Source organism: Equus caballus, chromosome 22, assembly GCF_041296265.1.
Source record: "Equus caballus isolate H_3958 breed thoroughbred chromosome 22, TB-T2T, whole genome shotgun sequence".
Classification (NCBI taxonomy): Eukaryota; Metazoa; Chordata; class Mammalia; order Perissodactyla; family Equidae; genus Equus; species Equus caballus.
In genome coordinates this window covers 45,142,160-45,211,904 of record NC_091705.1, presented here as the reverse complement: position 1 = coordinate 45,211,904, position 69,745 = coordinate 45,142,160, and the positions used below count along the sequence as shown (strand labels likewise).

At 55.1% G+C, this 69,745-nt stretch overlaps 2 protein-coding genes across 8 annotated transcripts in view; one reads left to right on the top strand and one right to left on the bottom strand.

The window, feature by feature from the left end:
• The window catches only part of ZBP1 (Z-DNA binding protein 1), an 11,393-nt gene extending 7,911 nt beyond the window's left edge, over positions 1-3,482 (top strand). For 4 of the 7 annotated variants that reach the window (XM_023626796.2, XM_005604802.4, XM_023626795.2 and 1 more), the window contains exons 7-8: positions 892-1,125; positions 3,173-3,482. In XM_023626796.2, coding sequence (XP_023482564.2) covers positions 892-1,125; positions 3,173-3,333 — 395 coding nt within the window. In that variant the 3' untranslated portion in view covers positions 3,334-3,482. Of the gene's footprint in view, positions 1-438; positions 619-891; positions 2,005-3,172 lie in introns of all 7 variants that reach the window. The other 3 variants (XR_011430822.1, XR_011430823.1, XR_011430824.1) reach the window with 2 other exon arrangements.
• A 40,078-nt stretch (positions 3,483-43,560) lies between these two features.
• Positions 43,561-49,143, bottom strand: PCK1 (phosphoenolpyruvate carboxykinase 1). Its single transcript, XM_001489771.5, has 10 exons — positions 48,797-49,143; positions 48,356-48,620; positions 47,691-47,872; positions 47,049-47,252; positions 46,729-46,916; positions 46,201-46,363; positions 45,543-45,767; positions 45,320-45,451; positions 44,819-44,914; positions 43,561-44,600 (listed from the first exon to the last, which is right to left on the bottom strand). The coding sequence occupies exons 2-10, from the start codon at positions 48,577-48,579 to the stop codon at positions 44,146-44,148; spliced, it is 1,869 nt and encodes a 622-aa protein (XP_001489821.3). The 5' UTR covers positions 48,580-48,620; positions 48,797-49,143; the 3' UTR covers positions 43,561-44,145.
• Between the last annotated feature and the right edge of the window lie 20,602 nt (positions 49,144-69,745).

Sequence of the window (69,745 nt, the reverse complement as noted above, 5' to 3'; positions counted from 1 at the left end):
TACCCGCCCCCCCAGGGAGCCTCAGTGTCCTCGTCTGCACAGTGGACATGGGGAAGCAGAGGCTGGGTCAGCTGAAGTGGGGACAGAGGACATGGCCAGGCTGGAATGGCATCTAAGGAGGCAGGAGGACAGGAGCCACCTAAGTGGAGCGCCTGATGCCCTCCTGAGTGCTGTGACCAGTGAGCACAGGGCCTGGGTCGCACCCTCCCCGGGCACTGGCCATCCCGAGACAGGCCAGGGAGGAAGACAGCAGAGAGGCCTGAGAGGGAGGGGGCAGCTGGGGATGCCAGGAGCTGAGTTTCCAGAAGACAGGACACCAGTGAGGTGGGGGGAGTTCCACGAGGTCCAGCGGCAAGGGGTCGGTGGCAACCTGAGGGGACAGAAAGAGCGTGGGGTGTGGAGGAGGCGAGACTGAATGTGGACAACTCTTTTCCCAAGTGGGGTGGGAGAGGCAGGAGCGAGATGCCGGGGCTGGGGACCCAGCTGGGGACCACGTGAAGACTTTAACCAGAGATGGAGCCTGCGTTCCAGGGCTGCTGGGAAGCAGACAGCAGAGACGAGCAGGAGGCAGCAGGAGGAGGGAGAGACTGAGTCCCAGGGGAGGACACTGAGGACCAGGTCGGCTGTGCTGGGCTGCAGGAGGAGGCGGGACCCGAGCTGGCAGACCAGGGTGGTGGTGGTGGGGCAGAGAGAGCCGGCATCCCAGGCAGAGGTGTGTGCAGAGGCAGGAAAGTCTCACTAAAGAGCAGGGCGTGGGCCACTGGGGGGATGCTGGGGGAAGACAGTGGGCCATGGAGGACTTGAAAGCCAGGCTGGGGGTCACGGCTCCGGGGCCACCATCCAGCTGCTCACACGCCCCTGCTGGCATCTCTCTCTTTGGCTGTCCCACAGTCTCTGCCACCTCTGCCGGCCCAGAAACTGTGTTCGAAACGCAAATGCCCGAACCAGGCCCCCATCCCAGGGGGGACGTGGTCCAGAGAGTCCACATCAGTTCGTGCTTCCTTGAGGACACCACCATCGGCAACAACAACAGGATGACTGTCAGCCCAGGTGCGGCGGGTCCAGGAGGAGTCACAGGACCTGGGGACAGCAGGTGGGGCCCTGGGGAGCCTGGAGAGGACACAGGTGAGCCTGGGCCGGGTGGGGCTCCTGCGCGTTCTCTCTCTCTCTCTTTCCTTCTTTCCTCCTGTCTGTCTCTCTCTTTCTTCCATCTACCTTCCCTCCTGCCTTCCTGCCGTCTTTCCTTCATTCACGAGTCCCCGTCGCCCAGGGTCTGGGGGCAAAGAGCAGAGCTCTGGAGTTCGAATGCGTGAGGTCAGGTCTTTCCAGCCGAGCCACCTGCCCCGTCCCCTAGCTCTCTGGGCCTGTTTCCCCGTCAGTAGGAGGAGGATAAGAGCCTGTTGCTCCGTCGGTTGTGGGCAGGACCCGGCGAGCTCTGCAGACCAGCCTCAGACGCCATGAAGGGCCATCCTCCTCATCCCTCTAGGCCTCGAGAAGGGCGCCGGGCTGCTGCAGCAAACAGGGCTCCCACTCAGGACAGGCTGCACCGTGCAGCAAAGACCCCGAACAGTGGCTCCCACCTGCTCGAGGCTCAGGTCTCACTCAAGGGGGGCCCACAGGCTGGCGGTGGGTGCAGACCCCAGGTGCTTTGACCTCAGCGCTCGGCCGTCCCATGGGCTCTGTCCCCATCTGTGGGGAGAGTGGCTCCGGAGGGCCAGCCTTCCTCTTCGACCAAGCACACCCGCCGCTCCCAGGCTCCACCCAAGGGCCTGGCTTGGCTGCAAGGGGGGCTGGGAAATGTCACGTGAGCCCAGCTGAGACTCAGGGGAGGAGGCCACTGCCGACAGGAAGAAGAGGAGATGGGACACTGGTCCAGTTAGCAGCCCGGCCACAGCTCCTGTCCCCAGAGGCTTGACGGCCCGCTTGCAGAGCCAGGCGATTCCACTTTGCACAGATGAGGCTCCTGACGCAGCCGGCAGGCACAGCTTCAGAGCAAGGCGGGCGGTGGGGGTGGTTCACCCAGCGGGCGGACAAGTGTGGGCGGCAGGTGGGAACGGCATGCTGGGCTGGGCAGGGGTGTGTGCTCCAGCGGGGAGAGCAGAGGCCAGCACAGCTCCGGGCCGCAGTGAGGACCTCAGAGTCCATGCGAAGGCCCTGGGGAGCCAAAGAGGGACTTTGAGCTGGAGTGGGCTGTGATGAGGAGTCTGCTTCAGTGTGAAGACAGGATGAGAAGGAGTTCAGCTCCTAGACTTTCTGGGATTTAGACCGAGGAATTGCGATGGTGCCACCAATGCCTAGGAAGCCGGGACTGGCTGGAGGCTGGGGACTCGCCAGCATCCACCAGCCAGTGCCTGAAGCCCCCTTGGACACTTGTCCTGGACATCGAGAGGGTCCTCTCATCCAGATGGCCGTGTCCCAGATGGCCCAGCACAGCAGGGCACTCAGGCTCCGCTCTCGCCTCCAATGCCCCCTCACCTGGAGATACAGCCGTGAGCAAAACAGACACAGTGCCCGCAGGGGAGGCCAGAGTCCAGTAAGGAATAGAGGGAGCTCAGGAAGCAATCCAGCATTTCAGAAAGACCAGCGTTGTAAAAAAACCAATAAACTCGGAGGAGGGATGGGTAGTGGCCACGGTGAGGGAGGAGCTGCTTTAGCCAGACAGTCAGAGAGGGCTCCTGGAGGAGGTGACGTCTGAGCTGAGCTGAGGGGAGGAAGGAGCCACCTGGCAGGTGGAGGGAACAGCAAGTGCAGGGGCCTCGCGGTGCTCATGCTCAGAGTCGGGCGCAGGGGCCTAGGGAGCAGGAGGGGGCAGGTCGGATGAGCAAGGGCCCGTCTCTCAGAGCATGGAATGCCAGAGGAAAAGTCCGGATCTTACCTGAAGGGAGCTGGGAGCCCTGAGGCTCTGAGCTGGGGCATCATGATGTGCGGCACGATTTAAAAGTCTCACCGAGCCAGACGCAGACAGCAAACGGGGCCCTAGTGGAAGCAGGGAGCTACTGCAATGGTCTGGGCAAGAAGGAACAGGCGCCTTGGGGCTGGGGACACAAGGCCAGTCGACCTGGCAAGCCTGTGGCCGGGAGAGTGGCCTCAGTCCCCAGTGAACCAAATCGCCTTGGTTATTCAAGGTGAGGCGGCTCACGTGTTCCTTTGGCGACATCTTCTGTTCCCCCAGATCCTGCGCCCTCCGGAGGTGAGCGCCCTGGTGACGCAGGTCGTGCCGCCCCTGTCAGCTTTTCCACGCTCATCTGCCAGCTAGAAGCTGCGGCTCTTGAAAGCAGGGGTCCCGAAACCGAAACCAAAACCAAAACCAAAACTGAAGAAGACGACTGCTGAGTGGGGAGCCCTGGGCGGGTCCGGGGAGGTGGGCCCGGAACAGATAGGGGCGGGGTTGGGGGTGGGAGGGTTTTGAGGGGGTTGCGGGGGTGGGAAGCGCGCAGCCCTGGGGCCCGTGCTGTCTTGTGCTCCATAAACCTCCTGTTTGACCTGCTCGCCTCCTGACACATGGCCAGCGTGAGCCAGCGTTTGGGCCGGGCCTGGCGTGGGGCTGGGCGAGGGCAGGGCCTGCTGGTGGCCAGGGCCAGCCGACAGGGGTCACCTTGGGGACCCTCAGGGTGTGGAGAGGAGGTGGGCTGACCTCCTGGGTGGCCCAGGCCACTGTCCCCACTTCCTCCCGGGTCTGCCTCCCACCGTGGCGCCTGCTCTCAACTCCTCACTCAGGACCTAGCTTCCTCAAGGCCCATCACGGCCGCCTGACTGCTTTGTCACCTGACCTTTCTGGAACTTTCCTGCCTCAGCCTTGATCTCTCAGGTTTTCTTGGCTGAACTTCCAGGGGACAAATCCCTGCCCTCCACGCCCCAGTGGAAGTCACTGGCCAGCCCGTGGTCAGGTGACCTCAGCTGGCCAATCGTTGGGGGATGTTTGTCAGAGGCCAGATGTGGCGCTCACGGGGCTGAGTTCCCTTGGAGGGGGTGTAGGCACCGCAGCATTTCCAGAACCAAGGAGTGGGGTGGGGACCGGGGGTCACTTGGGGAGGAAGTCGGAGAAGCACAGAGGAAGGTGGCCGTCAGCTGGCAGGCCCCTTGTGGGAGAGGACTTAGGCCCCCCATGTGCACACCCAGCCACGCATCCGCTGGCTCTCCGAATGCCACACTCGCACCTCAGGTCGGCCTTTCTCCCTCTCTGCTGTGTCTCCTCGACTGGACTGTGGGGGTCCAAAGCCCAGGAGCCATGTCCCCTTGGGGGAGGAGGGGCTGGCTCACCACAGAGCCTCAGCAAAGAATGTCATCAAACGAATTTTGACTTCCTTTTCCAACTGCACTGGAAGGTGCCCTGACATGTTGATCAGTGCCTGGACCAACACACAGCACTTGTGGTATGTCCCTTAAAGGGGAATCTTAAGGCATTGTTGGAGCTCCTGGATCCAGTCATTCCTGAAGCAGGATCTGACTTTGCATTTGTCCATTACATGAGCCAATGTGTCCCCTTAGTGTGGAAGTCAGCTCCAGTCAGATTTTGGTTTCCCAGTGCAGCGTGTCCCTCTTGCCTCTGCTCACCCCTGCCCATCCCTGCCCTCCCCTTTCCTGAGCTCCTTGCTACTCAGCCTGCAGGTCTCAGCTGAGACACGACCTCATCCAGGAAGGCTTCCTGAGCTCCTGGTCCAGCCTGAGTCTCTTCTCTGTTCCTGAAGTCTCCTGTGCTGCCCTGTCAAACCCATGCCTCACTGCCCTGTCATGGCCTTGTTCCTCGTCTGTCTCTCTGTATTCATCAAGACTCATTTGGTTGTAGATGACAGAAAGCTGGGACCCACTTTAGCACAAAAAAGTATGCACTACTTCTTCTAATACAGACAAGTGCAAGCATAAAGCCTGCTTCAGGAATATCTGGATCCAGCTGAGACAATGTCTTAAGACTCAGCCTCCCTCTCTCCACCTCTCTGCTGTGCTTTCCTCTGTGTTCCCAAAGATGGCCCCTGGAAGCTCCAGGCCCCCATGCCACAGCTTAGCTGCCTCGTGGAAGGAGAGCACTGCCTCCCATAGCAAAAGCCACATTGGGTGGCTTTGGTCATGTGCCCATCCCTGACCTGGTCATTGGCCTGAGCAATGGAATGCTGTGATTAGCCACCTGTGTCCCGTGATCTATCCCAGGAAGCAGGAGGAGGGTCGGCCAGTGCCCGTCACGTGGCTTCAGGGCGGATGGGTGGTTCTCTAAAGTTACCAGAAAAGGGATGCGGCCAGACAGGCAGGAGCAGCAGAAGGCTGCTGTAGCCCCAGCCCAGGCGAGCGTGTTCCCCGGGCTCAGGGGCCCCGGCTTTTCACTCCTGAGCCGCCAGCGTATGTGGCACAGGCCCCGTCGCTGACCCCTCCTGTGCGCCAGGCCCTGGGCTGCAGCGAGACGGAGCGAAGCCCTGCCCTCAGTGGGCAGTTCACGGTCAGCAGATAGGCGGGCCCGGGTGCTGCGTCCCGAGCAGGAGTAGTCACGGGGAGTGAAGGGAGTCCAGACACGGCCTGGCGGCTCCGAGGCCTCCTGGGGAAGAGGGAACCCGAGAGCTTCTTCTTCCACACCCAGCCCAGGGGGAGGCCGGGGGGACAGGCATGGTGCTGTCGACAGGGGCAGAGCCCGGGCAAAGGCGCGAGGGTGAGGAGAAGAAGACGGTTGATCCAGAGCACCACGGCAGTGGGGCAGGGAGCAGAGCACAAAGAAGACAGAGGTGGGAGGTTAGGGGTCGGCCCGGTGGCGCAGCAGTTAGATTCGTGCTCCACTTCAATGGCCCAGGGTTCGCCAGTTCGGATCCTGGGTGGGGACCTACGTACCGCTCATCCGGCCATGCTGTGATGGCATCCCACATAGAAGAACTAGAAGGACCTACGACTAGGAGATACAACTATGTATTGGGGCTTTGGGGAGGGAAGAAGAAAAAGAGGAAGATTGGCCACAGATGTTCACTCAGGGCCAATCTTCTTCACCAAAAAAAAAGAAGAAGAAGAAGTGGGAGGTTGGCTGGAAGCAGGAGCCAGACCCCACGCGCCTCAGAGAGTGGACTTGACACCCGGTTCTGTATGAGCCCAGCCCCGCCTCACACGCCTTCCAGGGAGAACTGGGCAGGGCTGTGCAACAAGGAAGCTGGATGCACTATGGGAGGCAAGGGTGGGGGGTCTTGTCCTAGGGGCTGGAATTGGCCCGGCCTACTGCAGGCAAAGTTATCTCGGCCACCATGGTGACCTGGGGCCCCCAAATCATTCCCTCTTGGGATATCCGGTCTGCAAACACGCCACCAGGTAGCAGAGGCTTGGAATCCGACTGGGCTTGTGGTTTCTGGCGTTGCTTTCCCTCTGTGGTGAGCTGAAAAGCCGCTGCCTGCCCCAGAGTTTGCCCGAGGTCTGCGGTTAACCAGGGCACGTCGGTGGAGGATCAGAATGCAGCTGGAACTCAGCCTCAGCTCCCACCACCAGCCCAAGCCAGGGGACTCATCTTCCTGCGAGATTTCCCCACTCTGTATGATTAAATTGTCATAAACACGCTGACGAAGCATTGCCGGCAGTTACTGGAGGCTGGCGGTCAGCGCTGGTCTCTTCAGGAAGGAAATTAAGTAGCTACCATCAAAAGCAGAGAATGATTGAGTCTGTCCATCCTCCAGCCCTTTGCTCTCACGAGCTCCCCCACCCCGTTCCTCCCTCCTGCCATGATATGCGCTCACAGAACTTGCAGCCCCTGGAGTTTGCTGAGGGGAGAAATTTGCTCCATGAGTTGGAAGTGATTTTCCAAAACCACCATGATCTGCTCATAAATGCAATTCCATTACAAATGCAATTCTATTTTCTCACCCCAGCTTCTCTACTCGTCTCAAGTTGAGCCCAGATGGGACTCCTCACCCGTGGGGCTTTAGCAGACAACCAACATTAGAGGCTGAGAGCAAGAAAAGAGTCTAGGGAGTAGTTCAGGAGCATTTGGGCTGCAAATGACAGAAACCTAGCTCACCTAGGTTTAAAAAAGGGGATCTACTTGCTCATGGCACTGGGAATCAAGAGATACCTAGCTTCAGGAATGGCTGGATCCAGGCACTCAGGCATTATTTTCAGGCCTCTTTCTCTCCATCTTCCTGAGAGACTCCTTCCCTGTGGTCACCAGCCACCAAAGGCTTATGGGCTGCCAGTTTAGCAACCCCAGTAGAAAGAGAATTCTTCAAGCCAAATCCTGCTGGTAGAATGTCCCAGGGAGGATTCTGATTGGTCGGGCAGGGGTCACATGCTGATCCTTGAACCAATCAGGGAGAAAGGAGTACTTTGATTGGCTGATGTGGGGTCAAATGTGCTCCCCGTGGTGGGGGAGGTGAGCTCATCCACGTGGACCTGTTTCCCAGGAAGGACAGGGTAGGATGGTGCCCTGGCCAAGGTCGGGTGTCCTCCTCAGGAGCATGTGAGTGTCTCCTCCCAGGATCCCCAGACGGCTCAGTTACAAGTAAGTTATAGGAAGCCCTACTGGAACTGGCGTTTTATTAAAAAGATACATTCATAAGACATTTGAGAAAAGCTTCCAAATGAGGGTCGACAAAAAGAAACAAACATAAAAAGGAATGAGGAGGAAGTGGGGAAAACGCAGAGAAGAGAGGAGAACTTCAGAGGTTTGTTATTAGCACCCGCCGAGGGAGGAGAGGACAGCGCCACCAGAAAGCAAGAATGGTTTGCTCAAAAGGGGGAAGTTTAGGAGAATGAGGACAAGCTCCTCAACATTTTAAGTATGAAAGCTGATTTAAAAAAAAATAATTATAGAAGAGTTGGAAGAAAATATCGAGAAAAAATTTCCCAGATAGTAGATAAAGATTCGTTTATAAAATGGGCCAGAACAGAGGTGAGACATTTACAGGAGTCCTTGAGTCAGCCCTGTATCTCATACGGGGACAGTATGGATAAAGTAGGGGGTATGAATTCCCAAAAAAAAAAAATACAAGAAAAAAGTTCCAGGGGCCGGCCCCGTGGCCAAGTGGTTACGTTCACTCGTTCCACTTTGGTGGCCCAGGGTCTCACTGGTTCCGATCCTGGGCGCAGACATGGCACCGCTCATCAGGCCATGCTGAGGCGGCATCCCACACAGCACAACCAGAGACACTCACAACTAGAATCTACAACTATGTACTGGGGGCTTTGGGGAGGAGGAGGAGAAGGAGAAGAAAGAAGATTGGCAACAGACGTTAGCTCAGGTGCCAATCTTTACAAAAACAAAAAGTTCCAAAATGGAGGACCATGAATTTCTAGACGGAGAAGCCGTCCTAACACTCAGCCCAGTGACCACAAAGGCCTCAACCCAGGGACCTGTTATGATGAAATTTGGGGAAACTAGGCATAAAGAGCAGATTCTAAAAGACTTGGGAGATTAAGCAAAAATGAGTCATATACAAAACAGTATGTTGCAGTTCAAGTGACACAGGGCGGCTCTGTAGCAGCCTGGAGGTGGAGGCAGAGCCACCAGAATTCTCGGGGAAAGTCCTTCCCCAGCCATGCCACCCCTGCAGGGTCCTCGGTGAGAGAGAGGGTGAAAGGGACCCCCACCCACGGAAAGGCTCAGAGCCTCCTTTCCCGCCCCCTTTCTCAGGACGCTCCCTCCTAACACAAGGGGCGCAGAGAGAAAGACCCGCCGGGAAAAGGAAGCCAGCCTGGGGAGGGTGCAGAGAACGAATCCAACACACCTGATAGCTGGGCTGGCCTGGGGCGAGCAGCTGCATCAGCGCAGGAATGAAATTTCAAGTGAGAAAAATGAAACTGAGAAGATTGTTTTAAATGTCTACGGATTTGTTAAGAACTGCAGATGGACCTATGCAGATCTACTGGAACTTCTGAATTTAAAAAAAGCAACACTTTTAAAATATATACATAAGGATGTTTCTGAGCTCTTGTAAAGAGACTTCAGGTAAGGCCCCGGCCAGCAGCTCAAACAACATGGCCAAGGAGCTCCCGTCCATCCATCTCCGTTTGGCCTCCCACAGACTCAGGTTCCTCAGGCTCCACGTGGAAATCTCCAGCCACAAGGAGTTCTGCCCTCGTGTTGACAAAGAGGGTGCTGTGGTTCCAGACTTCACATCCCCACGGGGGACAAAAGTAACTTCTAAACCATCCCAGGATTCACCATCTCCAGTTGGCCTTGGGGATAAGAGTCATGAGCTGTAGCCAACCCTGAAGCCGGGGGAGCTGGACTCACGGAGACCTGCTGAGCTTCTCGCTTTTTCTAAACATCCTTTCATTCTCCTTGTAAGCAGATGAGGAAATTAGGCTCTATCAGGGTAAATGACTTGCCCAAGCTGATCAGTGGAGCCCATGCTGGGGGCTGAGCCTTCCAGATTCTGAATCAGATTTTTCTAGCCCTGATCATAAACCCATCGGCCAGAGGCACCCACCTAGCCATTGGGCTCCTGACTCAGATGGATGAAACCAGAGTGCCAGCACCCCACAGGCAGCCCTGCCACACCCGATGAGACGGACGAACAGACCAGCATATTTTGCATCCTGTGAAAATGCTCCTCCTGCAAGAAGTCCGTGAAATAAGGGTTCCCTGGGTAAAGAAACTGGGAATATGGCCCTGGCGAGCCTCAGGGTCCCCACTGCCCAGAGGGGTAAACTGAGGCTCAGGGAGGCTAAGTAATTGCCCAAGGGACAGAGACAGGATTCCATTCCAGCCACTGGGCTCCTACGCCAGTGCTCACAAACGTGTTGCTGAAGCAGCTGTTTGGGACTTAACCACCGGCCTGGCTCTCACCTCCTGTCCCCACTTTTTGCGACTCACTCGTTCACTTCCCCTCCCCCACCCAGGACCCTTGGCCTTTGCCACCATCAGCTGAGTCTCCACCAGCTACTGGAGAAGCAGTCCAGCCGGGAAAAGGCCGGAGGGCAGGGTGTCAGACAGGGGTGGGGGCCCAGCTGCCCCTCACCTGGACTGCAGGGCCCCCAGGGGCCTAGCATCACCCCGGCTGAGGGAGGGGTGGAGGCAGGGCTGGGGTTATGGGGGCAGACCCAGCTCGGCCGCGGATGGGAGGCATGGGGGTGCACCGACGCAGAGTCGAATCCCATTCCCCTCCCTATCTGTGTGACCTACCCCCAGCTGCCCACTTAACGGCCCTGAGCCTCAGCATCCTCCTCTGCAGAATGGGCCTGGGGGAGGGGGTGACAACTAAGTACACACGGGGCCGATTTGCCAGACGGTCAGACAAGATGGCCGGAGGCCGCCGCCACCGGGGCCAGGTGGGAGGAACTCAGTGCAGAAGAACTCGTTCAGCGGTTCCCCACCCGACGCTCGTCACCCACATCCTTCCGCTCAGGGGACATGTGACAATCTGGAGACATCTTTTATTGTCATGGGGGAAGGCAGTTTCCTGTTGTCGCTGTAACAAATTACCACAAATGAGGTGACTTCAAACAACATGAACTGATCAGCTCGGGGTTCTGGAGGTCACGAGTCCCACACGGTGTCACCAAGCTGAAGTCGAAGTGTTGGCAGAACCGTTCCTTCTGGAGGCCCCTAAGACTGCCCTCGTCCCTTGCCCGTGGCCCATTCCTCCTCTATCCTCAAGTCAAGGAGCACCACGTCTTCCAATCTCTCCCCCTCTCCCTCCCTCTTACAAGGACCCCTGGGATTGCTCTGGGCCTGCCCTAACCGTCCAGGATCATCTCCGTGTCAAGATCCTTAATCCCATGTGCAAAGTCTGTCTTACTAGCGGGTGACAGACTCACGGCTTCGGGCATCAGGACCTGGGCGCCGTTGGGGGTTCTCATTACGCAGCCAGCACGCTGCTGAGCATCCTGCGGTGCACAGGACAGCCCCCAGCAGTGCGGGGGTTGAGGGAGCCTGCTTCAGCGATGTGGCTCCTGTTAATGCCACGAAGATAAGAGAACGGGTGGTCTTGGCATCCCAGCCTTGGGTGTCCTGGCACCTCTGAGCCTCAGTTTCCTCTCTGTAAAATGGGCAGAAATGAGAACGGCCCCTTCCCACAGAGTTCACGCTGAGGATTAAAGGAGCCTTTGCAGAGTGATGCTCGGCCCTGGGGCATCGAACAAACGCTGGGACAGACTGCCCACTGTCTCGGGGTGGGGCCTGGGCAGGGGTATTTATAAAAGCCCCCTCGGCGGTCTCAAGGAGTCCCCAGGCTGCCATGTCCAGGCCTGCCCCCAGCTGGGCACACCGGGGCACGGGTGGACCACAGCTGCATTTGCGACCCCAGCGGCCCCACGGACGGAGCCGCCCCCGAGCTCCACCCCGTGCCTGGTCCCCGCGAAGAGGGCGCCTGGGGAGCCCGGGCCGGTCGCGCATCTCCCGAGCTCCCCGCTGTGTCCGGTCCCCGCGAAGAGGGCGCCTGGGGAGCCCGGGCCGGTCGCGCATCCCCCGAGCTCCCCCCTGTGTCCGGTCCCCGCGAAGAGGGCGCCTGGGGAGCCCGGGCCGGCCGCGCATCCCCCAGCCGCCCGCGCGCCGGCTCCGCTCTCACAGCTTTGGGCCGAGCGCCCCCTGCTGGCCGCGCGCCGCCAGGACGCCGGCCGGCTCCCCGGGCTGGGCGGGCGAACTCCCAGGGTCCCCGCGCCACCCGGGCCAGGCGGGGGTGAGGGCGCCGTGACCCCCCCAAAAGTGCCCAGACACACACCGCGTTCCCCGTGGTGCTGGGACGCTGCCCAGGACCCTAAGCCCGCCCACAGGCCCCAGGTTAAGTGCCTGCACTGCCCTCCCCCGGGGTCTCCCCTCCCGCTGACACCCGCGCCCCAAAGTCGAAAACCCAGGCCCCTTCTCGTGGAGAACAGCCCTGGAAGCCGGGGCCCCGGCAGTCCCGGCCCAGCTCCTGCAGGACCCCGGGAGCTTACCTGTAGCCTCACCTGCGGCTTCGCGGCCCTGCGGCCCCCTAGTGGCGGACTTTTCTTGGACTCCTACTTGTGCTAACTGACTTAATCCTGCCATCCAGCCTACAATGAAAGGGATTCCCACCCCATCCCACATGGTGAAAAAACTGAGGCACAGAGAAGTTAAGCTATTTGCCCAAGGTCACACAGCCAAGGAAGAGCTTGCTAGGATTAAACCCAGGGGACAAAGTGAAGGGTGGGGGGTGAAGACAACCCCCATGGGGGTGGGAGAAACCTTTGTATGTCGGGGGTGGAAGGCCTCATCATGCTTGGGAAATGCCTGGTTGGGTGGTGGGGAGGTGGGATTGGGGCCCTAGGAATGAGGGGTGCAGGATCCAAAGGACAGCAACCCCATCTGAGCACAGTCAGTCTGCACATCCTCATGTTGGCCGACCACGCAGGGGACACCCCCAGTCAACGTCACAGCGGGGGTGAAGAGGACAGGCTGGGGCCACCCCAGCTCCAAAGCTCAGCACTCCCCGCTTCCAGCTGCATGACCTCGCGCAGATACCTTGTCTGTGCCTCAGTTTCCACATGTGTCAAATGGATCATCGTTCCTCCCTCTGAAGATGGTTTTTCAGGATGAAATGAGTCGGGATCTGGCCCATAGGAGTTCCTGTATCCCACCGGTTGATAACTGTGCCCCTGCCACACGGCTGCCAGCTGCCCCCTCCTCTCCCTCCTCTGTCCCCTGGGGTCGCCCCCAGTTTTCATCTGACCATCAGCTCGGGTAGGACAGAACCAGAAGCCACACGCCCCGCGTTAGCCTGGGCTTCGCCCCGGGGCTGTGACATGCCCCGGTGACCCTCCACCTCAGACCTCAGCACCCCAACCAGCAACACCACAGCTCCGCCCCCTGGGTAGAGGTGGGCGGGGCCTCCAGACAGGGCAACCCCTCCCCCGCCTCTCACACGTGCACACGCGCACACACACGTGCACAACCCCACGGCCGCGCCTTCTCAGGGCTCAGCCACCCACCAGGCCGCGGCCTTGGAGCGCTGTCCAATCTCCCCCAGCCTCGGTTTCCCCGTCTGCAAAACGGGGGTGAAACGAGACAGCCCGCGCAAGCCCGGAGCGGCGCGTGGCGCACGGCGAGCGTCGCGGACGTCAGGGGTCGCGGCTGCTGTCATCGCTGTGCTCGTGGTCGCCTCCCACCCCCCACCCCCGCCCCCCGCCAGCCATGGCCTCTGACAGCAAACGGCGGCTCTCACCGGCGAGCCTGCACGACAGCCTGTGACTCAGGCCCCTGGGCGACCTCCGAGGGGGCGTCCTGACCCCTCCGAGGGGGAGGAGGAGGCGGGGCAGCGGCCGCAGCTGAGAGCAGCATCGGAGCGCTGGCCGGGGGCCCGGGGACTCCAGAGGGGAGCAAAGGCCCCTCGGGGCCGGGGGCTGCCGCGCGCTGGGCCCTGTGGGAGATGCTCCCCGGAGGTCGCTGCGTGACCCTCGGAACAGCCCTACGAGGTGGACAAACTGGGGTTTCGCCCATTTCACAGATGAGGAAACTGAGGCTCAGAGGAGCAAGCCTACCACCCAAGATCAAACCCAGTTCTGACCGGTCCCCACGTGCGTCCCACCCGGAGTGTCCGTCACGGGCAGCCAGGACCCTCCAACTCGGAGCGGAGGCTGCGGCGGGTCACGGGGCGACTGTGGGGCCTCCTCGGGTGCCCTCCTCCCAGACACCCCCAGAGGCCGGAGTGGGCTCCTTCTCCGAATGTGGATTTGCCAAAACCCTCTTCCATCACAGCACCGAGGGCTTCGAGGCTTCAATCTTCCTCAAGGGAAGAGAAAAACTCTGGAAAACTCCCTTCGCTCCTGTAGCCTCCCCTCAGGGGGGGCCAGCGCCCCGTCGCCGGCCACACCCGAGGCGCGCAGCTGCTACGTGGGGAGCAACCCCGACGGGTCACAGAGCTCCGTGCGGTGTGATCCACTTTTTGGGTTAAAAAATACCTAGATGCATGGAGGAAAGTCTGGAGGGAGTCAGTGCACGTGCTAAAAAGGCGCGCTCTGGCTGCGAAATTCGGGGTGCTCGGTTTCTTTCGGCTGCCTGGGCTCTTCGGCTTTATTTGAGGGCACTTGTGTCATTTGGGTCGCTACAAACATCTTGGAGGGCAGAGGTGACCTGAGGGGACCGGGCCCGGGCCTGGACACCGGGCCCTGGCTCTGGCCGCCAGGTGGCGCCCCGATCTCTTTTTGCAAATAGCCCGAGCTTGGAATTACCCAACGCGGGGGGCCGGGTCGGGGGACCCGCGTCCCCGCCCCAGCTCAGGCCCGACCCCTGGGGCGGGAGCTGGTTCCTGGGGCCCCTTCCAGAGGTGAGGTGTCGGATTCCAAGACCCCTCGACCCCCATCTAATCTCTGTGGCCCCCCAAGTTTGTCAGGTCCTCTGCCGGGCAGGGTGAGCATCCAGCACGTCTGAGCCGGGAGCCCAGAGGTGCGTGTCCTTGAGGTGACCTTCAGGGGCCTTGGCATCCAGTCCCTGCAGGGGCCGCTGGGGTCCATCTGCCCTGGCCGCTTCCCAGCCCTCCCTGACACCCTCATTCCCGGGGGGCTCCTGCCCCGTCACACCTCCGGCCCTGTCACCCCAGGTCATGCCTGGAGCCCTGACACTCCTGTCTCTTGCTGCCTGTCTCTCTCTCCATCTTTCTTCTGGTTTTCTCTGTGTCTGTCTGTCTCTCTCCCTTTCACCATCCCCTCCTACAAAAGGACATCTTATTCTCCAGCAAAGTGCGAGCACCCCTGTTTCTGCACAGGCGGATTCCCAGGTCCCACCCCTGCAGATTTCAATGCAGTGAGTCTGGGTGGGGCCCAGGAATCTGCATTTCATGGAAATCTCATCAGAATCTCCCCTTCTGAAAACGCTCTGTGGTTGCCCACCACTCAAGATCACTCCTAACCTATGTGGAGGGCTGACCTAACCCCCGGGCCCCTCCTCACCTCCCGACCTCTGTCTGCTGCCTCCTTAGCCCAGCTGTACCAGCCTTCAATTTACTCAAGTCTTCCTGCCCCAGGACCTTTGCACATGCACTCCCTCTGTTTTCCTTTCTCTGTCTCTCCTGGCTGGCTCATGTTCTGGGTCTCAGTTCAAATGCATCCTCCTCAGAGAAGGCCTCCCTGTCACCCAGTTACTCTGTCACACCTCCTGAGCTGTTTCCTTCTAAGCACCCAGGGTAGCTTGCCGTCATTTTATTTCCTTGTTCCTGTAATTACAGTCTCTCTCCCTGGACAATACTCAGCTCACTGGGGCAGAGATCTCGTCGGTCAGGTTCTGCACTGTCCCCTTGGTGTCAAGAACAATGTCTGGCCCACAAATAGCAACATATATCTCGTGAATGAATGAATGAATGAATGAATGAACTCCCACACGTGACTGAAGCAGGGGGTGGCTGGAAACCTGGGCGATTAGTCTGTCATTCAGGGCCCTCATTTGTCCCCAGGCCTGCTCCCTCCAGGCTGCGACTACCCTTCCCTGCCTCCGGGCCTTTGCACGGGCAGTGTCCTCTGCCCTGTGCCCTCCCTCTCAGCTCTGCCCACAGAACTCTCACTCTTGATGCCCCACCCAACCTCCACCTCCCCCGAGAGGCCTTCCTGGGCCCTTCCCTGAGTCAACACTTCTCCCTCTGGCCTATAAACCCCACCCCACACTTTATGGGGTTCAGCCCAAGGCATTCGCTGTTTTCTCCGGGGGCGGCACCACCCTGGGGTCCGGCCTGGATTGCCTATCCTCAGAGGCCAGTGTGGACTCCATAAAATACCTAGAGCTGCTGCACGGGAGGGCAGGTGGGGCCCAGGAATCAGCATTTGGCAGCCTCCTCCCCAAGATCTCATGCCACCATGTCTGGCTGGACTCTGGTGACTCACGTCTCACTAAGCCCGAGCCAGTGTGGGTCCGGGGCCCAGAACCGAGAAGGAGCGGTTCCTGACCTTGGCCCTTTGCAGACCCCAGGGCTGCAGGGTAAATCGAGGCCTCCTCTTCCACCATGTCCCAAGGGCAGGCACTTTGCCCCAGAGCTGCCTCAGCAGTCAAACCCTCCCCGAGGCTGTGCAGCCCCGGGCAAGGGTGCACCCTCTCTGTGCCTGGTTTCCCATCTGCACGGATCTTGCAGGTTGCTGTGGGGGCTCGGGGAGCCCAGACCCCTGACTGCTCAGATAGGCCTGATGGAGAAGCGAGGGGTGTTTATCAGAGAAGGAAGAGTCGGCCGGCTGCAGAGCGCATGCTGCTGGGGAGGCCTGTTTCTGCCGGCCCATGTAAGACATAAGGAGGGGTGGCAGGTGGGCGCAGGCCCTCTGAGCCTCTGCGTCCTCGTCTGTGACGGGATCCTCGTCCATCCGACCTCACATATGGGCGGAAGTGAGGAACTGTCTCCTGGCCTGTTCCTCCCATTGAACTGTGACCCCTAAAGTCAGCGACTCTGCTCCCACCTTCGCCCTTCTTCTGGGGGGCCCCTGTCTCCGTCCCTGTGCCCAGTCCCAGAGGGTCCTGTCCCCTCGCCCCTGGTGGGGTGTGATCCCCTGATGAGGCCGTCACAGCCAGGCTGCATCTCAGATTCCTGGGGGGCCACAGGCGGGTCCCAGGAGGATTGGGGTGCCCGTGAGCCCCGCAGCCTCCTTGTCCACGTCCCTCTGGGCCCTGGTGAGGGTCGGGAGGGGCCGAGCGCTGAGCCACAGGCCCCTTGCCCTCCCTGCTGCTCTGAGGTGGGCTCGCTCCTCCTGGGTAAGAGGCAAAACACTTGGGGCGCGAGAACCAGGCCTTCTGGGTCCTGGCCCCTCCCGGTGACCCAGGAGCAGGGAAGGGCCCCGTCCGGCGGCTCTGGGTGTCCCCAACCCTGGCTCGTTGCGTCCTCCCCAGGACTCAGGCCGATCTTCTCTCTAGAGAAATCTCCCTGGGAGGTCCTGACAGCCCTCACACCCGCCCTGCCCCCACCTCAAAGCCGCCCCCGCGTCCTGCCACGACCACCTTCCTCCAGATGCTACAGTGGCCTCCCCACTGACCTCCCCTCTCGTCCCCTCTGAGAGTTGCCGTGGCCCCACAGAGTGCCGTCTTTTTGCGTGTGTGGCCCTGGAATTGGCACTCAGCTGCCCGTTAGTTTTCGTTGGAGACAGTTGTGTGGGGCTGCCACAGGCCTGGGGTGACAGAGGCTGTGGGTGTCCCCCGGACAGAGCAGTGTGGGTGGATCCAGCTGCCCGCCTGGCCCTCATGGGGACACACTCCACCCGCCGCTCGGGCCCCCCTCCACTCCAGCTGGTGCTACTGGGCCTCAGTCCCGCCCTGGGTGGCTCCTCAGGGTCTGTGCACCCCCGAGATGCCCCAACTGCCCATGCACCATGTTTTAGGGAACTGACCACTGGGCCGGGGTCCCTGAGTGGGACATGGCACCTCCATCTCCATCCTAGGCCTGTCCCACACCCAGCTCAGAGGTGGCCAAGGGACTCAGGGTCCAGGCCCTGAGAGCGGAGGTAATGATGATTTTACGGGCGGTGGACGGGCGGATGCGGGCGCTCAGCACAGAGCCTGACATGCAGCGAATGCTGGGTGGCCACGCGTTTCCTGTTTGTCTTTTCGTCCTGTGCCTGCTGTTACCTTTTTTGCATTTGCATCTGGTGTTTCGCACATGGCCACATGTTCAGTGGATGCTCAGTGAATAAACAGCAGCACCCAGGGCTCCCTGGAGACCCCGGCCCCCTTATAAGCTGTGGGGGGGGGGGGTCTCTGAGGCTGCCCAGCTTGGTACCCCAACCTCTGAGTCTCATCGAATCTCATCCCACTCCGTCTTGGTCTGGAAGGAGCGAGAGGAAGGTGTCTGACCCCAGCCACGGGAGTCACTCCTTCCCCACTGACCTCGGGCCGCCCCCTCCCTTGGGAGGTCACAAAGCACTCCCATTGGAAGATCCAAGGCCAGAAGTCATGGGGTCCTGGGTCTCCGGTGGCCTGGGAAATCAATCCCTGAAGAGTCTGGGTGCACAGGAATGGTTAATAGTGCCAGCTCGGGCTGGGTCTCCTGCTGGAAGCTTCTTAGCTCTCAGAGACACTGGCTTTGGGTTCTCTGGGGCCAGCCCCACCCCGTCCCAGCTCTGCCGCCATGGCTCAGGACTCGAGTAAGGCTGAGCACAGGGCTGCAAAGCCTGCCTGAGCAGGAAGGGGTAGTAAGGGGGACCCTGGGTGGAACCCCCCCCCCACCTGCCAGGACAGCAAAGCCCCCCACAGCTGGGAGGGCACCTCCGTTGGGGGGTGTTTTTCTCAAGTGCAAGATGCGATGCTGTTCTGGCTTGGCTTCTTGGTGGCTGTGCCCCTGGATGTATTCCTGGGAAGGGAGCTGGGAGACCAGGGGCCCAGACCCGAGGAGGGGAGGGGAGGGGGGCAGCTCGTCCAGCTCGGCCCTCTCCCAGACGGACGCCCTCTGAGCTGCACATGCTGCCCCAGAACCAGGCCCTGTCAGCACGCAGCCCTGTGGGCGAGTGTGGGCCGGGCGGGCAGGCTGGCCACGTCCTACTGTGCGCCCCGCTGGGTGAAGAATTGTGTGCCATTCACCCGCTTCGTCCTCCCAGCAGCCCACGGGCAGGGCAGGGAGGTGGCAAGGAGCCAGGAGAGACTGGAGGTGCACTGGCTGGGTTTTGCCCTGCAAAATGGGCAGAATAATCCAAAGCGGGGAGCCAGGTGGGTAGGCGACCAGCTGTGGGTCGCACAGCTGGAAGACAGCATTGAAGGATTTGAGCCCAGGGGGTGTGACCGCAAGGTCTGTGTGCTTCCCCTGGACTCCCTCCAGCACCAGTGGCAGCCCTGCCCTTCCCAGTGCTGCTGCCACCACCCCTGGGTGTATTGTGGGGCGTCCGTGCAAAGAGTGCTGCCTTAGGGTAGAGCCAGCCTTTTCTGCCCATGAGGAGGAAGCAGTAGGGACAGTACTGTGTGGTTGTTAAGCACTCACACTCTGCTGTTTGAGAGACCTGAGTTCAAAGCTTGCCTCCCCTGTGGCCTCAGACAGGGTCTAGCCCCCTGGTCACAGCGTCCTCATCTGTAATGAGGCCAATGATAACTTCTCCTTAAAGGGGGTGCTCAGAGCTCCTCCATGGGGCCAGCCCCCAGAAATGTCTTCGTTTTTATCACCCCTGTCGTTGACCCGACTCCCTGGAGGGTCTGGGTAAGTGTCCAGGGTTCAGACCAGGGCTTGGGAGGACCCGTCGTAAATCCCAGTTTGTTCACTTCTTCTCTCTGGCCTCAGTTTCCCCATCTGTTAAACAGGCCCAAGAACGGTCTGCACTTCTCTTGTGCTTGCAAGGTTCTAAACCCTTCACACATATTGTTCTTCCTTGGCAGCTCAGCCCTGCGAGTCCGGGGCAGGGCTGGGGGGGGCAGGTCTCTGCCTCCTGCTGCTGAGAAGAGCACACGGGCTGTCCTTCTGGGGCCTGGAACACACCTGGCACATGGGGGGTGCCATCCATGGTGGCTCTGTCACTGCGCCAGGGAGGGACCACTGCACCTGGCTAACCCCCTGGCCCGGGCATCTCAGGGACATGCCGGCATCCACAGAGCCGGCCCGAGGGCCCAAGCCCGCTGGGGCGGGGGCCCCTTCTCCCCTTCTCGCTCCCTCTGTCTTCCTGCTTCATGTTAAGCAACATCAGGGATTCTGGAGGTTAGACCCCAAAACCCTCCATGGAAACCAGGTCAGTTTCCGGCACTGGGTCAGGTCAGCAAGGGCAGAGCCACCCAGACCAGGACAGCAGGACCTAAGGAGGGACATCCGGGCCCACCGAGGGCTGGTGTTATCACAGGGAGGGCACCTGCGAGTGTTTTCTGGGACGGAGCCTCGAAGCCCTTGGAGACTCAGAGGGGGCTCCTTGCTGTTGGCTCTGTCAGGTAGAGCTATTCTGCTGCTGGATGGGAGAGAGGAAGGGAGCTCCCCACCCCTGGAAGAAATCAAGCAGGGATGGGCATCCCCTTGTCCATGGCCCTGAGGCAGCTCACCCTGGGTGGGGGGTGGACTGGACAGCTCCCTGAGGCAGCGGATTGACCATGGTGTGGGGGGAATGAGTTCATCTGGGTCAAGCATTCAGCTCCATGTTTGGCTCGCAGAACCCAACACGTGCTGGTTACTTTTTAAAGGTCATTTCTGGTCCTGAATTGTCTGATTCTGTGGCTTTGTACACACGCCCAAATGCACAGCACAAAGCAGGGACACAGGGTGAGAAGACGCTGACGGCTAAGCTTTGAGGATTAAGTACGAGACCAGTTGCGGAGACCATCTACCCGCGTCCCTGAGCCCCATTGCTCAGGTGCTGCGGCACCCACGAAACCTCGACGAATTGCAGACAGTCATACGTGTTAGCGCTCCCCCCAGGAGGGTTTGTGATCGTGGGAAATCTCAGGACGAAGTGCCTGGTCCAGGGATGAAACCTCTTTACGGAAGATGGGCCTGGATGGTCGAAGGCGGCCCTGCAGCCTTTCGGAGGAGGTGCTGCCGTGCAAAGGACTGTGGCTCAGGTGAGCACGTGGGGGCGGGGCAGAACTGCTCAGGCCAGAAAAGCCGCCTTCTCTACGCCGCCGAGCGAGCGCAAGCTTTCCTCACCTCCTGTGAACACAGGATGCGCATGAGGGACGCCCAATGGGGAGGCTGCCTGAGGTCCCTCTGTCCTCCGTCTGTCCGAGTCAGTCCCAAATTGAGAAACCTTTCCAGACTGGAGAAGGATGGGAGGCTGGTGGCTAAAACTCCAACAGCAGCAAGAGTATGTCTCTTCCTTCCAGAAGAATCCACAGGGTGGGCCATTCTTTCCCCTTTGTTTGAGAGTCAACCCAGCTGCCCAGGAGGACCCTGGGAGCACCTGGTGCACCCCCAGCCTGCTCCCGAGGAGTCTCTGCTCATGGGCGGGCAGCCTGAGCATTGGCTCCATTCCGTTGTGTGGGTGGGGGCTCTGTGCGACCTCGGCAGATCCCCTCCCCTCTCTCGACAGCCATGACCTCATGTGACAGTCTCTAAGCTGCCCCATCAGAGTGCACTCCATGGGGACAGGAACCACGTCGGTCTGGTGCCTGGTGTGTCTTCGCGTGAGCAGAGCGCCTGCACGTGCTGGGCGCTCACTAACAACGTTGGACCTGATTACATCAAAGTCCCCCCAGAGATAAGCATCATGTCCTTCTCTACCTGCCACTCTGCTCCCGCTCCTGCCTCAGTGAACCCATAGTTCCCTTCCAGCCTGACCCGCTTCTCCACCCGCCCATCCAAGGACACCTTCTTCCGAGCTCCGAGGGCCACCTCGCTGGCAGGTGACCACACGTGGTCCTTCCCACCTCTGTTACTTTGTCTGCATTGTCCTCTCACCCGGCGTGCCATCTCCGATTCATGTGGTCTCTTCAAGTCCCTTCCGTTCTCACAGCTCCCCACTTAATTCCAAATTCCTGCAAGTCCTGAACACCCCCTTTTCTCGCCACCACCCCCTCCTGCACGAGCATTGTGGGCCATATCGAAACCTGTTTTCTTGAGCCTCTGAATACCACATGCAAAAATGGAATTATTTTAAAATGCTTTTTAAAAACGATCATCCATTTTTTAAATCGGTTGCTGGTATTAGGGTAACCCTGTTCTCCGACGTGAACGTTCACAGAGAGCCTACTGGTGTCCCAGTCAAAGCCCGTTAGTACCGCCAGGATGTGGCCAGCTTTGGAGGGTTCCACATTTGGGTAGGTGCCCACTGCTTTACAGCTTTGAATGCAACTGTGGGAAACAGCTGTTGATTTTCCCCCTGAGCACTGGGTGTTCTGCAGTGACGGCACCAGGACCCAGATCCTTCCACAGCGGGTGTGGGGTGGCCCAGCCCTCTCCAGGCCTCTCAGCTGGATCTCAACCAACCTGCTGGGAACTGAGCACGTCTGGGTGGAGCCGCCCAGCACCATAACCTCCGCTCCCGCCACGGGCCACGGGGCTGGACCTCGGAACGTGAGTGCCACCCGCCTCCCTCCACACCAGCGCAGCCCTCCACTCTCTGTCTCCCCTCCCCTGAGGCTGCTCAATCTAGCTTTGTCCTCAGAGTAGCCGGGACCCCAAACAAAGTCTTGCTTCTGAAGATGCAAGGTTGGGAGGGGGACACAAGCAGGAGCTACAAGGTGGCAGCCCCCCTCGACTGTATCCCAGCCCCTCATCTTAACGTGAACCCCAGTCCCACCCCACCCACCCAGCTTCACCCCTACTGTCCACTCTGGGACCCACACCCACTCGCTGGTTGAAGCCAAAACTCTAAGACTCACCTTCAGTTTTCTTTGCCTCACCACCAGCATCCTATCCATCCATCCCCAGGCCTGTCAGCTCAACTCTTGAATGCGGTCCGGATCTGACACCTTCTCTTCACCCCCACGGCACGCGTCTCTCCTGAAGCCCCTCTCCCCTGGGACGGAGACCCCCTCTCCTTCCTCCCACCTGTCTCCCACATGGCAGCCAGCGGGAACCTTCCAGAACCGTAGGTCGGGTCGTGTCTACAACACTCACCTGCAGCAGGTTCCCAGATATGGGTGTACACTGGAATCTCCCGGGGGAGATCCTGTGCCCACCCCAGAGTTTTGGATTCAGTAGGTCTGGAGTAGGGCCCCAAACTCAGCCTTCGTGACGGGTTCCAAGTGCTGCTGCTGGGGAGGGACCACCGGTGGGACTGCTGGTCTGCACGGAGCCCCAGGCTGCCTTCAAATAGAAATCAGGACCGAATGCCAGCAATGCCACAGGGCAGGGGGGCCACGGGGCTCAGCCCTCCAGGGATCAATGGCACGTCACCCATAACCTTGAGATGGAGCTCGCTGCAGCCAGGAGTGAGGGAGCCAAGGTATTGATCCACCAACCAGGCGGTCAGGGCTTGAGGGCCGCCCCCCGTGGAGGTGTGTGGGGTGTGAGCAGCCCGCCTGCCGTGCGGGAAGAGCAGCTCCAGCAGTCTGAGAAAGCCCTCCATTGTTGGAGTCACAGGTGGTCACCACGGGGAGAGTGCTGAGGGCACGTGAGCAGCTACCGAAAGGATCATCCACAGAGGCAAAGCAGTTCCAGCTCCCCTAGAAGTCCCTGACAAGGCCCGTGACCTGAGCCCCTAAGCCAGTCGCCTTCGAGGCTGGCCCTCCCATCCCAGCTCCCGGCCATCTTCCTGTTCCCCTAACGTGCCACTTCAGAGCCTTTGCACTGGCTCTTCCCTCTGCCCCAGCACCGTTCCCAGCTCTCCACAGGTTTTGCTCCCCATCTCCATGCATCTCAACACCACTGCTTGGAGAGCACTCTCCTCTCTCTCCATCTAGAGCCACCCGCCCCCTCTCAGTTCCATCTCCCGGTCCTCACAGCACGTCTGCTCTGTAGTCTCCACATCCGTTTCATGGTCTGTCTCCCTCAACTAGTCTGCTTCACCCCAGGACTCCAGAAGCTGTAGTCCCGTCCCCGGCCTCTAGCCAGCACGCAGTGGTGTTCACTGGATGGATGAATGAATGAATGACGAGAAGTACTTGACCGAGAGTGAGAGAAGCAGCGGTGTCACCTAAGGCTGTCCTGAGCTGGCGTTACAAGGCTTGAGCCCATCCCTTGCTCTTGTGTCCTCCCTCTGCCCTTCAGTGTTCTCCTCTCTTCTGGGGCCACCAATAGCCCTCTGACCTTGGGAGCTAGCAGAACTGACCTTGACAGTGAAGGTGGGAGCTCCTTCTAACTGAAGGGCCCCATGAAACCCTTTGATCTGGGAATAGCCTGGACAGAATGAATAACATCTTCTCCCTCCTCCATCCTGGGCAATCCTGAAAGCCTAGAGCATTGGTTAGGATTCAGTGTGGTGCATGGAACAGAGAAACCGGGGTAAGACGAGAGGTCTCCAAAGCCCAGGTCCCCTCCACCTTCTTACCCTTCCATCTTCAACATCGAGCTTCTACTTCATAGCCCAAAGTGGCTGCTTGTGGTCCAGCCATCATGTCCCCATTCTCACCACCAGGAAGGAGAAAGAAGTAAAGAAGAGCTTGCTCTCTCCCTATAGGGATACTTCCCAGAAGGCCACACATAAGACTTCCACTTACATCTCCTTGGCCAGCACTTGGTTACACGTCTGTGTGCCCAGCCGCTAGAAATTGGGGGCCTTGTTACTGAAGAATGTGGGAGAAGGGGTGGGGTGGGGCAGCCAGCTGCTCTGCCTCAGCAATCTTCCAGGTGAGCCATTGCATCATCCAGTATGTCCCGGGCCCTGTGAGGCAGCAGGGAACAAGATGGAGAAAGTCTCGACTGCCGCTGGACAGGGCCCACGTTCCAGCCGGGGAGACAGAGCAGACAGGACGCAAGCGCACAAGATGGGTGCCTCCTGGTCAGAGCCCTGTGAGGCGGAAGATGGTGACAAGCAAGAGCGCTGGGGGTGGAGGCCTGAAGCCCTCCATAGCCCAGGGAGACAGGGGGCCTTGCTGAGGAGGGGGCGTCCGGACCGAGGCCTGAGGGAGGAGAAGGAGCCACGGAGCTTTCCAAGAACCAGAAAATGGTCTGCACAGCCCAGCCCAGCCCAGCCACGCATCCGTGGCGCGGCCCAGCCCAGCCACGCATCCGCGGCGCACCCCCGGGCAAGTCCCTGCTCCTCTCGGAGCCCATTTTCTCATCTATAAAATGGGAACAGTCGCCACTCCCTCACTGCGTGACGGGGCGGAAATCTTGCTGGCAGGTGGGGGCCTCCAGGAGGAAACTGAGGCTCGGAGAGGCCTTGACCCTTGCTCTCCACCAGTAGTTCTCAAGTGGGGGGAGTTTGCACCCCGGGGGCCATGTGTCAATGTCTGGAGACGTCTCTGGTTGTCACAACTGGGGAGGGGGCTGCCGCTGATGGCATCTCGTGTCTGGAGGCCAGGGACGAAAGAAACACCCAGAACACCCCCCACAGCGGAGACCCATCCCACCCCCAACGTCAGCAGCACCGAGGCTGAGAACCCCGCCCCGCGCAGCCACCCAGCCGAAGGAGGAAGGAGCCGGGGCCGGTCTAAACACAGGGGCGCTTCACCCAAGCCCACTGCCGGTCTTCTCCAAACACATTTCAGCGTCCCCACCTCAGACCCTCTCCGTGTGCCCCGGACCCCGGGGGCTCAGGTGTCTGCTTTCTTAACAAACACCCACGATGACTCAGCCCTTCGCAGGAGCTTAAGGAGAACGAAATTTTGTGCTTCTAGAGTGCCAGGCACGTAGCGCCACCCCCCTCACCAAAATCCATTACAAGTTTAAAATACAGCTATTATTTTTACAGTATTGCTTAGAAATGGCTTGCAATCTCTAATTTGCTAAATTGATGCGTATATTGACTAAATAAATATTCGGCACGAAGCCTGAGTCCCCCCTCCACACTTATTAATCCTCAGGAAATGGAAACACAAGACACGAAATGAGCCTCAGCTCGGAGCTGCAGACAGGAATACATTATGTTGTTTTCCAGTCATTCCGGGACTTGACTCCCCGCGGCAGACACGGCCCAATCGCCAGCCGCCGAGTTTTCCATGACGCACATGTCTGCCAGCAGACGTGCCTGTGTTGCTAAGATGCTTTCTCGGACTTTGAAAGTCTAGGAGGAGAAAGTTTTACTTCAACAGGGGGAATCTGGGGTGACTGACTTCTGGGGAGTTGATTTGAAAGCCTGATGGATGGCACCAATACTCGTCGATGGAACTCGGGGCTGCTGGCAGGACCTGCCGAGAGAGAACTCGGGACGGTTCCCCTTCCTCAAGGACCAGGGCTCTTAGTGCTGGGGGCTCTGGGGACGGAGGGGGAGCCCCCTGGGGTGAGACGGGGAGGTGGGGGTACATGTCCTCTGTCAGCAGCCCCCCAGGATGGGATGGTGTGCAAAGGGTACGGTTCCCATGGACAAAGTTTGCCTTGGTTTCCCCGCCCTGGGGGGCTCTGACCGCGGGGATGTTGATGAGTCCTGGGGGCTGGCCTGGTATCAGGAGGGAGAGAGGTCCCCAGACACGAGGGGAGAGCCCGGGGCTGGGAGAGGTCCTTCACGTATTAACTTCTAAAGGCTCCCGATCCCGTGGAACATTCACCTGTGGTGCTGACTGATGCCAACGAAGCAACAGAGCCCAGAACCAGGAGAGTTTCTTCTGTGAGAGCTGGGAGATGGGGCCTGTTCTCCAGAAGAGGAGCCGGCGGGGATGTTCCCTTTGCCCTACTGGGAGGGCCTGAATCCCAAGAGGGAGGCGTTGCATCCGAGTCTGCCCGAGGCAGCCCGGAGCGCCCTTACGAGGCAAGACACCAGACCACCCGGGGTTTCCACACCTGCGAGAGGCTGACACCACAGGCTAGAGAGGGAGGGGGCCTCGGCATGACGGGACCTCAGTTTCCTGGTCTGTCACAGGAGGTTCACGACAGGACCACCCGCAGTGACCATGCCCAGCACCTGACCCATAGGGAGCAAGCTCGCAGCTGCAAAAGGTGGGGGCGACTCCTCCCACCGGGACCCACATTTACCGACAGATGACAGACGAGATGGGCGGATGAGAGGGCAGCAGGGACCTCTCTGCAGCCTTTGCCTCCTCAGGGTCTGCCTCGAGCAAGCCTGGGGGACCCCAGGATGGGGCAGCTACAGAGGACGAGGCGGGGGAAAACACAGACATCTCCAAGTGAGGCCCTCCTCTCTAGCACCCAATAGGCAGAAGGAGCGGTCAGTGCAAAGGCCCTGGGGTGGGTCCTGACCCCAGCCAACAGGCCCGAGCCTGGTTAGCAGGTGAGACCATGGCCTGAGATGAGGACAGAAAGGCAGCCAAGGTCAGATCACAGACGGAATTGTGGCCACGCACAAGATGAATTTGGATTGTATCCTGAGAGCAGTGGGCAGCCACAGAAGAGTTTTCTAAAGCACATATATGAGTCTCGGCCTCAGCAGCCCCAGGAACGAGGTTCAGCCTTGTTTGGAAGGTAGCTCCTAGGGATTTGGCTCCTGAAGTAAGCCCAAGAGATGAGCTGCCTTCCCCATCAGCTGGTGAGAGGAGGGAGATGGGTGCCCTCCTGCAGTTAAACATGCAGTCCCTTGCTGAGATGCCATCACACACCGGCCAGGAGGGACGCGAGAAAAATGGCAGACCACGCTGGGTTCTGTGGGGGGAGGCGGTGCGGAGGGAATGCCTGGAGCTCTCGTCCGTGCTGGAGGGGCTGTGAAGCAGCACACACACCTGGAAGTCTGTTCGGCTGTTCCTTATAAAGTTCAACCTACATCTACCCTAAGATCCAGCAGTCCACGCGCAGGCCTTTCCCCAAGAGGAAGTTCCCCGGGAAGACCAGCGCAGGCATTCACGGTGGCCACGCCCCAAACAGGCAGGACTGGAAACAGACCAGGTGGCCAGGGGTGGAGCTCACCCACCATCAGTGGGAACCGCTTCCAGTGGGGGCTGTGCCGTGTGCAGAAGAGGGAACTACCTGGGGCAAGGCGACCCCAGGGGGACACTGAGAAATCAGGCTGAACACAGATTGCACGTCAACAGGAGCCCGCGTCTGTCACAGAGTCTGTCTGTCGTGGACAAGGCGAAAACTGTCTCTAGTAACAGAAGATCAGTGGCTGCCTGGGGCTCAGGGAGATGGGGGTTAATAGGGAGGGGCACAAGGGGGGGTGATGATGAACGTTCTGGATCTTGATCTTGGTGGTGGTTACACACAGGTGTCCAAACTCACCCCAGCTCCACTTAAGACCCGTGTATTTTGCTGCATGTAAATTATACCTCAATACAAAATGTCTTTTAAGTGGGGTCTGCAGCCGGGTTGGGGATCCACAGTCTCCTTTCCTCTCTCTTTTGTGCTGCCTGACTTTCCCAGGCAGAAGTTCTGTGCCAGTGGCAAGTGCCTGCTTCCGGGGCCGGGGGCTCCTGAGGCCACCGCGCCGCCTTCCTGTGGCGCATTCATCTTGTTATTGCCAGAGCCGGAGAATTGCTCCCCAGGCGGAATCTTGAATATTCATTTGATTTACGGCCCGCTGCCGACAGCTTTATGAATCCGCCCACCCGTACCTGCAGCCGGCCATCAATCTGCCCCCGAGATTGTGCTTCTGCCAGTAACTCATGAATTAAAGAGGCCCCCGGCGGCCCCCCACACCTCCCCGGCCCTCGCGCGGCGCGTCGTGCTGGAGGAGGACCTGACCAGAAGTCAAAACACTGTTGCTGTCTTTCCGCGCTGGCGGCTCCGGGTGACCTTGGGTGACTCTCTCAGACTGTTGGCAGCCAGGAAGAGAAACTCAGGAGCCCTCAGCTCTGCCTCTTCCCGGCTCCAAGCCTCAGTTTCCCCATCTGTAGAGATGGGGGTGCTGCACCCCCTCTGACAGCTTACCTGGGTTGGGGGGCTGAGGTGGGATGGACACACTGTGGGTGCTGCTGTGGGTGCAAGCTGCTTTCTGTTGTTATCGCTGTTACGTGACCAGGAGGTGGGTGCAGGAAGGAAAAAGACAGTGGGGCTCCCAGCAAACCCCTCGGTTTTCTCCTAAACAAAGTGGGAAGGAAGGCAGCACGTCCCTAGAGGGCTTGTAGGGGGACTCAAGGGGGCCCTGCAAGAAGGGGCTTGGCGCGGGGCCTCGAACCTGAGGAGCACTCGAGAGGGAGTCGATGCTGTGATTTTTGTCCGGGAAGGAACACACGTCACAGGCTGAGCTCTGAGCTCAGCAAGCAGCTCCTAAGTGTGTGCAGAGCCAACCCCTGGGCAGGGACCCCTGGACAAGTAACTGGCCCAAAGCCTGGGGTTACATCTGGCTTGCCTACCAGCCCCCCAGAGCCTGCCATGGGGTTAACGAGCCCCCACAAGCCTGGGACCTCAGCTGATGGTCCCAGGGCTGATCAAACCTTTGCCCGACCAGTGAGACCTTGTATCCTCTGCTGCCTGGGTCAGCAGACGGCTGGAGGTCAGAGACAGGTGGATGCAGACCCTCTGGGCTCAGAAACACCAGGGTTCAAATCCTGTTCTGCCCTCTTAGCATCCAGTGACCTTGGCAAGTCACTCGACCCCTGACCCACGTAAGCTGGACTTTGAGGTCACGGCTGCCTCAGAGGGTAGACTGGGGGCTCAGAGAGGCAGCCCATGGTAAGTGCCTTCTCTGGCACACGGGAGGCCTGAGCAGCGTCCACTCCCATGGGTGTCACCGAGTGTCCACCGGGCACTGTGCGGACCCAGGGGCAGGGGAGTTAGGACAGGTCAACCTTGCTCCTCAGTGCCTCACTCAACCAATGTTCCTTAGTCCCTCAGATCACAAAAAGCTCATAATATCCGTCCCCGAGGGACCCAGCTCCCAGGGTCTCTGCAGTGCGGCAGCCCCTCAGGGGAGTGGGATCTGCTGCCATGGCCGAGGAGCTGCCAGCCTCCGGGTGCCCAGCCTCCGGATGCCCTCCCATGACGGCAGACTGACCCTTGCCTCTTCGAGGTGCGACTGCTCTGCTGGGCTCCTGGGCCTCCCGTGGCGGGCGCTGTCACAGGGGTCCTCTGTCCAACAGACTCTTTCCTGCCGAGCTCCAGCACAGAGAAGAGGAGATGGTCACAAAGAGTGGACACTAATGGGTGTTTGCTTTGTGCCAGGGTACTCGGAACGCCTGATGTGCACCCCTGCTCTGAACTCTCGCTAAAAGGCAGATTCTGTTATTATCCCCTTGTGCAGAAGAGGGAGCCAAGGCACAGAGAAGTGAAGCGACTCACTCAAGGTCACGCAGCTCAGAAGTGGCCGTCCGATGTGGGAGCCCACGCTCTCACCCCCACTGCCCACGCCCACTACAGCTGGCTCCAGCTGCTCCTTGCCCTGTGAAGTGTTCATGGTGATGTCAGGGTTCAAGATAACACTCCGCTCCTTGGAAACAAACTCTATGAGCTCGGGAGTCAGCGAACCACTCTGAACCGCAGTCTCCTCCTCTGCAAAATGAGAACAGCAGGCCTACCTCCAGCTGGGATGTTGGCTGGATTGACTATGAAGAGCTACCCAGAGCCCCTAGCACAACGCTGAGCCGTGGAGAGCACTCCACAAGTTTACCCCCTCTCCCCCTTCCCCCCTACTCTGGTGTGGACCTGGACCCCCTGTATGTCAGGAGTTGGGGGGTGGAGGGGTCCTTCAACCACCAGCCCAGTCTGGCGGAAGGGGTACTTTGGAAGGGGGTGAAGGGGGAGGCTGAGGCCAAAGCTGAGGGCCCCAGTTTGCCTGCTGCTCATTCCCTGCAAAGAGGTGGTGGAAGAAGCCAAAAGCTCACTGGGGGAGAGGTCGCAGCTTCTGGGAACAATACTTCCCAAGGGCGAGGCCTCCCGTGCCAAGGTTTCTGACCCTGGACTTTCCACCTTGGCACCAGCTCCCTGACCACGCTGGCAGTATTTACCCTGCCAGAAGGGGAAGGGGCCAGATACAGGGTGTATGTGCACAGGTCAGAGTAAGGACAGCCGGACCCAGGCCCTAGAGAGTCCTTGGCCCCGGGAGCCTCGGATGTAGGTTTCCCTCCTGGTGCTTCGTCCTCGCTCTCAGTCCCCACCTGCCTTCTACTCTTGCTCTTAGGGCTGAAACCCTGGTGGATGGAGGATGCCAAGCCCATGGCCCCTCTCCAGGGATTTGCACCCAGGGTGGAGACAAGGGTTGAAATCCAAGATCCCACCCTCACTAACTATAGGAACTCTTCTATTGACCCATCTGTAGAAAAGGGATAATAATAACTCCTGAGTCTTGGCATTGAGAGGAGGAATAAAAGAGATAATGCCCAGAAAGGACTCAGCACACTGTAAGCACACAGTGAGTGAAAGCGATTGTTGTTATACATATGAGTGCTCGGTAAGTGTTTCCTAACTGGATGGACGGATGGGTGGAGGACCGATGGATGAACGTATAAGTGAGTGGATACCTAGATAGGAAAATGGAGGTGGATGGATAGATGGATAGTGGATGTGCATTCATCCACTATCTATTCATTGATTCATCCACCTGTTCATCCACCCATGCATCCACCCATTCACCCACCCGACCATCCACCCACCCATCCACCCATCCATCCATCCACCCACCCACCCACCTACCCATCCATCCATCCATTCACCCACCCATCCATCCATCCATCCATCCATCCACCCACCCACCCACCTACCCATCCAGCCATCCATCCACCCACCCATCCATCCATCCATCCATCTACCCACCCATCCACCCATCCATCTACCCACCCATCCACCTACCCATGCATCCATCCACCCACCCATCCATCCATCCATCCATCTACCCACCCATCCACCTACCCATGCATCCACCCATCCACCCATCCACCCATCCATCCATCCACCCACCCACCCACCTACCCATCCATCCATCCATTCACCCATCCATCCATCCATCCATCCATCCATCCACCCATTGATCCATCCATCCACCCATCCATCCATCCACCCATCCACCCATCCATTCACCTACCCATCCATCCATCCATCCATCCACCCATTGATCCATCCATCCACCCATCCATCCATCCATCCACCCACCCATCCACCCATCCATCCATCCATCCACCCATCCATCCATCCATCCATCCATCCATCCATCCATCCACCCATCGACCCATCTATCCACCCATCCATCCACCCATCCATCCATCCATCCACCCACCCATCCACCCATCCATCCATCCATCCATCCACCCATCTATCCATCCATCCACCCATCTATCCACCTACCCATCCATCGATCCATCCATCCATCCATCCACCCATTGATCCATCCATCCACCCATCCATCCATCCATCCACCCACCCATCCACTAACCCATCCACACATCCATCCACCCACCCACCCATCCATCCATCCATCCATCCATCCATTCATACATCCATCCATCCATCCATCCACCCACCCATCCATCTACCCATCCACCCATCCGTACATCCACCCACCCACTCACCCACCTAATCATACATACACTAGGGAGGAGTGAGTGAGGATGTTTGCTGTGGGAGCAGAGGAAGCTTGTCTAGTCACTGGCTCAAAGCAGGTGAGCCCAGGGGGAAACTGAGGTCTGGGGAAGGGGCCACATTCTTTCTTTGTTCCCTTTCTCTCTTTCCCAAATACTGAGCCATTCATTAATTCACTCATTCAACTGTGTGTGTGTAGGTGCATGTGTGTGGCTAGGTGGATGGAGAGTAGAAGGGACAGGTAGACAGAGAGATGGATGGGTAGATGAATAAATAAATGAGTAACTGGCTGGCTTGATGGGTGGATAGATGATGGGTGGGTGGATGGATGTTCTGATGGACAATTAGATGAATGAGCAGATGGAGAGATAGATGAATGGACAGACAGATTGCTGCATGGCTGGGACCACAAACTAAATGTTAAGTTGCCTCCCTCCGGAAGGTAGCAGATAACAATTGCTTCAGCTCCTGCCTGCTATCACATACAATAGCACGGCCACAGGGGGCTGGAACACTGCAGCCTTCACAATCTGCTCATTAACTGACTCACGGAGCTTTTCACCTGTTCCAAACCAACGGGGTAGCAGCGTGACATTTCAGATTTCCTTTCAACAACCACTTGCTTGGCCTTTCACAGAACACGGCGCTCGGCTGTTCACTGGCTTCAAGCCCCCCATGTGCAGTAGTGAGCCCAGCTTCCCCAGGGCTGGGGGATGTACCCTGAAAAGTTGGGGGCCCCATCCCCCCAGGTGCCTTGCCACCTTCTCTTTCTGCAGCAGTGCCACCAATTACCTTAATTGCCCTTCACTTAGGGGGTTTAATTTATGATGTGGTGGCGAGGAAGTATCGGAGAAAGAGTTTCCCCAGCAACCGAGTTTTTAAACACAAGATTCTCTGGGTTTTAAAAGCCACTTCTCGTCTAATTTCCCCCCTGAAAATTAGCTTGGAACTTTTAAGATGCTGAAATTTTTAGCATAACAGCAGTCTAGCACTTATGTCTGAAACTATCAAAGATCTGGATTTCTCCCCTGCCAGAGGCAAGACCCTGGGAAGTGGTTCATTTCCTCTGCCACGTTGTTCTTAGCGGATGACCAGGGACTGTGTGGCCATTATGAAATGACCACAGAAAGCTCCAGTCAGTCAAGCTCCTGACACCAGCCTGTTTTCTGGACTCAGGATGTTCAAGGTCCCGATTGGCTGAGTTCTGCCAGGAGCTCTTGACGGACAGACCCCTGGGACAGCCAGGTGGTCTGGGTCTGTACTCACTGACAACTCTGGGCCCATCTCCTCGGGTTGAGAAGGACAGCACCAACCAGCACCCGCAAAGCAGAGGGCATACAACTTCAGGGTCTACTCTTGGTTGACGTTTCTCTCAGAGGGCACTTGCCATCAGCAGCAAGCTGTTTACCTCCGTTTGACAACAGAATGAATCCCAGCCCACTTACATGGCCTGGCTTTTCCCAGTCCGCACCAGCATGCAAGACCCACTCTATCTTTCTCCTCTTCCCACTATCCATACCCTTTACTCCGACCAAGCCAACTTCCACCCATTCAACCTCCAACCATCTATACAGAATCTACCCTCTGTTCACCCTCCACACCTCCTCAAACATGCTCCACCCTCGACCCACTCTGATCCTTGCTCACGGCCCAGGCATGCCTATACTTTGCCCTTTGCATCCTAGCCTTCCAAATCTGACATCGTTTTACGAGCATCGGTCAAACGCTGCTTCCTCTACAAAGGCTTCCTGGCCCCCTCCCCTTCCTCTGAGCATTTGTAGCAATCTGTCTCCATCCGGCTTTCCTGCTCTGTCCAGCTCAGCAGTCATTCTGTCCTGGAGGCACACGGTATCGTGGAAAAATCAGCTCAGAGCCAATTCAAATTCTCGCTCTCAGAGCTTGGGAGCTGCGTGACCTCGGTGAGAAGATGCAAGGGCGGATCCAGGATGCATGCAGAGTTTTCAGCTGATTAACTCACGGAGATGAGACGAGCACCTGAGTAGTAGTGGCTGGATGGTGCACTGGACAGATGAATGAAGGGTATGTGGAGGGAAGGATGGTTAGAGGAGACGGGAATGGATAATTAAATGGAAGGGTAAGGGGCTGGATCGAGGGAAGGGAGGAAGGAAGGAAGGAAGGCAGGAAGGAAAAAAGAAGGAAGGAAGGAAGAGAAGGATTGAATACAAATGGGCCCAGCTGCCCAGGGAGAATTATGAAGCCGGGACACCCACCAGGAGGCTGGGAATTCTGAATGGGGCAGAAAGTGAACCTGTGGATTGGTATCCACAGGATCTGTTGCTCCCGATAACTTGAGGCTTGAAGTTTTTCAGTGACCCTAGGAAAAGGACGGGGCCTCCTGAGGGACCAATTCATTAGGAAGGACAGCCCTGATCCGCTCATCTAAGCACTGGGCTGACTAAGCACCAGGCTGTCCGAGGGTGGTCAATAACTATTCACTGGAAGTGGTGGATCCATCCTGGAGACCTGCCACTCCAGGGAAGCAGGGCCAGCTGCGAGCAGCACAGCCATTCGCTCATCGGAGCACGTTCTCTCACACTCGGCAATCAGGGGAAGCAGACCTGCCGTCTGCAGCCCAGAATCCAGTCTAAGTCATTGTTCCCTACATCGTGCGGTGACCGTAACCCACACGGTAGAGGGGCCCCGGGGCACATGCCTTCCTTCTAGGACCAACACCCATGGCGCAAGGAGGTTTGACCTCTCTGATCCCTGTGGGTTCAGGGTGTGAAGGACGTGAGGCTGGACCAAGTCAACTCAAGGCAACTTGAGTTATAAACCTGTTCTTGGGAGCCGGTTCGCCCATAAAGGAAGGAGAAGCCCGTAAATAAAAGACCCCTTCAAGAGGGTTGTTGGGGGCTTGAGTGACAGCAGGTGTCTTCTGCGCAAAGTTAGAAGGACATCTGGAAACCGCCTTTCCAGGAAGGATAGATCTCCCTAGGTGTGACTCACGACACGCTCAGAGACCCGGGCAGGTGCAAACACCCTCAGCTTGCCCTCTGGGTCTTCCCCCTCAGCCTGCAGGGTCTAGTCTGACCTGGACGGTCGGACAGACTGTCGCCTGGGCGCTGGGAGAAGGTGTGCACTGTGCAGCCCCAGGGGGCGCCCTTTTTGCGGACCAGGGTTGCAGTCTCTTCGTTGTCTCGGGGGTTTCAGGGTCTCCGGTCCTAGTGGTGCATCTGGAAGACAAACAGAACTTCCTGACGTAACTCACTGAGCCCGCGCTGTCAGGACAACTGTCTACCTCTTCTCTCAGGCCCCCTCCCTGCTAGGAACTCGGGCGGAAGAGAGGTGCAGGGGGAAGACGAATTCACCCCTGCCCTATCTCTAAAGGGTCAGCTACGTGCTGGCCATATAGTACGTGCTCAGTAAATGACCATCACTAGGCGAGCAAGAGATGGAGGGAATCCGGCAGATGAGAATTTCATTCTGCCACGCAGATGTATTGTTCTTCTGTCCAAGGAAAGAGAAAGAGTAGTTCAACTCTCCAGGTCCCTCTTCAGGGAGGCTGACTTTGCGGCAGTGTCCTCCCGTCCCCTTTTGCCTGCAGCCTGTTGAAAAAAATGAAAAAGCAGAGCCAATCTGGCATGCTCGGCCAACCCCCACCTCTCCATCCCAAGGCTCCCTCCAACGTGGTGTTTAATTTCCCTGGGTCGGGAGAGGAAGCGTTCTGATGATCCGAGTTAATTCAAAACGTAGATTTCATCTCCTGTGGGCTAATGGCTCTGAGCTCCGCTTTACATAACAGGGGAGCAGCTGCCATATGAGTCACCGGGGCCTCTGGCTCCCCAGCCTCGGCTCTTGATGGTGACGAAAGCCTCTCAGAGGCTCCAGACAGATAGCCGCAGCCTCCGTGCCCACCGAGGCCAGACCCGAGTTCACCTCTGAGGCCAGAGAGCTCTGTTAATTGGGGGACCATGGAGTGGGAGGGTAACGCCAACCCAGGGGCTGCGCTCAGCCCAGGGGGCTCCAGCTGGGCCAGTCCAGTCTCCGGGGGCAGCCTTGGGCAGCCCAGGCACGTGCGCCTGCTCCCCCAGATTCAGGAGTCTCCTGAATCTCCAGGCCCTGGCAGAGAATTTCCCCACGAGCGGGGGGCTCCCACTGAGTGCAGGGAGCTGTCTTCGCCCAGACACAAACAGTAGCCTTGAACCCTCCAAGGTCTGGCTTTTGAATGGCAGCCAAGGTCTTCCAGATGCTGGCTTCCCTGTGGCTGATATGGTCCCAGAGCTGCCCCTAGGCCACACAGTGGGTCCCCTCCGTCTCCCTGGGAGGTGCCAAGGGCTCGCCTCCCAGCCAGCTGCATGCCCCAGTTGTCTGAGCTCGCCCGTATCCCTGGAGACAGAGCCAGCAGCAGGTTGGGAGTGCCCATCTCCCCTGTGGTCTGCGGGGGATCCAGGCTCTGGGCCAGGATGGGGGGTTCAGGGGACCTGGGGGTGTCCCCATGAGTCTGAGCCCCCCTGTTCCCCGCCACCCTTCCCCGGGTCCTGGCATTGGAAGAATTCAGCCTTACATGAGGGCCAGATAGGTCCTCAGTGGGACAGACAGGGAGCTGGGGGCATCCCAGGGGTGGGACTGCAGGCATGTGCATGAGCCGCAGGTGAACTCTGTGGGTGGGATGTCTTTTCATGTCCCTGAAGTGAGCCCATGCTCTCCTTCTCGTCACTGTCCCTGCACCTGGACCCAGGCTCACTAAACCGCGATTGTAAGGGTCCCACCGAAGAGCCACGTGCCTCTGACTTCATGGCAGCCTGGAGGTGGGAAGACTTCAGCGACGGCAAGACAGGGCACTCTGTACAGCTGGGGAAACTGAGGCTCCAAGAGGTAGGGCCTGTCCCCAGGCTGCACCAGGAGTCCAGTGGCTGCAGTAGATACTCGTTTCATAACCTAGAGTCCATTCCACAGGCTTCTGCTACCAGGAAGGGGAGAGAAGGAAGGGGGAGCCTCCTGCACAGCCGGCCAGAGCCCCGGGGTCCCGGGCACCCATGTCTAGACCCTCCCCTGCATGGCGACATGAGCCAAACCCTCCCTTCTGTTTGTGTGAGTTTCCTGATCCGATCTCAGAGCTGGGGCGAGGTCTGTGGTCTCCTGACTCTGGGTTCTTCCCTCTGCTGAGGACCGACTTGGAATCATGGGCTCAATGCCAAAATGCACATCAGCCTGGGATTGGAGGCTCCTGGTGGTCCCAGCTCTGCCACCTGCTGGTCTCCTGGCTTTTGCAGGTTTCTGTCCTCTGGGCCTGTTTCTCCTCTGGCAGCTGCTGAGACAATTTTTAAGGTGCTCACCATAATTTGGAGAGGTTCACGGGCCTGGCGTTATGTGACAGTGAATCCCACAGTGAGAATGTCCGAGCCTTCTCCCTTTTCTCCAAATCCTCCTGATGGTCTCCAGGGGCATCCCAGTGGGCTGCGTCTGCCTTGTTCATCTCAGCCTCGAAAGGTGGAGACAGGCCTCCGGCTCAGGGCCTTTGGCATACAAGCGGTTCCTGAGGCGAGTTACAAGAATTGTTCTCATTGTATTTATTCTTTTTTTTAACAGCTTCATGGAGCCATAATTCACATCCCATAAAATTCACCCACTTACAATGTGCAATTCAATGGTTTTAAATATATTCACAGGATTGTGCAACTTTCACCACAGTCTAATTTTAGAACACTTTCATCGCCCCCAAAAAACCATGCCTCCTTTAGCAGTCACGCCCCAGCGCCTCCACCCGCGACCCCTGGCACCAGGAATCTCTGAGGAGTTTCTGTCTCTGGACATTTCATATAAATGGACTCACACAATGTATGAGTCTTTCGTGGCCTGCTGCTTCCACTTTGCATGGTATTTATGTGGTTACTTTAGCAAAGAATGCTGGCTTTTAATTAATGGTTGGGATGCAATGTTTCCTTCTAAGGCTAATTTCTTTCAATCTACCAATTTGTTTTTTTTCACTTAATTGATCTTTTGGTCAAGTTACCAGCCATCCGCGGAGGGTGGAATGTGCCCTGGGACGTTTGGAAAACAGTGCAGATGCTGTGAGGGCCTGGGAGCCCCTTCGGGGCGGGTTCTCTGATTTGGGGAACTTTCCCTCTCTCCCGTCCCTCCGCCAGCCACCACGCCCCTTCCTCCCTCCTCCCGGGCTGTTCCGCAAAGCCCCACCGCGGAGGAAATGCAGGCCAGAGCCAGTGTTTGCAAACAAGGGCTTAGTCCCTCTGCTCAACAAACAGCTGTGGTCTCAGCTTCTCCCCAGTCGTTCTGTCCGGAAGCGGCATCCACAACAGAGTTTAATTATGCAGTTAAAGTCATTTTCCTAGGCTGAACAAATATTTACAGCCCATTTTGCGGCAAATTGCTTCGCCTGGAGAAAGGTTCCGCCGCCGGGGCCGGCGCGCCTGGCGCGCGCTCACGCTCAAGCGCTGTCCAACCAGGGGCCGCGCAGCGCGGAGCAGGTGGCGGACAAGCGAGCCCCCCGGAGCCAGCGTCAGGGCAAAGACAGCGGCAGGTGTCGGCGAGGCCCTGCCACCGGGCTACTGTGGACAGATGACGTCCGTTGTTCCCCCCGGTGACCCCAGATCCCTGCTCTGCGGCATCAAAGAAACCTGTGGGCTCCACCCGGGTGCCATGGGGCCTGGAGGCAGAGAGGACATGGTGCGTGGGATCAGCTCTGTAACAACAGAACCGCGCCGTTGATCGGGCCCGGGCCGCTGCTCTGTCATCTGTGCAGTGGCCCCAGGAGGTGCTCCTTGACGAGAGCCTGCGTGGAGCCTCTCCCAAGGGCCCCACTGTGTTCAGCTTCCCGTGTCAGCCGGGACAGGCAAACCCAAGGCAAAACTTCAGAAAAGCGGAAGAAAGCCACATTCTTTATTTTCACTCCATCTGAACATGTCTCCATCCCAAGCCCCCATTTCACCCCCCGAGGAAACTTTATCTTAGTCCATTAGGGTGAGCACGGCTGACTCAGGGTCTTCTCAGTTCTGCGATTTCCTCTTCCCCTCCCAAGCTCCCTGGTTTGCAGCAAAGTCCTGCAGGGGTGGGGGGCCTTGTGTAGCATCAAGGCATCTGGGTGGGAGGAGGACATGGGTGATGTTTACAATATTTAACAATGAGCCTCGGCAGTGACCACTCAGAGATGATCCGGAGCCAGGGCTGGGGGCCCCTCACCTGTGTGGGAAAGTCTGGGGGTCCGGGGCCAGGACCTGGGAGGCATGGGTCCAGGGCAGTCTGGGGGCTGGGGCAGTGGCTCTCCACCAGCCCGGGAGGGGCAATTTCACTTCTTACCTCCAACCCCTCATACTGAGAGTCAGCCTGAGTGATGTGGAGGGCTGGTCCTCCCTCTGCCGTGGTCTGGGCAGCTGTGTGCCCTCGTCCCGGTGTGAGGTCTGTTCAGGTCAGCATGTGCTCCCCCTGCCCCCTCCTGCAGCAGCACGAATGCCCAGCTCTCTCCAGCACTACTTTGGATCCCAAAGGCCCTGGCGGGCCCGTCTTGCTGCTTCTCCGTCTGGACCCGTCACGCCGCAGTTTCTCCATTTCCTGTGTACGGCGAGGCTGCGCTCTCTGAGGCTTAGCTTCCACTGGAAAGGGGCCAGGTTTCCCCATCCAAATGGGCAAGGCTGCCCTGCCCCATCCAGGACAAGCCCTTCTCAGAGATGGTCCCGGCATCCCGCCCTGCCTTCTCTCTCTCCTCAGCACCTGGTCTGGCCACTGCTGGAAAGAGGCAAGGTGATGCCTGGAAGGGGCCAAGGCTTGGAGTCAGGTCTGAGGCCTCACCCTGCTTCCTGTCCTTCTGGCTGGTGAACTCAAGCAGGCTGCATGACCTCTCTGGCCCAGCCGACTCAATGCGAGATGCAGGCGGCCTCAACTACCTCGTGTACTCTTGAGAGCATGGTTTTCATCAGGTGTGTGGAGAGCCCGCCGTGTGCTGGGCATAGAGGAGGCATCCAGCAGGTTATGGTTGACTTTGATGACAGTCTGTACTGTGTCTTGAAGGGCTGTGTCCTGAGCTGCCTCCCCCATCCCACCAACTGACTGAGGCCTCCGGGAGTAGGACCGGCTCGGCCCCTTCGTCCCCTCACACCTGGCACTGAATGGCCCCTTATGGGTCTGAACAAAATGATGAAAATATGGATGATGGCGATACCTCCCCCAACGCAAGCCAGGCTCTGGGTGCTCTAAAGGATCCCACCTTCACCAGCTGACCTGGGGGGAGTCGAAGGGGCTCATCCAGCCACAAGGAGACCTTTTGGCCCAGGACAGGTGGCCCCCCCCGGTGCAGCCCCCTTGGGCCCTGCTCTGTCCACGTGGAACCGCAACACCAGCACTTGGGGAGGCTGATGTCGGAACAAAACAGCAGAGGAAAATGGAAGCGTTACAAAATGATCATGTTTATCTGTTTTATGTTCTCGTTACACAAACAACATGTAATCTTTGTAGAAAAACTGAGACATATAGATAAGCCAAAAGGAGAACTTTTTTAAATGACCGCTACTCCCAGAAAACACAGCTGTTACCATTTTATGGGATATTTTTTCATAGCGTTTCCTAGGCATAGATGTACACACACTCAACACACTCCCATTATCTGCCTTTACGCGGGACGGTGGGTGAAAAATATTGCATGTTAATAAAATATCTTCAGCAGAGTCATTCTGAATGGCTGCCTCGTTGGCTGTCCTGGGGGGGACCGCAGCTGCTTTAAGCGATCCCCAGCTGTTGGGCATTTAGGTTGGTTCCTGTTTTTTGACCACGATAAGCAACAACCCTATAATGAGCATCTTTGCAACTAAATTTGTGTGCACGTCCCTGAATTTTCCCTTAGGACATGTTTCCTAAGGGTAGAAGTACTGGGATGTTTGCTAAGATGTTTGAGAAGAGTGAAGTTGGTCACCCCGGGGAGAGGGCTCGCCACACAAGGAGAAAATTGCTCCCCGTACTCCTGGTTGGCTTCCCTCTCCAGCCTTTTCCTGACATCAACAACGGGATTAGGACTGGGGTGGAGGCTGCACAGAAGGCAGATTTCCACTCCGGAGTCAGCGCTGGTCACCAGAGGGGCAGCTGCCACGGGAAGCCACGCTCCCTGCCCTTCTGCTGACACGGCTGCACTGAAGACCCAGAGTGAAAAAAAAGGAGAAGAGCTGTTGCATTGGGCCCCACTGTACACCAAGTCCCTTACTTGCATCATCTCATTCCATCTTCTCAACAAGACCCCTGAGACGGGACGGTTATTGTGCCCATCTTGCAGATGAGGAAACTGAGGCTCAGAGTTCCATGTCATCACCTAGGGGTACTCTGCTAGGAAGAGGTCGGGTGGGGGTCACATCCAGACCCTTCGGACCTCAGAGTTCACGCTGAGCTGGGCTACTTCATCTCACTCTCGCGAGATCCCAGAAGGGGCATTTTTACCCCACGACACAGATGAGTGTCACTTGAAGTGACACTGCTGGCCAGGGGCAGAACTGGGATGTGTCTAAGGTCACTAGTGTTTACTGCCCCTGGGGAAGCAAGTGACCAGCCCTTTCCCATAGGCGATCGAAACCAGTGCCCTGTTACTGAAACTGCTGACAGCGATGACACAGCAGAGGTTGCTCTGGCCTGGTGCCCTCTGGCAGGGGAGCAGGCCCCGGGAGCCTCTGGGCCCATACATACCCTGTGGTCTGAAAGCTCCAGAAGGGATATGCCATGTGGCAGCCAGGGGCCAAGTGAGCAGCCCGGAGCTCAGGGTTGAGGTGCCCAAGGAGAGAGGGAGAGAAGAGGGGGCCCTTCAGCCCCTGAGCCCCAGCCCTGCCCGCCCGCCCGCCCCACTGTCCCCAGATGCCTGGAGCGAGTGTTGGGCTGGTTTGTTGTCCTGGTTCAATATTTGCTGTGTACCTACTATGTTCCGGTCCCTAACCCAGCCTCCAGCCTGGCTCCGGGAAGCCGGGGGTCAGGGGCAGCACTCAGGTCGGCTTCCGAGTGAAGGCTGCAGTCCCATGTGGTGCTGTGAAGAAGGCTGCCCAGGAACCGGGACACCAGGTTTTCATTCTCTAGACAAGCCACTGACCCTCCCGGGGTCTCAGCGTGGCCGCTGCAAACCAGCTTGGCCATATCCGCCTTCCTGCCTCGCGTGGGCTGAGGCATCACAAGATAATGTCGGCAAATGAGGTCACAGTGCCTGATTACTGTAGCCGGAGGGCCCAGTACAGAAACCAGGACTTGGAGGTGGAGGCACATTCCACTGACACAGTTTGGGGAAACTGAGTCAGGGGCCAATTCCAAGTGTTGAGTCTTTTTGGTGCCCTGAAAACTCTTATTCTGTTTGAGGCAACTCCTCTGGCCTGTCCCCCAGGCTTCCAGGGCCTGGTGGCAACACGGTCATATGCCAGTCTGCTGGGTGAGTGGAGATGCTGTGTGGGAGGGCAGGGAACTCTGAGATGGCCGGCTCTGCCCACAAAGAGATAAAGCCCGCCGAGGGCCTAGAGCAGTACACAGGGGCCCGGGGCACACATTTTATCAATGGCGCTCAAACTGCATCCCCAAAGTCCCTCTTAGGGGTCCAAGGAACTGCCTCAGAGGCTGCCAGGGTGTGGAGGAACGGCAGCCAGGCGGCCTGGGTCTCCCCCTCACCCTGTCCAGCCTCAGGTGGGCGGCCTCCTGGTTTTCTCCCTTCCACGCTCAGTTTCTGAGTCAGAGTCCGTGTCAAGCGAGTGTTCTGAAGTGAAAGAAGAAACGAGTTTGAAAGGCACTGATTTAAATTAATAGAGCAGATAGCACTTAATTCCATTCAATGGTTTCCCATCCCTGGTTTTGGCATTAGAACCCGGCACTCTGTTGGGAGAGTTGGTCAGCTCTCAGCTCCTCAAAAGGGAAAGAAAACTCTCCTTGCTATTCCAGCCCCGTGGACACTCCTGGCCTCTGTCTCCCCATCTGTAAGAGCGGGGTGATCTCAGCTTCGCCTTCTGCGTGGAGCCGCTGCAAGGCGCAGAGGGGTTTAGGGGGGTGAGCGAGTTTGCAAGTTGTGAAAGGGGGTGAAGCCCAGGGGGTGGGGGGACCTGAGAACTGGCCTCTCCTTGCTGGGTGGAGAGGGGTGGGGCCGCTTTAACGACCTGGGCGCAGAAAGGAAAGCAACAACGCGAGGAGGTCGTGTTTATCCATAGCGTGCATGTGCCCCATCAAGTTTGTGGTTTGTTTGGATTGTTCGGGAACACCCAATAAAAACCAGGAGCAGAGGGACCAGGCGAGGGCTGGAGGCCAAACCACACCAGCTGCTCTTCCCAAGGCAGCCCACTGCAAGCCCACTGCAAGCTCGCTGCAAGCCCACTGTTGGCATGATGCTCAGTATGCAGAAGGTGTGCAATTAATGCTTCAGCCGTGGGGACCCCTTTGGCTGATCCTCCTGAAGGATGCTTTTCTCTCTACCCACTTCCCCTGTGGGTGACGCTGAGAAAGGTGCTGCTCAAGAAAGAGTTTATTGACAAAAGGCTGTGAAACTGGCCATGAGGCAAGTCTTGTGGAAGGCCAAGCCCCCAGACCCAAGTTTTTGTGAAAAAGCGCATTTTAAACTCTCCCACTCCAGTTACACAAGACCCACCATTTAAAGGTTTGTAGAATTGTTAACAAACAATAACTAGTGGCTTCTGGGTGCTAATGAGTGGTTAATTCAGAAAACCGAAAGTGTGGCACCATGTCTGTTTCTGGAGACGTCCTCTCTGTTCATACCTCCCCTCCTGCTCCTTTCTGCTCCTCCGTCCGCCCAACTCTCCCCCGGATGTCCCCACGTTCTCTGGGGGGGGATTCAGATCACAAGGTGTTTCATCAGAGATCTCTCTTCTTGGTGATTCAATTAAGAAAAACCAAGCAAAACACATCCATCTTTTCTATAAAAGTTTATTTTGTAATTTTTCCAAGAGGTGTTAAGGGAAAAAATTGAAATTACGTAAAGGTAAGAAACAATGGTCTATAAAAATAATTTAAATATACATATTAATAAGAAAGCAACATTTCTTTCCAGCAACAGCTAGTAGGTAATCTTGCCCAAGATTTTTCCAAAGGTATCCAACATATTTTAGATAACAGTACATGGACACACGTGCACAGACACACACACACACACATATACAGCTCAAGTATTTTTTCTGTGCATTCCAGCTAACTGATATAGCTAAAGTGAAAAAACAAAAACCACGAAATGCCTGAGTGCCCTCAGGGTTGAACAAATGTGCGTTAGACAGTGAATTTTGGAGACATGCTAAGATTCCCTTCCCCATCTCGCAGTGACTAGCCTGTTCTCTGCGGTCTCATCTAAAGAATTAACTCGAGTCTCTCCATCTCCCCGGCGCCGTGGTCATCAGCGTGCTGCGGGCGGTGTCAATTGAGGAAGCTCTCCTCTCTCTTGCTCCCCGTCCATCGTATGGATTGGAAAGGGGGGTGCTCTTACAGGTGAAGCTCTGGGGGCTGATTACATCTGGCTGATTCTTTGCTTCAGGGCGAGGACCTCCCTCTCGATTTCGTAGGGGAGGTCGGCGTTAACTTGCTCCTCCAGGTACTTCTGGATGTCCTCCGCCTCCTCCTCCCAGAACTCCTTGGAGATATGGAAGAGCGCCTTCACGTTGACGTCCCTCAGGCCTTTCAGGTTCAGGGCGTCCTCTTCAGGGACGTAGCCTATGGGCGTGAGCTTGGCGCCGGCTTCCCCGTTGATCCGGTTGAACATCCACTCCAGCACCCTGGAGTTCTCTCCAAAGCCCGGCCAGAGGAATTTGCCTTCCTTGTCCTTCCGGAACCAGTTGACATGGAAGATCTTGGGCAGCTTGGCTGCTGGGCGCTGGGCCATGCTGAGCCAGTGGGCCAGATATTTGCCGAAGTTGTAGCCAAAGAAGGGCCGCATGGCAAAGGGGTCGTGCATGATGACTTTGCCTAGCAACAGAGAGGGGGCCTCTGTGGGTGAGCCATGCTCTCATGGGACAACATTGGCACCATTTATTGTTGACATAAGCATGCCTGGTTTTCACTTTATATATATACACACACAAGGACAGAGAGGGAGAGAGATGCAGAGAGACACAGAGACAGAGAGAGACAGAGAGCGTGCCAATCATCCTCATTGGTGGCTTCAGATCTAGACTTTGATTTACCTTTGTGCTCGGCGGCTGCCGTGGCCTCCGATCTCATGGCCGCCCCCACGAACACTCCATGCTGCCAGCTGAGAGCTTCGTAGACCAGAGGGACACCTTTAGCAGGAAGAAAGAAATGTCCCTTAAAAGCTTTGACACTCAGACCCTTCGGCCAGCAATGTCGTCTCACAACACGGAAGCATGCGGCAGAAGGCACCCCCCAACTGAGCTAACTTTGCGTTCCCAAGGTAGAGTGCCGAAACCTGCTGAGCCAGTCACACCTCCGGGGCCACGCAGCACAGTCAGACCGGAGAAAGTGACATTACATCAGGGATCCAGAAAGGTTCTAGGTGGCCAGAAGTGTTGGTTCTACTCCTGAGCTCCCCAGTTATCTTGGAGTTTTGGAAAGGAAGCTGGAGATCTTTGGCACCCTCTGACAAGGTTGTGGAAAAGGAGCGATCCACGAATGTTCTCAGTGGCCAACACACCCATGCCCCCACACTGAATGAAGGAGGGCCTCACCAGTAGGTCGGCGGCCTCCAAAGATGATGCCCTCGATGGGGACGCCTTCCGGAGACTCCCAGGCAGGGTCGATGATGGGGCACTGGCTGGCAGGGGCGCAGAACCTCGAGTTGGGGTGGGCACAAGGTTCCCCTACAACAGCAAGAGAGGAGAGGCCCCTTAGTATCTGGCTCCAGCAAGGAACCCCCGCAGCTGGAGCCCCGGGGCCTCCGGGGGGGCTCACCGTCCTCGGGGGTCCACTCCTTGTTCTTCCATGAGGTGAGGCTGATGCCCGGGGCCAGCGGCTGGTCGATGCCTTCCCAGTACACGCCCCCGTCGCTGGTCTCGGCCACGTTGGTGAATATGGTGTTCTTCTGGATGGTCTTCATGGCGTTGGGGTTTGTCTTCACAGAGGTTCCGGGAGCGACACCAAAAAAACCATTTTCGGGGTTGATAGCCCTTAAGTTACCTGGAAAGTTTTAAACCAGAGGAGTAGAAATGAACGCCAAGCAGAGCATAACGTATATTCTTATAACTCACCAGGCTAACTGTTATACCAAATTCTCAAATCTTTTTTTTCTCTTCCCTAGAATATGTTTCTCTTTTATTATTACATTCAACTTTGACACTTTTTCAACTCTTTCTTGCTCATCAGTTTTCCACCAATACTATTTTAACAAATTGATGTAAACAAACAATAACATATGGCCCCATTTCAGTCCAGATTCAATATTAAATTAAAGAGTGCTTACAGAATACATAATTCTAAGGCTTTGTAAGATCTGAAATAACTGATCTGAAAATTCAAACACTGTGGATTTAGGAGAATTTGGTATGTTTTGAAAGCCGGAAATTCACTTAGGTCCAATTATTATTGCCGACAGTTGGGCCAAAAGGGTCACCTTGTTGGTCAAATTTCATCCAGGCGATGTCGTCACCTACACACTCTATTTTCCACCCCGGGAGGCTGGGGTTCATCATGGCCAGGTTGGTCTTCCCGCAGGCACTGGGAAAGGCTGCCACGAAGTACTTCTTCTGGCCCTCGGGGTTGCTTATGCCCAGGATCTGTTGGAGACAAGATCCCCCCTGAAGCTCTTCATTCTCGCCTCCCCTCCCGCCAGTACTGCAGTCTAGCAGTGTGCCCAGAAGCCCCCAAAAGGGGGTGTCCAAGATCTATTTCTTGACATTAAAATGAGCATTTTGGATAATGAAGTCCAAAGGATCTCTGTTGGTTGCATGGTTGGTGTTTGAGGTCCTTCCAAAGGGGCATACATTAGTGCATTCATAATTATCAATGGAATTCCCAAATCTGTCCTTGGGGCATATTGGGTCTCTCCCGATGGCAACTATAATGCCGTATATATTTGCCGCCTCCCTGCCTCAGGCCCCCAACCCTCTACCATGCACACGTAGGATTTCCTGCGTCTTACCAGCATGTGCTCTGCCAACCACCCCTCCTCCTTGGCCAGCCGGCTGGCCATCCTGAGAGCAAAGCATTTCTTTCCGAGGAGCGAGTTCCCGCCGTAGCCACTCCCGAAGGAGATGATTTCTCTGCGGTCAGGCAGGTGGGCGATGAGGGTCAGCTCTGGGTTACAGGCCCAGTTGTTAACCAAAGGCTCTGCGCAGGAGGACACATCCCACGTTAGTGTACCGCGTCCCCGCCTGGGGATCCCAGGAGCACAGGTCTGGGGGTTGAGGCTAAGCCTACTTTTTAAAATGCTAGCTTTTGATTTTGAAATAATACACTTACTTTTTAAAGGCAAAGGGCACCCCACGGAATGGAGACACTTGACAAACTCCCCATCGCCCAGTGCCTCCAGCACGGGCGTGCCCATCCGCGTCATGATGCGCATGCTGGCCACCACGTAGGGCGAGTCCGTCAGCTGGATGCCGATCTTTGAGAGAGGGGAGCCGAGGCGCCCCATGCTGAATGGGATGACATACATGGTGCGACCTGTGGGGCCAGTCAGAGGGAACTGCTGAGAAATGACTCTGGACTCACAAACAACTAACGTCATTTTCCTAGGTGGACTTGTTCTAACGGTCTTCCACTAACAACGTGGCGCTCTGTTTGCCCCAGCCCCCTGATTTAGAAGAGTCCACTGGAAAGTGAGCGAATGGTGAAATGGGTTTCCTTAAATATGCAATTGGGTTCCACCAAGCCATCTCAAATCTGCATGCACAGAAATCGTTTTCATGTTCGTATAAGACAATCTGTAAAACCAGAACTGAGATGTACATTTTTAATACATTGCCAATTTCACGTATGGAATTTAAAGGTCCTGAGGCCATATGAGTTTCCTTTACTCTTACTATTAGGATGGACATAATAAGCAAAGGCTTGCTCTTGCTTTTATTTGGTTTTGCCCAATCAAATAAGTGTTTTATTCACCTTTCATGCACCCTGGGAACCGGGCGTTGAACGCTTTCTCAAAGTCCTCCTCGGACATCCAGCGCCCCAGCTGGCTGAGGCCGGTTTTGGGGATAGGCACTGCGTCTCTCTGCTCCTGGGTGATAATGACCGTCTTGCTCTCAATTCTGGCCACATCTCTGGGGTCAGTGAGAGCCAACCAGCTGCAAAAATAAAAAATACACATATGAGCAATGGAGAAGGAGCGCTTCTGTTCTGCATGGCACCTGCGGGCCGGCTTGCCCCGGCCCGTCCCCATGTAGGATTGGCCCACTTTCCTCACTATCACCTTCTTCCTACACCCAGGGGTGCTGAGCACACTGAGTTGTTACCTGAATGTGGACACCCACACCCACTGGGACCCTGTCAGACAGGGTCCCCCACCAGGAGCTGGTCTCTAGGACAGGGCCTCTCTGACTTTCATTTTTCTCAGAGACCCGGTTTGCAGAGAGCATTTGTCTGTGCCATCTCAGGGGAGACTTGGGCTGCTCTATGGATGTCACTAAATTAAAGTCTGTACGGTTCTGGCTGTTATTAAGTTGTCCGAGAGTTTGCAACCCTCCCAAGGGCTCTTCGTCCCCGTCTTTCCAGCAGCGCTAAGCGGGTGGAGGGGAAGGCGTGGGCGCCGGGCCAGAGGCTGCGCTTACCAGTTGTCATACTTCTTCAGCCTCTTGATCACCCCCTGCTCCTCCATGTGTTCCAGCAGCTGCCGGTTCTCCTCCTCAGAGCCATCGCAGATGTGGATCTGGTCAGGCTGGCACAACTTGGCGCTGCTCTCCACAAACTCCCTCGCTGCCTGGGGCAGGCTGTCCAGGGTGCCCTGGACAACTTTGGCTGAAAAGTTGAGGCCCTTTTGGTGCTGGGGAGGCATTTCTGCAGGGTTGTGTTAAGGGGCACGGACGTCAAGGTTCCCTGAAATGGAAAGCACAGGCATCCTGAACAAAAGCGACAACAGATGCCCTCAAACCAACTCCACGTGCTTTGTTTGGGTTGCACCCCTCCAGACAGTCACAGCTCCAGGGAAAAAAGAAACCGAGATTGTGTTATTGCTGTAATTTGTACAAATGTAGGTGAAAGGCTGTACCTACCTCTCCTCTTGTTGGATGATCTCGATGAGAGATCCGAGGGTTTCTTTTGGGATTCTTCCCGCTGGCGAGCGCGCATTCCCAGGAGGACGGCCTTGCTTGTGTTGGTGGCCAGCCGAGCCTCCTGGCCTTAAATCCTGAGGAGGAGAAAGGCCCTGCCCTCGGCTGCGCCAAGGGAGGCTTGTCTCTGACGTCAGGGGCTGGTCTTTGGCTCACAGCCACTGCCAGTTGTGCTTTGGACGGGTCCACCGCCATAAATCCCCGGGAGATAATCATTGAACACGTCGTTGTTAATGAACGCCGGGAGGCCTCTGACCCCGAGGCCAGCCATAGCAAGTCCTTATGCAACCGTTGATTGGCTAAACTTTGACCCAGCTCCCTGCTGATGCAAAACACATCGCCCTTCCATTGACAGGCCGGTGGGATCAAGCCCAGGCCGGTGGGACAACTCCTGGACGTCAAGGGTTGCTGGCAGCACGTACTGATGGCTGCTGGTCATCAAAACACTATAGTGGTGAGGTGTCACCGCACAGTCAAAGGTCAGGGGGAATGCACCTGAATGGGGGCCAACGCATGGCTTCTTAGCAGAGCCCTGACCTACTTGGGGGCTAATAACCTTACTGAGTGTCCACTGCATGCCCCCACCCCCACCCCAAATGTAAACTCCGTGAGGGCAGAGATTGCAGTCTGTTTCGTTCATCTTTGTGTGTACAGGGCCTGGCAGAGAGCAGGCGCCGAACGAGTGGATGCTGACAACAGTTCTAAGCACTTTGCATCATGGCCGCCCTCTGAGGGGGAGCCCACGAACAACCCTGTATGCAGACAAGGAGACTGAGGCACAGAGAGGGCGGGTGGCTACTCCCAGCTACCTGGCTGGTGGGCAGCAGAGGGAGCATTGGCACAGGAGCACCACACCAGACTGTCCCTTGTAAGGAGTCTTTTCTGGAACCTTCTGTGGGTTCTCCAAGTAGTTTGGGCCTGGTGCAGTTACTCCCGGAGTCTAATACCACTTTCTGTTGCCCTTGCGAGTCTGAGCGTATGCGGAGGGGGGGGGACCTGGCGGTTTTCTAGATTCCACTTGAGCAATGAGACCTTTCTAACAGCTGTAAAGAATGTGCTTTGCAAGCTGCTTGCTGGCATTTCGAGATCACTGGGTGAGAAGTCAGGAGAATGGGGTCAGTCCCAGGCTCCCCACAGCCAGCCCAATGGCTCAGGAGGAGCCCTCTCCTTCTGATGAGGATGCGTGGGGGCTTGCCTGCTGCTGAGATGCTTCCGTGACTGTGTCTGTAAGGAGCTGTGGCAAATACAAGGCACTAGGAATGGCAGTCTCAGACCACGGGTATTTAGAGGGGTACCTTTGTCCCCACCGTGTGAGGTGTGCACACGTCACCAACTGCCACCAAGATGCTCGGCCCACTGCTGTGTCTCATTCATTCAGATTCCTCTTCAACCAATTCAATGTTTTGGTGCAAACACGATGGGAGGTTTTTGTTTAGTTTTAAATTATTTCCTTTTTAGGTCCCTGGAATTCATGTTGTGGTGCGGTCAGCCACATCCCAGTTTGTGTGGTGTCTAAATTCAACCACGACGGAACACTCATTGCTGAGGAACACTTTCTCAGCATCTGATATCAGTGAAATGAGCCATTCAAATGCACAACGACAAACGCGTAACCCACACACTGACGCCAGAGCACTTCACCTCACCAGAGGGGTAGAGATGCCCACTTTGCTGATAAAACTGCGATGGTTTGATGCCCTCAAAGAACACACAGATTGGAAACAAAAATGAGAAACCAGAACTTATTTGCAGTTCTAAATGCTACCTATAAATTCAAGGTGTTTCTGTTCGGAGTCTTCCGGGAGAGAAACAAACAGCTGTTAAAATGTAGGCACAGTGAGTCAGCATTGCCCTGCACCCAGACATTTAATTACCCGCACCTACCCGGACAAGGACGGAATTCGGCCTTTGCAACTGCGCCTGTTAAAATGTTAGAAAGCAAACATGGGGCTGCAGATTTACCTTAAAGTGCCGAATTCTCTAGAAGAAACGCGTGATACAGAGAGAAGCTAGTGTTTTGATAATGCAGACTAGGATGGACAAAGTTCACTTATCCCTCTGTTGAGCACACCCTAGGGCCCCGGTCTGGCCCTGTCCTAAGAGACTTCCTGCCCCAGAGGGGACTCATTGAGCAACTCTTTCAAGCGGTTGGCCAGAGACGTCGGCGTCTTCCCCGTCTACCCACGGGCTTGGTTGCAAGGAAGCCTCAAAACTAAGTACGAACCCACCACCTACCCACCCACCGTTGGTTTCCCCGGGGAGCTGAAGGGAAAGCCAAACTGCCACCTGCCGGTGAAAGCCCCGAAGACCCACAGTCAAACCCCCCATGGGTTTTCAACACGGTCCAAGGGTGGCTGGAGAGGTTGGGTGGCTCCCTCCGGCCGGCCCACACTGCGAGTTGCATTTATCACTTCTGGGAGCCCCCCTCACTTTTTAGGGGCTACTCAAGCACATAGGTCCTAAGGTGCAAGGCTGCTCCTCTTAGAAAACATAAAAAGTTGAGCCCAGAGACAAAGCTGCTCTGTTGAAAGAAGGAGAAAAAAAGACCAGACACTGAAAAAACAGTTTCAAACCCAAAAGTAACTTCCTCGCTACACCTCCCTGAGGTCCCACACATCTCGTTGTTGCTAAGCTGCGGGCTGGCTGTCCTCGGGGCTCCAAGGAGTGAGCGAACAGCTCTAAAAGCCTTCAGATGCCGGTGCAGGATGGAGCCGTCAAGAAGGTGGGTGGGGCAGGAACACGGGCAGAGCCTGCTAAGACTCCAAAGGTGTGAGCAGGGGTGGGGAGGGGTGGGGTGGGGTGGGGAACGGCTGTGTCCCAGGGAGCCGTGGAAAACAAAGCCATGAAGCTGGGCGGGGTCTCACAGTGGATCCTGAGGACAGGCTGATTGTGACAAACATGGGTGTTTCCTGTTTATTGGAGGCCAATAAAACAGCAGAAGTTCCAAAGACCATCAAGACCAGGGGTCCGAGTTCCTGTAGAGCCCAGACCGGTGGTTTCCCACGCGCTGCGAGGGATTTGCGAGGAGTCCTCTGAGCCTCGCCCTACGGGAGGGGGAAGGCCAGGCGAGGTGTGCTCAGAGCCTGCCCACGCACAGCGCCTCTGACTTCACCTGTGCTGCCCATTAGGCTTCCATGTTGGATCTTTGTTTGAACAAGGAATTCCACAGCCAGGAAACGATGGGGACCCCCAGTCACAACCAGCTCTTTCATTGGAGAGGTGAAACGGCTGAGACCCAGGGAGGGCAGACAGGACGTTTTCCCAAGCTGAGGCTCTTATCTGCAACATCACGACCTCCCTACCTTCCCCCATCGCTGAGAGGGGTGACGGGACAGGCTCATTCCACCCAGAGGGTGACCCCAAACATGCCCCTCCATTCAGAATCTGCATTCATAGGAAAGTATGACCCTTACCTGGTAAAGAAAAAAAGGACAGTAGTTTCTAGAAGGTGATAAGAAACTAACAGTGTAAATTCCATGTCTTGTCCTGGAGCCAAAGGCGTGTGTGCACTCCTCCTCTGGGGCTCCATTGCCAGGATGCTGCTCTGCGGGCACCTGGCCTGTGCAGCTGTGGAAGTTTCCAATGGCAGGAAAACACTGTTCACGTGTGCAATGATCTGGTACAGGGTCATTTGCCCAGGGCAACCCTGGTTGTCCACCCTAATTGTGTTTGCGAGGGACAAATATTTAGATGTTCTACATTCATGGGGCAAACTCAGTGTTTCTGCAGTCTGGAGAGTTCTCGCACTTTCACAGAGCTGGATGAGTCAAGCTCCTGTTAGGGAGCCATAGAATCATATAATTGAAAGGGTCCTTAAAAGATGATGTTAATCCAGCTTAATGGGTAGGGGTTCTCCTCTGGGGGTGATGAGAATGTTCCGGAACAGGACAGAGGCGGTGGTTGCATAACGTCGTGACTGCACTAAATGCCTCTGAATTGCACACTTTACAATGGCTAATTTTATGTTATGGGAATTTTACCTCAATTAAAAAACTAAGAAGATTATGCAGTCCAGTCTTTTATTTGGAAGATGTGGGAACAATGGCCAGGTGGGGGGCAGGTATATTGGGGGCTTATCTAAAGCCCCCACAGGACGCAGGCAGATCTCTAGCACGCTCCGCCTGCCCACCTAATCCTTCCACTTTTCTCAGCAGCCTCGTAACGTCTTAATGTCCTAAGACCATAATCTCGGGTGGAAGGGACACTCCCCCGGCCGAGACGACAATTTGTACCATTACGGAATCTTCCCCGGGGAGAGTCATGATTTTGTTTGCCTGCATATTCTTTCCACAATGAGGAAATAAAAATGAATCTAGAGGTAAACCCCTTCGCCTGGTGCGCATTAACAAAGCGTGATTTCAGCTGCAAAGATGTGCACGTAAGACACGTTAGCCAAATGCTGGTGACCAGTGTCTGAGGCTTTTTAGGGAGCTGGTTATCCCCCGTCTCTACCGTTAGTGACCTGTGGAAATAGCGAATCTGCACACTCTTGTTTATCTTCTTTGGCTGCTCCTCCGTCAGGTTCGTGGAGAGGCACAAAGCAACTCGGGCTGTGCAGAAGTGATGCAGGAGTTGGAATTCAACACGGCACGCCGCCTCTGTCCTGTGAATGAGCTCACCCTTCACAGAGCGGTGTCACCTCTGTGGGGGCTGACAGTTAGTTTGTATGGAGCCCGTGGCACAGGGTGAGGACGAGAGAATCACCCTCAGAGTCACAAGCGGGTTCCAGAACCGCCCGCCGCATTCCATGCCTAGCATTGCTCCCCTCCGGGCGATGTGAGACCACAGCTCCCGTTGTCCAGCTGTTTGGAGTTAGGTGGACTGTCGTTTGCAGACAAAAACATCCTCATGGACACAAGATCCCATAACCCGCCTACACAGAACCCAGTCTCAGGAGACCTGGCTCGACTCTGGTCCCAACTGCCCCAGAAACCTGACCGGGTCTCACTCTTTTCCCTGGACAGCAAGGAAGCGAGTGAGATATGCTCCAAGGTCGTCTCCGCCCGGGCAGGCCCGCTGGCTTATGGCTGCACACATTCCCTGCCGTGGATTCTGCGATCCCCGGTGGGCTTGGGTTTGGTCTTTTTTTCCGCTCATCTGCTTTGGAAGACTGGCAACCGTGTGTTTGCTAAGCATCTGTTCTTGTTGGAGGCTGGGGAGGTCTTTGTTTCTGCTGTGCATACTAAAGTGCGAGGTCAAAGTGACACGGCAGCTAACGCAGGTGTGAGACTACGTTGGACGGAAAGGGACAGTGAGTCAGGAGAAGACAAAACAAAATTTAAAAATCACGTTTGTTCTTATTTTTCACAACCCTGCCTCAGTTCTATCAGTTTGCATGCTGTAGACAGAGCGTACCCAGATTTTGGCCCAAATCACTAATTTTCATATGACCATTCATATGACTTCTTTCCATGCATGATATGACTTTTGATGTTGAGGGCACTGGCTGCGTGGTACAGCTCCACTGCGGTCTTTGAAAATGCTCGTGCCTTTTGTATTCTCATTCTCTAGACCAACCAACATAAGAAAGGGCAGAGGAACAGGTGGCCCTGTGCTGGCGTTGCTCAGCACCATGTCGCTGGGTGGGTCACTTATCCCCTATGGTCTCGGTTTCCTCGTCTCTAAACTGAGACGGCCCTTGTGACTCAGGTGCCTTGGACTCCTGACGCTGCAGAGGAAGCAGGTCCATTTTCTGGAAGAGCTCACAGCAGAGTGAGAACAGATCTGCCGCTGCGTACCCTTCCAAGCACACTCGCAGAGAAAAGACAGCGCCAGGCAAAGCACGGGGCAAAAAGAACTAATTGCCTAGTTACCCCAAAAACAATCCAATGCGCTTATTTTGCAGCGAGAAAATGGATCCACTTTGCAGTGCGGTTAACTCTACTGGAAATGACGATAATTGCTCGGGAACCGAGCGCTGCCAGGTAACCATGCAAGTTCTTCCACTCGTCTGAATACTGCGGCTCCGAACAAACACGTCTTTCCTGATCCAGGCTGAGGACAAGTCCTGAGACTCAGTAAATCTAACTCACACTTCTCAGCTCCTCTCCCAAGGGGGGAAGAATTCACGCCAAGACTTGGGGACACATCGCCCAGGGTGGGGGCCCAGCTGGCACATCTCTTCAGGGGCTTCTAACTTAGCTGTGGAATCCTGAAACACGTGCAAGTTAAACCAGAGTGTAAGTGGAGCCCCTCAGGACCCTCATACCCAGGGACAGAAGAAAAGCTCGTCTTCACGCACACAGAAAACCTTGTTTGCCTGAACAACAACACAGAGTCTGATGACAAAAGATGCCAGCCCACAAGCCGCCTCCCCCAAACCAGCCTGCATTGCCTTGAAGAGGCAACCAAGTAAGATAAATGGTAAAGGGGGAAAGAAACTTTCATTTGGGCCTTTTGGACATTTGAAGAAACGGTAAAATTGTTGAAGGGGAGAAAGCTGCTAAGGATGCTAGCATGAGCAGGGAGCGGGCATCTTGTTGGCAAGTTGGCATTTCAGACGGGCAGGTGGGAAGCAGGGATCGGAGCCTCTGTGCTCCAACAGGTGGTCAACTCCATGATTCTTTCATTTTCAAGCAGGTTGATCTCCATCCGATGGCTTTTCTGCTGAAAGCCAGCTGAGATTATGCAAGTTTTCCTTCCCTGGCTTGGTGCCAGGAAGTGGTGATGCCAGAGGCCTCTTTCTGACTCCTTCTCTGCCGCGCCCGGAGTTGCCCCAGCCAGGACCTGCAGGGTCCAGGGCACGGACGCCTGTCTTGGGGGCCGGCCTCAGCTCGCAGGCCCCGTTGGCGCTCTCTCTTTGAGTAGCAGCACCAGCTGCCCCAGGGCTGGAGAGTGGGGAACGGTCCGGGCATTCAGATGTCAACTCTGCACACAGGCTGATCAGCCTCATGGAGCCATTGTCCTATGTGGACATTAAGGCCATCAGAAACAGGGATGGGCTCAACGTTTCCATCTGCAGGCAGGGCCCACAGTGTTCTCTGGGGAGACAGTGCAGTAGCCAGCGGCACAGATGCCGGAGGCCGACGCTTCCATTCATTTCTTGACCACGTGGCCTTCCTCAGTTTCCTCATCTGTTGATTGAGGATAATTACAGCACTTGCTTCATAGGGTGGTGGTTCTGAGGATCAGATTTGGCAACCCAAATGTATACACTCAAAATAGCGCCTGGAACAGTTGAGCAAACGCTCATATAGCTAGAAGGAAAAAGAGCACATTCTTTATGGTGCAAATTCTTGTATTCATTTAACAGTTGGCTCGTCTGAGGAGCTGGGCACAGGAGGGAGGGGATGAAATCGCAAAGGTGAAGTTCCCGACTTGTCAGAGTCTGCATTCTCATCCTCTCAGCATCCTGGTGCCTCGACGCAGGCCTGGCACAGAACAGGCATGCAGAAAAGGTCCCTGAACAGCTCAGCTGGGAAGACAGGCTCCAGGAACAGAGGAGCGGAACCGCACGAGGCCACATGCGACTAAGCACCAGGGCATGGCACGGGCCGTCCACACGCCCGATAAACACGCCAGCTCCCTACAGATCCCTGCCCACGGCAAGGGGTGGGAGCGCCTTGGGCTTCTGTTAGCCTTTTTCCATGTGCTCTCCTGTCTCCTCGTCCTCTCTCTCGTTTCCTTGAATCTGATTGAGGTTATTATGTGTGTGCAATGAGTGGCTCATTTTTCATCCTGACGCCTCCGGCCCCTCGCTCCACCAGGCCCCTAGGGTATGCACTGCCCCGGCTTTCGCTTGCCCTTTGCTGAGGACTGAGGCACGAATGGATGTCCATTCCCGAGGTGGTACGTAATTTTTATTAATAATATCTTCACTCTATCAACCACTGCTAACTAACAGGGACATTTGAAGAAGTTAATTTAGACCTGGAGAGAAGAAACACGGCAGCCCACCTCAGCCCCCTCCCCAGTGAGTCCCGGGGCACAAATGTGCAGTGACTCAGGCTGGCCGGACCCCATTTTCCCCCACAGAGGACGGCCTCTCCCTCAGAGACGCCATTTCCTGTGCCGGGGGCTGTGCCAGCAAAGGTTTCTTAATTGCTCCCCGACACCCCACCTCATTCCCCAGAAGCACTGGGGGCGCCATAGCCCGTGAGGTGCAGGGGCCAGGGCTGGGCCAGGGGCGAGAGCGAGCTGCCCGGGAATCTGGCTCACCCCGAGGAAAGGGCCTCTACATTTGCGACGAGGATGGAGAGCGAAGGAGGAGGAAGCTGCAGTGGCGGGAAAGGCCGAGTTCCAGGCACAGGAGCAGGCTCTTCTCTCCCTCGTGTCCCTGGGAAGCCTCCCCATAGACTCGCTACACCAGCCCAACTGAACATCACAGTGCCAAAACCCAGCAGTCTCCTCCCCAGGGCCCGTAGCATCTTGGGAACAACACGGCTGGCCACGGACTGGCCCTCGGGGGCTCACATTCACTTCAACTCAGCAAACTGCAGCTTCCAGGGTAGAAGTTTAAAAAGCTGCACAGGCCTTCTGAACGTTGAGCGCTTCTTAAGAAAACGTGATGAGCTGCAGAACAGGCAAGATCGGAGTCTCAGTGAGCCGGCCCATGGAGGGAAATGAAGTTCATTTGCTTTGGGTCAAAACCTGTTTTTAAAATACGTGTATTCGGAGATTTATGTGAAGTCCTTCTGCGTTCAGACATTTCTGCACGCACTGGGAGCGTGTGAAACCCACGTGAGTTAAGGCTGCGTCTTTTCCCCTTCAGGTGGGAATCCCAGGGGTCCTCTCTGTTAGAGGGGGTCTGCACAGCCTCCATTTGCAGAGAGAGGGAGAGAAATTAAATAATTGCATTCAGTAGGCAACCACGTATAAAGTAGCTCATGTGAATTATTAACGGGAAACTCTTTTGGAAAAAAACTTGGACTTTCTTTGTTGTACTTTTAAGAACTGAATGGGATGCTCGTCAGACATCTGCTTGCGAGGTGCAGTATTATTTAAATGAGAGCATATCTGACATTTCCAGATGAGCGTGCTCGCTGAGTTCCGAGAAGGGAATGTTCTCCGAGCCGCTTTGATGGGCCCCACTCGGGCTTTTCAAAACAACGGTTTCGAGCACTTTCCTCTTGGAACGACTCGCCATAGTTCAACACAGAGATTTAAAATACTCTCGACTACTTTATAGGAGAAAAGTGGAAAAGTTCTGTGCTTCGCTACAAACAGACGAACGCTCCACGAGTGACATTTGAAAGGCACTGAAGGTGGATAATAACCGCTCAAAATACACTTAGAAACCCTCAGCTCTTCCCTGTGCTTTATGTATCTAATTATTCCAGGGGTTGTCATCTCAAAAAAAGTTCCATGCAACATATGCTGTTCCTTTAAAAAGAGAGTCCAAGGGAGAGAGGAAATCTCACTCTCCAGGGAAAATTGAGGCCTGGACAGGTCCTCTCCCGCAAGCACAGAGACTTCATCACCCCCAGCTGCCGGCGCCCGCATTTTAACACCAAGGCATTTGTTTGTGGCAAGTCTGCCCACTGCTGCTCCATGCCGCTCTCTGCAGCCCCTGGGACCCTTATTGACATGGGTCTGAGTCAATCTGCAAGCCAGACACTGTGCTGACTGCTGCGAGGGGTGAGGGGCGCGTGGGAAGGCACACGCCGCAGCCAGACGGTTGTCTTTATAACTTGTTCCATCTGCTAACACCACCTTCCATATCCGATTGCGGTCGGTCCTGGGGAGCTACAAGGATCCCCCCAGCACTTCAAACTCAGCTTCCCTTTTGTGAGTTGAACTTGGAGACATCCGGGTTGCTCACATCGTTGGGTTAAGGGTGGAATCTGGCGTCATGGCCCTGGGCTGGAGCAAACGGCCCCCTCCATGCATCGGGGGACGGCCCTGGGGACTCGCCCAGGCCTAACTCCTGCCACTGTTGTATCTCGTTTGGACTTCTAAGCAGATCGTCGAGAAGGTTCCGGGTTTTATTTGTATGAGATGCTTTACCTCTCTTCTCTCCTGAGACCCCAGAGCCTATTGTATAAAAATTCTTCATTTAGAAAACAAAACACAAAAGCAGCAAACAAATGTCTGGCCAGGAATAAACAAGAGCACTCCATTAGACAGTGCCAGTCAGCCAAGTGGCCGACACAAGAGGCACGGCGGGTCTCCAGCTCCCTCCGCACGTGGCGTCTGGGAGAGCCTGGCAGGATCTGACTTTCCGGAACATGTTCTCCACCAGGGCAGAGCCGCCCCCCACCTGCCATGGGGCTGCCTTTGGAAATACGTGCAGCTTCTGGGGTTGTCACAAAAACAGGGAAGCACAACTGGCCTTCAGTAGGCGGGAGCCAAGGACGCTCTGCAGCCGGCAAAGTGCGGACGGGGCCCCACGCCTGTCCTGCCCGGACGCCAGAGCGCCCTGTTGGGAATCTCAGCCTGGAGGGGACACGAGGGTGGACTCCGCCCGCCTGGGAGGCATCCTGCATCCACACGGCTCCGGGGGGAACACAGTGACCTCCACAGGTTTGCAAACCTCTCCGCAGCTCCATCTCTCTGAGAACAAGGTACCGTGTCCTGAGTCCCCTGGGACGTAAAGTGTGAAGCGAAAGTGCACTTTATACTGATGATTCCTTTATGGTTTTGAAAGTAAACAATAATTTGCCTCATGCTCTGCTTGTTTACATAACTGTGCCAGTGAAAACTCTCATGAGTCAGGAAGGAGAGAGCTGGGGCTGGAGGTGCGACCTTAAGTTCATCTTGTAACATAAGAGAGTCGCCGTTCCCCGGGGGCCCGCTGAGCACCCCAAGCCCAGACTGCTTTGCTGGGACCTTCTTTGGTCAGTAGTAATTAATTCATTCATTTAGTCATTAAACCTTTCAGGGCAATTGACCATCTGAAAAGAGAGATGATGGCAGAAATCTAGGTTTGTTGCAGAAATTCAACAAATAAGATGAAGCCACTTTGGAAAATATTCAAACTTTTTCAATAGTGAAAGTATAAAAATTAAGGGAAAAAAAGCAACGTTTGTGCTGGTAAATTATAATACATTAATATGTAAGAAATGCAATTACATATTCATCCCTTGCAGTAAAATGGTTATTGTAACCGTATGGTGTCATAAAAATGATAGAGTTATTGTAAAATAATAGAAATCCCTCTTACCTTTTTTTGCATTAAGATGTAATAAAATTACACTCTGAAAACAAATTCTACCTTCTGTTATCCTCAGGAAACATGAGCTGGGAACGTTTTTGGTTCTACTGCGTGTTTCTTTTAGTGAGAATCTGCCCAGAAACTGCCCCTCCACAGGCATTGCCCGAGGTCTTGCTTCAGGACAGACAGGAAGGCAAGCGCTGGGATCTGAGCCTGTTCTGACGTGAGGAAGCACAGAGGCCCATGCTCTGAGTACGCTGGCTCAGAAGCTGGCATCACTTTCAAAGTCAGCATTTATTTTTTTCATTTGGTCATGACATTTGAGAACTGGAGAGAACCTTCTAGAAGGAGACTGGATTCCTCCTCAGTCTGCAGAAGCAAGTGTGGCTGATCGTGGCCGCGTGGCTTGGCGTGGGGCTCAAGAGCACGTGGGAGGGAGGAGCTCCACCTCCCTAGACCCCATGCTTTCCGGGAGCCAGAGCTGAGCTGCTCCATGACCCTGAAGCTCTCTGAGCTCCAAGTTTTTGCCAGACCGGCCAGCTGGCCAGGCACGGACGGTGTCCAAGTGTGGCGGGGTTCTTTGTGCAGCTTGTCCCCACCACACATTGAGGGGCACTCTTTGCAAGGCCTGATTTTGACTGAGAGCGTGATGGTGCCATTGCCAACAGACAGAAGGAAAGGCAACCAAACGCCAGAGAAGGCGGCGTGTTCAGAGTGACCCCACCCATTTCCTTTTTGGTGACATGAAAAATGAGATCAAGGTTGTCCAAGTCTAGGGGGTCCATGAAGACCCCTCCGTGGGGCTGCAAACCGCCGTCTGGCCCTCACCGGGAGAAGCAGGGCAAGCCACTTACACAGTGGCTTCAGAAGATGCCTGGGGAGGGACGCAGCGGGGGGGGGTTAGAAGCACAGGGTCCTCGCTGTGTGCCATCAAGCAAGCCATCTGGTGTCCTCGTCTGAAATAGAGGGAGAGAAACACTGCCTCCTGCAGAGGACCCCAAAGAGAACCAGTCAGAGGAGCCATGCAGCCCAAGGCCGGGCGCACAGAGCCCCTCCATCAAGTCAGCTGTCTTTATCTCTGCCTGTGCCTCTCTTTCTGGACGAAGCATCAGGGAGCTCCAGCAGAACCCCAAACGTGGCCTCGGCCCTGCACTTCGCTGACACCTGCAAACTTTGGCGAGTGAGTCAGAGCGGGCAGCCCCCAGGACCTGACAGCATGCCGCGCCACCCCCAGGAGTGCCGACCTCAGTCTGATCATGTTTCCCAAGGAAAGTACACTTATAATTTGTCTGGCTTCTTAATTTCTCCTAAGACAAAGTGACAGACTCCTCTGCTCTCCCTCTGTGTTGGCTTTTATTATTTCTTCCTTTATTTCTCCATCTCGCCCACTCTTCTCCGTCGCTCAGACCCCACTGTATTCAATTGTCACTTCAGGATGAGCCCACCGTCTGCCTGGCAACCCACTATTATGTACTTATTTTATTACTTGGTCTCCTACCCTGCTCTGTGACTCATCTCTAACCTTTGCTGTCTGTAACATACCTCCTTTGTCGTTCTTTCTCTCCTCCGTATCAGCCTCCTCAACCTGCAGCTTTCAGCTGTCACTTTCAGTTAGAGCCGGTGTCGTCACAGCCCTGGGACAGAGTCTTATCTGCAGTTCCAAGCTGACAGTCTTGTCTTCCACTCAGAGCAATCAGTTTAATCAAGTGAAGGACTGTCTTAATGTTTTCAAGTCCCTCTGAACGAGATCAAGAGAGATAAACAGGAATCAAGAATGAAAATAAGGTGATAAATTGTTCCCACTAGCAGGTATTGGGCCCAAGACACTCCTCTTTTTAACATGAACCTGCCTGATGGTGTAACCTGAAGGTCACAGAAACAAAGGGCAACGGTCACTATTCCAATGATCCCAGCACAGGGTTTCTGAGTATTCAAGAATCACGTGGGATAGTTTAAGAAAAATATGAACTTCTTCTGAGGATGCTTTGCTCAAAGGAAACCTGCTATATAAACCATCCAAAGTTATGTAACACAGTAAGTTCTCTCTGTGTCAGTACTGGCATGGCGATACCAGGGTAGAATTTTCTGGGGTGATGCTTCGGAAGAAAGAAGATGGAAGAGAATCTTGGAAATTGTAGGGAATTTGGAGCTGGAAAGGAACACATGACTCATTTTCTCTAATTCCCTAATGTTTAGATGAGGAAGCTGAGGCCCCGGGAGGTTAAGACTCCTGCCGACAGCAAGAGCCAGGTCTCTTGACTCGGAAACCCAAACTCTTTCCAGCAACTCAGGATCGGGAAGCAGAGTTTTTATCAACAGAAATAATGACTTTTTAAAATCTTATCTCAAGTTTTTATGATCATAACCTCCTAACATACTCACTCTCTTCTCTTTCTTTCATTTCTTTGTCTGTGGGGTACCTCTCTCTCTCTCTCAGATATAATTCACACCCCCTAAAACTCATCCTTTAAAAGTATACAATTCACTGTTTTTTAATATATTCACAGAATTGTTCAACCATCATCCCCATCACTTTTAGAACATTTCATCACCCCAAAAAGAAACCACTTACCATTAGCAGTCACTTCCCATTCCCATCACGCCCCGCCCCTTGGCAACCTCCACTCTACTTTTCATCTCTATGGATCTGCCTATTCTGGACATTTCATATAAATGGAATCATACAAATATTTGGTCTTTTGTGACTAGGTTCTTTCACTTAGCGTAATGCTTTCCAGGTTCATCTGTGTCATAGCGTGTGTCAGTGCTTTATTCCTTTTTATGGCTGAATAGTATTCCACTGTATGTATGTGTCACATTTTCGTTATCCATTCCTCTGTTGCTGGACACTTGGGCTTTTTCCATTTGGGGCTACTGTGAATAATGCTGCTGGCCCCTCTGTTTTACCTTTTAACAATAAAAATATAAACTTACTTGTAACGGAGGCTGGTCCATCCTTCTCCTAATCTTGCCTGTCTTGCTAAGTCAGGGCATAACCCGAGACCAAATATGCTGGGCCAGCCCCCCATCCTCTGTAACAGGGCTTGGATCCCCTGCCTTAAACTTGACATTATCTTCAAATGGCAACATGTTTTGTGAAAAGTCCCTCATGACCTTTCTGCTTTTCTCTACATCTCCCTTTCTCTACACTCTCTTAAAGATCTTTCTAGAATTCTGATATACCAACCCATCGTTTTTCATTTTGCAGATCTGAGAGAACCTGTTGACAGGTTTTTGTATGAAACGTGTCTGCTTCTCGTCTTAAGACCCCCTTGCTTCCCAAATTCAATCTTCACAACTCTGAGAGCTAGGAAAATTGAAGATTATTCAAAAATAATGAAACTGAATACTGAAGAAATTAACATAGCTTGTTAGAGACAAAACCAGAATGTGGCTCAGATCTTCCGATGCCTCGTCCTGTGAGCTTTCCAGACCTCATGGCAATGACCCAACTTGCTAAAGAAAGGGAGCTACTTCGTGTGAACAGGAATTAAAATTTCCTTTTAAAACGAGTTCATTTCCAATGAAAAATAAACAGGCAAAACAGGACACAGTTAAAATTAGGTGCTCAACTTGAATGATGTGAGGCCTCTGTAAAAAGAGTGTCATGGTATGAACATGACATGTCTCAGAAATGTAGAATGAGAATCCTAGAAAGTAAGGCAAAGCAGAAGTAAGCTACGTAAACCTCATCCATTCTATACCTCTAATAGGAATTCTGACAGAGGCCAGGTTAAAGTTTACCTTTTAAGATTTTTTAAGAAAGGTTTTGCTAAGCAAATTAACAGTGTCAACAAGATTTCCAGGACTGTAGAGATTAAATGCACCAGCTATCATCTAACCCGTTAAGCAGAGCAAGGATTGTATCTGCCCTTATCTCTCAGGGCGACTGTATTTGGACATAAAATGAATGATCGACGTAGAGTTTACAAGGTGAAGTTCTGAGTCATTCTTATTTGTTTACTTAATATTTCCCTAAAGAATTTTATGAAGTCATAGCTTCCTCTCCCACTTCTTGCTTGGTTTGGAAGTAATAAAATATCTCTTCTTAATTGGAAAATAATTTGAATGTTTACTCATTCAGCCGGGCTTTCTCAGACATTAGTCCAAATTACAATGGGACCAACTATTCTGGTCGTGATGTACAGACTCACGAACCACTGAGTTCTGCCAGTGAGGAACATTTTAAATTGGACAGTAATGCAGACAAATATAGGCACTGGGATAATGAACAAAAATCTGAAGCTTAGACACATTAAGTTAAGCTCTGTCCTTAAAAACCACTTTGTGGTAAATGTCGAGGTCAGTTGAGGCGCCTCTGCCCTTGAGGAGAAGGTTATCATTGGAAAGGAGAGAAAAGAGCTAAGACCCCTCAGAAGCTCAGTTAAGCCCCTTGCCAGCACCACTTGGGGAATAGATCATTGTCCCCATTTTGCACAAGAATCTGCGATCTGGCTTGGTTAATGCACGTCCCCAAGGTTATAACGTCGTGGGCACCTGCACAAGGAAAATGAGCTCTCACAGGAGGTCCTTCCATGCAGAGAAGGTTCGTCCCTGCAGGACGGAGAGGTGTCCCGTTCCAGGCTGCCCTGAGGTCCAGGGGGCTGTGATTCAGTCACCGTGTTGTGACCCAGGTGAGCAAGGAGCGCTGACAGAAGGGAATGAAGGTAGAAGGCCTGTGGGAGACTGAGGACACTGAGCCTTGTTCCCCAATAGATTATCCGCAGGTATTGGTTCATAATAGCCACTCGGTATGCGTCACCGAATGAATAACAGCAAAGGTCAAGTCTAACGAGGGAGAATCAAGGCAAGACTCTGGGCTGGTCGGAGTTTGTTCGGGGCGGGCAGTGGAGCACGCTGCGAGGACCGCGGTTCTTCGTGCTCTGGGTGAAGAGGCCCCTTCGACCAGTGCTTCACGACCAGGGGATCCTGCCCTCTCCCTGGGGACGTTCGGCCATGTCCAGAGACATCTTTGGCTGTCGCAGCTGGGCGGTGCTACTGGCACCTGGTGGGTGGAGGTGAGGGACGCTGCTAAGCACAGGACAGCCCCACAGAAGGCCTTCCAGCCCGACATGTCAGCTGTGCTGGCTTTGAGGAGCTCTTCCCTAGACAGGCCACCCCTTCATCGGGTTTTGTGCTCGCTGAGCGACCTCACCTGCTGGTTGCTCTGCTTTTGTTGCCCCAACAGCTGCTACTGCTTCTACCGCCACCACCCCTAATCCTCCCAACGACGTCGACGGCTCCCGTGCCTTTGAGCCCGTACAGTGGCAGGCATCCTGACCACCCCGCGGCACGCTGCCCTGTGGTGCCTCACTCAGCGAACGAGTCTGTGCGTCAGCTAACGTTCTGATCCCAATTTGTAGATGAGGAAATGGAATCTCAGAAATAGGAAGTAACCTATTTCAGGTGACCACAGCTGTGATAGGCGTCCACACACTGACCCCAAAGTCTATACTCTTAAGCACTGCATCAGTCTCATTAAAATCATTCAGGGCTTCTTCTTGGACCCAGCAATCTGCTCCTTGAATCTTCCCAACTATGCTGGGATCAGGAGTCAGGATGGCTGTCTGACAAATGAGGAAACTGAGGCTCAGAAAGGTCCAGGCTTGTCCCAGGTCGTCAGTGGAGCAGGGACTCTTTCCACCAGCTCTGTGCTCCCACCCTATCACAGTCGTCTCTAACCACAGCAGCTGCAAGGAATGGGGCACACTGGTGGCAGGCCTGGTAGTGTTTTGGTTGTAAATTAAGAAATTGTCACCCTAGTTGATACAACAGTGCCTTCTGAGCCTGGTTAGTTTCACCGTGGAGTCTGGACACAATCAAATCTCTGCACCTTCAAGGCTGCAAAGCAGGCCCTGAGCCCAAGTGACTCCCAGGCCTTCTGTGACATGGGTCACCCTGTGACATCAACCCATGACAAAATGCAACAATTAACAAAGCAGAATGTCACATAAAGAATTGCAGAAAAAAATACACAAGGCACCTTATAAATATTAGTGTGTATAAGTTAGACATTTTTGCAGACAGCAATTGTACAGAAAAACTTCCACTTGCAGATGAAAGTTCCCGTGGGAAATGCCCCAGCGATATCTTTAGGAGTTATTATCTAGCATAGGCATCAATAGCTATTACATCCTTAACGTTTGTACTGACAATTCAGACTCAGAAGTGCTCCATCAAATGAAGATGAACATTGCGATACTGCTAAGAACACAGACGTCCTTGAAGCGTGTGCCTTTCCTCGGTTCTGCTAGCTTAACTTCCACGGCTGGCCTTGTTTGAACTCCATTCTCAAGCAGCCAAACTACCCAGCACTGTCCCCACATTAGCAAAAGCAGCAGAAAGCTAATTGGTTTTTAAGCTGCTGATTCCCTGCATCCATCACCGAGACACAACCACGAGCTCCTGCCGGAGCGGGGCCCGTTCGTGCCAAGGCAAAGACTCAGCAGTCTTTTGTCTCAGTTTATTTGATGACTGCTGGTAATTGGAAAATTACCTCTAAATTCATCTTTCAAAAACAACTAAGGTCCACGCTAATTGCTGAAGGATAGCTCACTCTGTAACTTCGCGACAGATTGCTGGAAAGAGGCCAGAGAATATTCTCAGGAAGAAAGCATGATATGATGTTAAGGCAAAGAGAAGGATAGAAGGCACGTTGACACACATGAATGACAGGGCCCTGAGCCCTCCACTCAGCGTCTGTGCCGTGGAGGTTCTGGAATACTCCACACCACAGAGAGTCCATTTGCAAAAGCTAAATGCTTGCTCCCGGGCAACGACTGAGAAGGTTGAGCTTGGTGAGTTATATGTGCTGTGTCTGCTGTTGTCAGGTCAAGAGCATCAGCAGTGCCTTTGCTCCAGTTCACTGCAGGAGCTTGAGACTTAAAAGGACACTGACATTTGTACCCTTCAGGCTCATTCAGCAGATAAATGCCAGGCATTGTTCAGGGCTCTGTGAGAAGGAGGAGAGCAAGGCAGCCCCGCTCTCCGGGAGCTACAGCCGGAGAGAAGAGAAACAATGAACACATATAAACAAGAATTTGGATAAAAGAGATAATAAAACATGGAACTGTGATGGGAAGCGTGTGTGGGGGAGGGGAGCATTCCAGATACCAGTTACATGCGAGAAAGTACGGAGTTGGTGAGAAGGAGCAGGCCATGTTTACACCTGCGGGAGGAGCCCCCAAAGTGGCCATGAGTTCGGCGTTTATGAGGAAGGATGAGGCTGGAGGTTGGCCCGTGGGGACGGTGCGCATGGAGACGGAGGTGGTGTGAAATCAGAGAAGCCCCTGGCAGGAGCTGGATCGGCTAGACACTGCAGGCAGGTAAAGCATTGCAATCTGAAAAGAAGGAGCCGACATCTTGGCCTCCTTCTAGATCAAATTTTCAAAGTCAACAGACTAAGTTCCTTATGCTTCAGCCAGGCTGTTTAAAACAATAAAGACAAACAGGCCCTGAACGAGCACCTCCACGGAGGGTAACCTGGTAAGAAAAACGTTTCGGCTGTAATGATATCCGTGTCATAAAGGGAGAGAGATGAGCATAAGCTGGGTCATGTTTGTGACCTTTGTAGCATAGGAAAATAATTACGGCTTTCTCAGAATTCTGCATGGAGCTGGTGGCTTCTCTCCCCCCATTTAGTCATTCCAGCCATTGCCTCAACAGATGACACCTTTATCACCCAGCTCTCCTCCGTGTGATCCACCACATCAACAAGATGAAGAATAAAAACCACAGGATCATCTCAATAGATGCAGAGAAAGCATTTGGCAAGATCCAGCATCCATTTATGATAAAAATGCTGAATAAAATGTGTGTAGAAGGAAAGTACCGCAACACAATAAAGGCCATATATCACAAACCCACAGCTAACATCATTCCCAATGGAGAAAACCGGAAGCTATCCCTTTAAGAACAGAACCAGACAAGGATGCCCATTTTCACCACTCTTATTTAACATAGTATTGGAAGTCCTAGCCAGAGCAATCAGGCAAGAAAAAGGAATGAAAGTGTTCCAAACTGGCAAGGAAGAAGTGAAACTATCGCTGTTTGCAGAGGACATGATTTTACAGGGAGAGAACGCTAAAGAATCCAGCAAAAAACTGTTGGAAATAATAAATGAATATAATCAAGTCACAGGATACAAAACCAACACAGAAAAATCAGCTGTGTTTCTATATACTAATAATGAAATAACAGAAAGAGAAATTAAGAATACAATCCCATTTACAATCACAACAAAAAGAATAAAATATCCAGGAATAAATTTAACCAAAGAAGTGAAAGACTTGTACACTGAAGACTACGCACAACACCCATGCACACCACACACACACAAGTGCACACACCACACAGACACACTACACACACATACCACACTCACATACACACACACACCCCCGCACCACGCCTCCAAGGCCTTTGTGCACAGCAGAGCTCGCTGAGGGTTAGCAGGAGATACACACAACTCGTAGTTTAATAAGATATACTGATAAGCAATATTTTAGCCACTTTGCAGTATTGTTTGGCCATTCCTTTTTCTCCCTTTCCTGTCTGCTCTTTTCCTTCCATGGCCCCTCCTTCAAAAACAAACAAATAAGCAAACAAAAGTAAAAGTAAGAAAGGCATGAATTCTCCATTTCCAATGCCGAGCAGTTCCATTATCCTGTCCGGTGTCTTGATCGGGGTCTCCCCTCCCCGCCACAGGGAACTTATCGAGGTGATTTCCCAAATCAGGACAATCCTGCTCTTAAGCGAAATGCAGAGGCAAGCTGCTCTACATAAAGCGCTCTCCCCTGGGGTGGCCCCAGGTTCGGAGAGCGCACATCTGGCCTGAACAGCAGCCTCCGAGAGGCCTGGTTTGTCTGCCCAGCCCCCCACTCACTCATCCAGGCCTTCTAGTCTGCTTTTTAAACTGCTCCCTTCCTTCCACAATTATCTGGTTGCCCCCTCCCTAGCACAACCCTGAGGACCCAAAATTGAAGAGAAGACGGTTCGCCCTGCAGAGCAGCATCTGGGCAGGTAGCCCATAAAAGCAGAGGGCACAGCAAGCTCTCCCGAGTCTGCTGTCGTCCTGAATGAAGCCCTTGTTCGGAATGAAAACTCTCCCTTCCCCTTCCCAGAGTAGCGACTCTGAATTTCAATTCTGTAGAAAAGATACTTTAGAACACGTGTCAATAAAAAGCCAGACACACCTTAGGCAGTAGAGGTAAACTATGAATACACTTTCAGGGTTCTATTTTGTCTTGCTTTGTCATGGTGTACAGCCTTTATAATTTCTACCAACAGAGAAGTTAAAGAAAAGTGAGATGCGTACCACATTTAATATAGACAGCTAAGCTTAAAGGTAAACCGAACCACTACGCATTTGTTTTGAACACTCAGATCATAGAAGCAGGTGAAATTATTGCATAAAATGATTACACAACCATTCGTTCGGGTTCATCCATTCAAGAGACTTTGTGGAGTGCCTCACACGTGGCAGGTATTGATCTAACACCATGGAGGGAACAAGGAGCAGAAGGAAACATGGGAAGCACCTCGCCCTAGAGGAGCATGCATTGTTGTTACATTTGCTGCTGGCAGAGCAAGAGTATTCAGCTTTTGGAAGGGATGCCAGCAACTTTTAAACGCTGTGGAAAATTAAGCTGACGAGGAATTTGGGTTTCAGTTTTTTGTTTTTTGTTTTTTTGAGGAAGATTAGCCCTGAGCTAACTACTGCCAATCCTCCTCTTTTTGCCGAGGAAGACTGGCCCTGAGCTAACATCCGTGCCCATCTTCCTCTACTTCATATGTGGCAC

Coding starts and splice junctions, on each gene's coding strand:
- PCK1 (XM_001489771.5), bottom strand. CDS start 48,579: ATGCCTCCCCAGCACCAAAAGGGCCTCAACTTTTCAGCCAAAGTTGTC. Junction 45,452..45,542: donor GGAGTGGACCCCCGAGGACG/GTGAGCCCCCCC, acceptor TTGCTGTTGTAG/GGGAACCTTGTGCCCACCCC. Junction 44,915..45,319: donor TGGAGGCCGCCGACCTACTG/GTGAGGCCCTCC, acceptor TTCCTGCTAAAG/GTGTCCCTCTGGTCTACGAA.